Below are 71,931 nucleotides of genomic sequence, written 5' to 3'. Positions count from 1 at the left end.
TTATTGTCACATATATCAACATACGGTGAAAAGTATTGTTTTTTGCGTGCTATACAGACAAAGCATACTGTTCATAGAGAAGGAAAATGAGAGAGTGCAGAATGTAGTGTTACAATCATAGCTAGGGTGTAGAGAAAGATTAACAAGATTTGATTTGATTTATTATTTGGGGGTAGGCGATGGCCTCAGCTAATATTCTGAGGTTCTGGTTCGAATCCCATCACGACTGCCACTGGAATTTGAATTCAATAAAAATAATCTGGAACTAATACATAGGGGTTGTTGTTCCCAGCAGGGAGCCTGCTAAATGGTCTCTACTGATGTCTTCCGGTGCTTGAGCAGCGCAGAGGGCTTGGAGAATTATCCCCCATGGAATTTTGAATCTACTGATGACCTTAAAATCGTTGTCAATTGTCAGAAAAACCCACCTGTTCACTAGAAACCTGGTTCACTAATATCTTTTAGGGAAGGAAATAGAATCACAGAAACCCTACAGTACAGGAAGAGGCCATTCGGCCCATCAAGTCTGCACCGACCACAATCCTACCCCCGTATCCCTACATATTTACCCAGTAATCTACACATCTCAGGACACTCAGGGCAATTTTTAGCATGGCCAATCGCCCTAACCCGCACATCTTTGGACTGTGGGAGGAAACCAGAGCACCGAGAGGAAACCCACACAGACATGAGGAGAATGTGCAAACTCCACACAGACAGTGACCCAAGCCGGGAATCGAGCCCAGGTCCCTGGAGCTGTGAAACAGCAGTGCTAACCACTGCACTTCCATGCTGCTCAATGCCATCCTCAGCTCGTTTGGCCTGCATATGATTCCAGAGCCGCAGCAATGTGGTTGGCTCTTAACTGCCCTTCAAGGGCAACTGGGGATGGGCAATAAACGCTGGCCAGTCAGCAATGCCCATGCCTCACGAATGAATTAAAAAAAATTATTGCCAAATGTATTGGGATACAGTGAAAAGTATTGTTTCTTGCGAGCTGTTACAGATAAAACATATGAAAACTAGAGTATATAGGGGAGAAGGGGAAGGAGAGGGTGAACAATATAGTATTACAGTCATAGCTAGGGTATAGGGAAAGATCAACTTAATATATGATAGGTCCATGCAAAAGACTGGTGGGAGCAGGTAAGAAGCTGCTCTGGAGTTGGATGGTGGGTGGTCTCAGATCTTTGCATCTTTTTCCCAATGGAAGAAGGTGGAAGAGAGAATGTCTGGGGTGTGTGGATTCCTTGACTCCATAGGCAGCGGGAAGTGTCAATGGATGGGAGGCTGGTTTGCATTGGGCCACGTTCTTTGTAATTTCTTGCTGTCTTGGTCAGAGCAGGAGCTATACCAAGCTTGGTACATTTGGAAAGGATGCATTCCATCTGTAGAAATTGGTGAGTGTCATAGCAGGCACGCTGCACTTCCTTAGCTTTCTGAGAGGGTAGATTAAATAGGCTGAAGTGAAAACACCAGAAGAATACTTTTAACACAAAAGTGTTCCAAATCTTTACAAAAATAAGCAGTGTTTCAGTGGAGCTGTTAAATTTACTTATATAGAATTAACTGATCTAACCCTCAAAACACGCTCATGATTTCAATATGTGTATTTAGTTCTGCCAGCATCAACTTCCCTGTTGGCCTGTTTGTTTATGAAAATGTAGTATTATTTGTCTTGGTGTGGCATAATAGATACATTGGCCATTGACATAGAGGTCAGAGATAAAATCTGACTGAACATAAATCTACAGCACTGGATACAGATAACATTCCCCCACCTCCAGCTGTAACGTTAAACCTCCAGTTTTACAATATAAAACCTGATACCCATAAAGATAGATATGAAATAGTGCTGAAACCAAGTGATACTGCAGGTACATTGAACTCTACTTGTCTGAGTTTCAGAATATCGAGGGTTGGTAGATAGACTGTCGGCTTCTGTGTTGTGGTCAAAGTTAACAAAAGAACCAACCCTTTAGTCTGTTGTTTCTTTTATCTGCCTGTTCCAACTCAGCAAGTTAAAACAAGCTACTTAAAACCCCTTTTAGAAAATACCCAATGGCATCCTTTAGTTTATTCCTGCGCCTTTTTTGTGTATATGCTAGTTGATATCTCAATCAGTAGAAATCCAGTTGGAGAATATACCCAACCAATTATTGGGAGAGGGTTAAATATGAGTTTAACAATTTATTTGGAAGTGTTGTAAACCAAAATTCATTGAAATTTGATCCAGGGGTCCCCTCAGGTCTCCTGCAATTGTTGCTCCACCACTGCCCCCCAGTCCCCCACCAGTGCCTAGGCCTTCAGAGGTGCATGGATCTCCTGAGAAGCAGTTCCCCCTTCACAGGGGTGGCCTTGTAGCTGTGGCTCCCATTTATCTTAAACAATTCCAAACTGCTTCAGAGAGTGACTGGGGGCAGATCTGCCAGAAGAAGCCTCCTTATTGGCTACTTCTTGGAAGATCTCCCAGGCATGCACCCTGACAGTCAGACCTGGGTCAGGAGGTAGAAGCGGCCTTGACTCATGTCACGAGCAGTGGATTCTACCGTCAGTGAGCAGATGCATGGTGTTGCATCTTGCCAACCTGGGGCCAAGAAGATTCAAACCATTGACCGTGATGAGCTAAGACTTGGGGCAATAAAGAAAGCTTACAAAATTTTTCAGACCCGCTCTATTTCTGATTGCTGTTAATGAACACATGCAGATATGTCATGCAGATACCAAAAGCTTGGTTATTTGTGGCTTTAATTCAATTAACATGCTAAAACTTATTCAGCTTGACCTATTTATCCAGCTCTCTTGAGTAAGGTAAAAAAGTTAGGGTGAGGGTTAGAGTTAGGTTTTGGGGTTGGACAAGTAGAGGAAATGTCCCCTTTTCTTCGTGCTCTGCCACTTTTCTCTTGGCTCACATCCAACCCTTGTTGCCCCAGGGTCAGAGTTAGGTTTTTGAGGTCGGATAGAGAGCAGAACCCTTGCTTTGCCACTTTGTGTTCGGCTCACGTCCAACCCTTGTTTCCACTTGTGATGCCTTGCCCCTTCTATTGTGTCTGGTTGTCTCCTGGAGCTTTTTTATTTTTATTCATGGAGTTAGGGTTGTGCTTAGAATTGCTCTTAGGATTGGAGTTAGGGTTGGAGTTGTGGTTGGGGTTGGGGTTGTGGTTGGGGTTGGGGTTGTGGTTGGGGTTGTGGTTGGGGTTGGGGTTGTGGTTGGGGTTGGGGTTGGGGTTGTGGTTGGGGTTGTGGTTGGGGTTGGGGTTGGGGTTGGGGTTGGGGTTGTGGTTGGGGTTGGAGTTGGAGTTGGAGTTAGGGTTGCGGTTAGGGTTAAGGTTGCGGTTGGGGTGAAGGTTGGGGTTAAGTTTGGGGTTGGGGGTTAAGATTGGGGTTGGGGTAGGAGTTAGGGTTGGAGTTAAGGTTAAAGCTTGGGTTAGGTTTAGGTTTGGAGTTAGGTTTGCAGTTCAGGTTAAAGTTGGGGTTAGCTTTAGGGTTAGGTTTGCTTTTGGGATTAAGGTTGGGGTTAGGTTTAGAGTTGGAGTTTGGGTTAGGGTTAAGGTTGAGATTAGGTTTAGGGTTGGAGTTAGGATGCCCATCACTCTATGCTCGTATCCTTTGGAGAGGGACAGGGAGCAATCTGGATAGGAATAAACTTAAGTGAATAGAAGCTCAAAACTATTGAGCTAACTTGTCTGGGACAGTGCAGTGAGTTAGAAATAAGAATAAGAAGTGCCGGAAATACTCGGCAGTGAGGCTACATCTGTGGAGAGAAGACACTTTGCAAAATAAGAATTAAAAAGGAATATAGAAGTATTTTGATGGGGTGAAGAATCAAAAAAAATCATCTTGTAAACTACAAATGCTTCAAAAGAGCCTCCATGTGACCCGTTGATCTTTGTCCTCCTCTGGTGCTTGTTGGAAGTTGAATGTTGTAACTGTTTGCAAGCTGAGAACTTTGAACTTTGATTCCGATACTTCCACATAATTAAAACTTACCAAGCACAGTTTATAGTTCTCTTCCTTATCAGATGTGATAGCAGCTGGGTGATAAATACAAGGCCTCATGTGGGGACAAGCAGCAGAAGAAGTGAAGACGGATGAGAAACTATCTCAAAGGTGAGAGGTGAGTGATGCTCCACTGATTTTACTAATATTACAGCAATAAGGTGTAAGTGAGATGCATGAGGGTAATATTTGCATTGCAGCATTGTGTTCCAGGGTCAAATATTTGGTGAAAATGATAGGTATGTGTGGTAGGGTAATCCAATTTGAAAAAAAAATCACTCAATTAAATTCCAGCACAAATATTCGTTTGAGGATTTGTTACCATGAATTGTAAACACTTTCTTCTTAAAACCAGTTTTTGACTTGTTATAGTGAAATTAACTGCTTTGGAGGGCATCCATTGATGTTATTTTTTTCTGATAGGGAATTTACAGATAACACATCCTCAGTTACACATAGCACCACTATTCACATTTTACTGGGCTAAGTTGCTGATACGTCCAGAAGTTAAGCTTGCAATCAAAGTTTGCATGGCAGTACAGTACTGAGGGAGTGCTGCTTTGTCTGCAGAGGTGTTTGTCTTCAATTGAACCATTCAACAAAGATCCCATGGCACCATCACAAACAGATCACCTGGACACTCATAGATCTGTTAATTTAGGGTCATCCCGACTTGAGAGTTTTCTCTTTCCACAGATACTGTCAGACCTGCTGAGATTCTCCAGCAGTTTCTTCTTTCTTAGTGGTTAATTTAGGGATTGTTTTGCCAAATTTTTCCAGGCAACAAGTTTCAAAGTAGATAGTTGTGCCTGGGGCACATAGTTTATTTATCAGTGTCACGAGTAGGTTTAGATTAACACTGCAATGAAGTTACTGTGAGAAGACGTTTCACAAAGATTGGGGATTGCTCTAAATCAGGAAGTCCATTTGACTTTCTGAGATGATGTTTCATGTTTGTTCTTGGTGGGGAGAGAGGGAGGCGGCATGGGGTAGGGAGCGAGGGAGGCGGCATGGGGTAGGGAGCGAGGGAGGCGGTGTGGGGTAGGGAGCGAGGGAGGTGGGGTGGGGCAGGGAGCGAGGGAGGTGGGGTGGGGCGGGGAGCGAGGGAGGTGGGGTGGGGCGGGGAGCGAGGGAGGTGGTGTGGGGCAGGGAGCGAGGGAGGTGGCGATGGGGTAGGGAGCGAGGGAGGTGGCGATGGGGCAGGGACCGAGGGAGGTGGCGATGGGGCAGGGAGCGAGGGAGGCGGTGTGGGGTAGGGAGCGAGGGAGGTGGTGATGGGGTAGGGAGCGAGGGAGGCGGTGTGGGGTAGGGAGCGAGGGAGGCGGGGTGGGGCAGGGAGCGAGGGAGGCGGGGTGGGGCAGGGAGCGAGGGAGGTGGTGTGGGGCAGGGAGCGAGGGAGGTGGTGTGGGGCAGGGAGCGAGGGAGGTGGCGATGGGGTAGGGAGCGAGGGAGGCGGTGTGGGGTAGGGAGCGAGGGAGGCGGCAATGGGGTAGGGAGCGAGGGAGGCGGCGATGGGGCAGGGAGCGAGGGAGGCGGTGTGGGGTAGGGAGCGAGGGAGGTGGCGATGGGGTAGGGAGCGAGGGAGGTGGCGATGGGGCAGGGAGCGAGGGAGGCGGGGTGGGGCAGGGAGCGAGGGAGGTGGCGATGGGGTAGGGAGCGAGGGAGGTGGCGATGGGGCAGGGAGCGAGGGAGGTGGTGTGGGGTAGGGAGCGAGGGAGGTGGCGATGGGGTAGGGAGCGAGGGAGGTGGCGATGGGGCAGGGAGCGAGGGAGGCGGGGTGGGGCAGGGAGCGAGGGAGGTGGCGATGGGGTAGGGAGCGAGGGAGGTGGCGATGGGGTAGGGAGCGAGGGAGGCGGTGTGGGGTAGGGAGCGAGGGAGGCGGCAATGGGGTAGGGAGCGAGGGAGGCGGCGATGGGGCAGGGAGCGAGGGAGGCGGTGTGGGGTAGGGAGCGAGGGAGGTGGCGATGGGGTAGGGAGCGAGGGAGGTGGCGATGGGGCAGGGAGCGAGGGAGGCGGGGTGGGGCAGGGAGCGAGGGAGGTGGCGATGGGGTAGGGAGCGAGGGAGGTGGCGATGGGGCAGGGAGCGAGGGAGGTGGCGATGGGGCAGGGAGCGAGGGAGGCGGCGATGGGGCAGGGAGCGAGGGAGGTGGCGATGGGGCAGGGAGCGAGGGAGGCGGGGTGGGGCAGGGAGCGAGGGAGGCGGGGTGGGGCAGGGAGCGAGGGAGGTGGGGGGGTGGGGAGTGAGGGAGGTGGGGTGGGGCGGGGAGCGAGGGAGGTGGGGGGGTGGGGAGTGAGGGAGGTGGGGTGGGGTGGGGCGGGGAGTGAGGGCGGTGGGGGGGTGGGGAGTGAGGGAGGTGGGGTGGGGTGGGGAGTGAGGGAGGTGGGGTGGGGTGGGGAGTGAGGGAGGTGGGGTGGGGTGGGGAGTGAGGGAGGTGGGGTGGGGTGGGGAGCGAGGGAGTTGGAGCAGCAGGGGGGGGTGGCAGGAAATTGTGATGCTCAGGTTCTGGCTCAGATGAACCTGGTCTGTAGCGAGACAGTTCCGGCATTAATCAACTGAGCCTTTGGAAAGTTAAAGATCTTTAGATCTATTTTGTTGCCATTAATAATCCCGAAAGACTGAATGTATAAATTAAACTAATGCATTCAATTAAGAAGTTCTGACAGAGGTTATTTTATTCACAGTGTCGATTCGCACAGCTGCCATGAAGACTATTGTTTTAACTTTGGCTTTCTTCCTGATCACAGGTATGTGCATACAATCCTTCACTTCCCTGAATAAGAAATAACACACCAGCTGTGTATGAATAATGGTTTTGATATGAGGGGAAGCCTTTGATATCACCAAATTTAATGGCTTTATTATTTTCTTCATTTTGTTCAACTCATAAATAATCAGTTACTTATACAGACAACCTGTTAAGCATTATAAATAATAATGGGAACTCCCTAGGACTCCAAAAATACGTTGCCATGTTCAGTCCGGTGCTCTGTGCTGATGAGGAACTCCGTCACAAAGTACAAAATTAAAACTGACCAAAGAATTGTGCATACATCAGAACTCATTAAACATTTTCAGAGAATGCCTCCAGTGCAGAAGAGGCCAATTGGCCCATCAAATCCGCACCAACTCCCTTGATAGAGCATCATTCCCAGGCTCAGCATTCCCTCTACCCCCCTGCTGTATCGCCATGACCTCATCTATTTATTCCATTAATCCCCCTAACCTACACATCCTTGGACACTAAGGGGCAATTTTAGCATGGCCAATCTATCCAACTCACACATCTTTGGACTGCGGGAGGAAACCGGAGCAGCCAGAGGAAACTCATCAGATGAGTAATGCTGAGATGTTTCATTCAATTAGTGCAGGAACGAACCAATTGGTGCATTAGTATTACACAATAAGGCGACAGAGCTAATTCTCCCTGAGCTTCCACAATTTTAAAAACTATAACAAATCCAGCAACAGTTACCACACCAGGCAGTTACATCTCTTTGCAGTTACTTTTCATATAGAATGAAACAACTTATTTTTCAAGGGAGGCTTTCTTTACAGACATGATTTGCTAGGAGTTAAAACAACTGTTCCTCTTGTTGGCTGAGTTCTCAAACACTTATTATTGCATCGATTGAAATGCTTCTGATGCACAGTTTACCCTATTTGATCTTCCCTTATCTCAGCTAATCTCTTCAGAAGTCATACTTAATTACCTTTGTTTATGAGTCTACCTTTTCAAATGAAAATGCAAAGTTCACATCTTATCCCTTCTTTTGAACCTCTTGCATCTCATTCAAACCTTTATATTCTATTCCCCATTGTGACCATAGAATCCTACAGTGCAGATGGAGGCCATTTGGCCCATTGAGCCTGCCTTGACATCAATCCCACCCAGGCCCTATCGCTGTAACCCCAATTACTCACCCCTCTAATCCACTAATCTACACATCTCGGGATACTAAGGAGGAATTGAGCATTGCCATTGCACCTAACCTGCATATCCTTGGAGCGTGGGAGGAAACCAGGCTCAAACATGATACATCTTTGTTACAACTTCGACAACATCTGATGGAAATTGTTGTATGGTCTACGTTTGTATAATTTCCATTACATTCTCAAACTTTCAGATGATCTTCAGAACAGGGATTACTTATTACACGGTAATCTCAGAGATTGTACACAGATCAGCACCAGTGAAACTGTGTATTTTCTAAAATCCTAAGGGAGTTTCACAGTAACTTCATTGTGATGTCAATGTAAGCCTACTTGTGACATTAATAAATAAACAAAATTGAAAACTAAGCTAAATAAGACAGATACATCGGTCTTTGGCTATTTTTGTAAGTACGATAAAGCTTGAATGATATAGATTAAACTGTGACTTAAGCCTGTTTTAACAATTGTTACGATGGAGATCTTTCTTCTTCAAGGAGCTCGAGGTGCAGCCCTGTGGCAGGATGAGACCCAAACTCGTCTGAATGAGCTGAGAAGTACTCTTCAGAGCTACTTCAACCAAGTGAGTGACGCAGCTCGAGACACTGTTAAACAGATCGATAACTCGGAGATTGGCATGCAGCTCAAGTAAGTATTTAAATGGTCGTGCACGTATTTGACTATTTATACAGCAGAATAACAATGTGTTGGAAAATCTCAAATAAAAACAGAAAATACTGGAAACTCTCAGCAGGTGGCACGGTGGTTAGCACTGCTGCCTCATAGTGCCAGGGATCTGGGTTCAATTCTGGACTCGGGTTACTGTCTGTGTGGAGTTTGAACATAAGAACATAAGAAATAAGAGCAGGAGTAGGCCATCTAGCCCCTCGAGCCTGCCCCGCCATTCAATAAGGTCATGGCTGATCTGATAGTGGTTCAGTTCCACTTTCCCGCCCTCTCCCCATTCTCCCCGTGTCTGTATGGGTTTCACCCGGGTGCTCCAGTCTTCTCCCACAGTCCAAAGATGTGCAGGTTAGGTTGATTGACCATGTTAAATCGAGCCTAGTGTCAGGGGGACTAACAGGATGAATAATAAGTGGGGTTATGGGAATAGAGCCTGGCTGGGATTGTAGTTGGTGCTGACCAGATGGGCTGAATGGCCTCCTCCTGCACAGTAGGAAGTCTGGCAGCATCTGTGGCGAGAGAAGCAGAGCCGATGGTTGGAATTTTACTGTCCTGCCCACCACGGGAGAGGGGGCGGACAATGGAAAGGTCCATTGACCTTGGGTGGGATTTTATGGGTTTCGGGATGAGTGAGGCCATAAGATAAGAACATAAGAAATAGGAGCAGGAGCAGGCCATCTAGCCCTTCGAGCCTGCCCCGCCATTCAATAAGATCATGGCTGATCTGTCGTGGCTCAGTTCCACCTTCCCGCCCTCTCCCCATAACCCTTAATCCCCTCTCTTATCAAAAACCCATCAACCCGTGTCTTAAAAATATTTAGCGAGGCAGCCTCCACCACTTCAACGGGCAGAGAATTCCAGAGATTCACCACCCTTTGAGTGAAGAAGTTCCTCCTCAACTCCGTTCTAAACCGCCCCCCTTTATCTTGAGGCTGTGCCCCCTAGTCCTACTGTCCTTTCTGAGCGGGAAGAGTCTCTCCACCTCTATCCTATCCATCCCATTCATCATCTTATAAGTCTCAATGAGATCTCCCCTCATTCTTCTAAACTCTAACGAGTACAAGCCTAGTTTATTCAGCCTCTCCTCATAGCTCAACCCCCTCAACTCCGGTATCAGCCTAGTAAACCTCCTCTGCACTCCCTCCAAGGCCAAAATATCCTTGTGTAAGTGCAGCGCCCAAAACTGCACACAGTACTCCAGCTGCAGCCTCACCAATGCCCTATACAGCTGCAGCAAGACCTCCCTACTTTTATATTCAATCCCTCTCGCGATGAAGGCCAGCATCCCATTCGCCTTCCTGACCACCTGCTGCACCTGCAAGCTGGGTTTTTGCAACTCATGCACAAGGACCCCGAGGTCCCTCTGCACCGTCGCCTGCTGCAGTTTTTCGCCACGTGAGTAATAATCCTTCCTACCATTCTTCCTACCAAAGTGGACCACCTCGCACTTGCCAACATTAAATTCCATTTGCCAGTTCCTGGCCCATTCGCCCAGCCTATCTAGATCCTTCTGCAGACTCTCCACACCCTCTGCGCAATTTGCCGTTCCAGCAATCTTGGTGTCATCAGCAAATTTTGACACCATACACTCGGTTCCCTCCTCCAGATCGTCTATATAAATGGTAAATAGCTGAGGCCCCAGCACCGACCCCTGGGGCACCCCACTAGTCACCAACCGCCAATCCGAATAGCACCCATTAACCCCCACTCTCTGCCTCCTATTTGACAGCCAATCCTCTATCCACGCTAACACCCTACCCCCAACTCCATGTCCCCTGACCTTCTGCAATAACCTCTTGTGAGGTACCTTGTCAAACGCCTTCTGAAAATCCAGAAAGACCACATCCACCGGCTCTCCTCTATCCACCGTCCCACCCATTTCTTGGACTCCTGTCCGAAGAAGAGTCACACGGATTCGAAACGTATTTGTCTCCCCACAGATACTGCCAGACCTGCTGAGTTTCTCCGGCATTTTCTGTTTTTAGAACAATAAGGTTTTGATAGTCAGAATTTAAAAATGATCACGGAGATTAATTGTTTTTGACTAACTTACATTTGAATGTTTTCACTGGGCTGAACTTTAACCCAGGAAATAGTTTCTCTCAGGTGAGGGGAGTGAAAGTCTGTGAGACCTGCTCCCACTTCCAACCCACTCACCTCTGGCTTTAACTGAAGCTGGAAGTTGTGCGAGTGACTAACTCAATCGAAGAAGTCAGGCTGAAACTGATAACCAAGTTTCATTGTCATGTTTCCTTTGATGTGGAGATGGCAGCGTTGGATTGGGGGTGGCCACAGTTCGAAGTCTCACAACACCAAGTGAAAGTCCAACAGGTTTATTTGGCATCAAGAGCTTTTGGAGTGCTGCTCGCTCACCTAATGAAGGGGCAGTGCTCCAAAAGCTCATGATTCCGAATAAACCTGTTGGGCTTTAGCCTGGTGTTGTGAGACTCCTTAATGTTTCTGTTGAAGTTTAACTCCTATTGTCTAAGTTTCCCTGGGAAAGCCAGCAGCCTCCCCAAGGTGCGAACTCAATGGATTGAGGAGGCAATCCTTTATGCCCAACCCTTGCATCCTGGTCATTCCCTCCCCCCCACTCCACCACTCCCACTGCTTTCTCCAGGGCTTTGATTCAGCGCTGGCCTGCTGTATCTCCAGCATGAGGCCTACAAGGTCAGCCCCCTGTCCTCCTCCCACCTTGGGACCAGCAGTCACCTGATCAACTCCATCCCCTCCTCTCTCAAATGATCCCCACACTGTCGTCCCTCTTCCCCATCCATGCCACAGGCTAACTCACTCTGACATACCACACACTGTCTGACACATGGAGGGTCAGGGCTGGACCCACAGCCGGATGGCTGATTACTGACTTCACCGACACACTGCGGAGTACGTGCATTTATTAGGTTGGCTGTATTGGTTAGGGTGCATTGAGCCGAACAGGCGCTGGAAGATTGGAGACTCAAGGAATTTCACAGTAACTTCATTGCTGTGTTAATGTAAGCCTTACTTGTGACTGATAAATAAACTTTTGTAGCAAGTGGGGGGAGTTCCAAATTGCTGGACCTTCAGAGCAAACCACTCCTCGCAGCTCAGACGAGCAAATATTCCCCACAGAGTCTTGTATAGAACTGTAAGCTCTGTTTAGATGATTCATGGTGTCCATGTGTTGTCTAAGAGCAATGGCCTAGTGGTATTATCGCTAGACTATTAATTCAGAAACTCAGCAAATGTTCTGGGGACCCAGGTTTGAATCTCGCCATGGCAGCTGGTGGAATTTAATTTAAAAAATCTGGGATTTTTTAAATTAGTTTGTGAGACATGGGCATCACTGGCTGGGTCAGCATTTATTGCCCATCCCTAGTTGCCCGAGGGCAGTTGAGAGTCAACCACATTGGCTGTGGCTCTGGAGTCACATGTAGGCCAGACCAGGTAAGGACCTGCATCTTACCTGCATCTTAGCTGTTTCCAATTGTGATATTTTACCTTTCTGCCAACACTACTCGAATAGCTTAAATTTCAGAATGTATTGAGGTGGGAGATGCAAACTAGCTCAGTTATTTTTAACAGTACTGCTTAATGTAGGGGACAAAGGTGGAAGCCTCCCTGTAACCTCCGGTTTTCTTTGCAGCCTAAGAATCTCCGAGAGCTTGGAGAAACTCAACAATTATGTCACAGAGCTGCAAAAGATGGTATCCCCGCTGTCAGATGAGATTCAGCAGAGATTACAGATAGACGGGCTGAAGCTTGAGGAGAAGATTCAGAAGGACCTGGAAGAGCTCAAAGTCAAAATCCTTTCCTACACGGACGACTTCCGCAACAAGGTCAACCAGAGTGTTGAGGGCTACCAGGTTATGCTGGCACCCGTTGCCCGCAACCTGAAGAAACGGATTATTCAGAATGCTGAAGGTCTCCAGCCTTTGGCTCGGAAGGTCCAGAAGTCAATCGAGACCAACTTCCAGGACTTTCAAGTAAAGATGGCCCCATTTACTCAAAACGCCTCCGGGATTATCAACCGTCACCTAGATGAATTCCATCAGAATACTTCCCCTTTTACCAGGAAGATGAGTGAAAACTTCTACCAAAACGTGGCGGTGGTGAGACAGACATTAACTCCCCTGACCCGGAACATCCAGGAGCATGTCGTTCCGTATGCAAAAGACCTTAAAAGCAAGTTGAACTCGCTGTGGGAAACGTTACAGCAAAAGTTGGATGGGGAACAATAGGACAACTGAAATTATACGTTGGATGTAACAACTATAGCCTGCCTCTTTTTTTTTGTCATGTTAGCACATCAGTGTTCCAAAGTTTACTTGAGTACACACAAGTTTTATTTATTTACTGGCCAGGATACCAAAATCCTGCATTACCAAATATGTATTGCTCTCTCGACAGGTAGATCATTACGCAGGTTGTTCCCACTTTTGGGAAAACTGCTATCTCAAGCTAGCTTATTAACTCCTACCTGGTGTTGGGTAAACATTGGCTGGGATTTTCTGGCCCCCCCCCCTGCTGTGGTGTGTTCCCCATCCATTGTTGGGCTGTCAAAATCCTTGTTGACTTTGGCGGGACTGGAAAATCCTGCCAGTGGGAAGGGCTGGAAAATCCCACCCAATGCCTTGACGGAGATGGAGAAATTAAGCGTGCGTTGTCGATTCCCCCTAGTTCGCTATTGGCGAGCGTTGCAAAATGCTCTCCTGATACAGTAATCTGATTTACCACAGGAAATAACGTAAGCAGATATTTTGACAGTGACTTTGAAAAGTGTATCTTCTTGATTTTGCGATGTTCTTGGATGAAATGCTTGGTAATAAAATCATTGTTAAATGTAAATATTTTCTCCATGACTGTGTTTGTTGCCAACATGTGCCGCACATGCCCAGTTGCACACTTTACTCTGTAACGGAATAGGCCAGACCACAAATAAAAGAAAATAAACTGAAATCACATCTTTGGCAAGAACTCTAGGAATCAACTTCCAGGTCTGGACCAGGTTCAGTGCTCTGGCCTGATGACCCGAGCTTCTCTGCAAATGCTGCAGGACTTGCTCATTCAGTTCACTGTTTATAGATTATTCTTTCTGTGTAATTATTCTTTCTTTCTTTCCCTTTTTCCATTTATTTTCTGCATGTGTATCGGACGGGTGTCAGTAACCATCTCGTTCCAACAGGAGCCACAGGACAGAGTTTTCCCCTTCCGTCTGCCACGGGATTTGTAGGCATTACTATTGTCAAATGCTACACCACTAACATCCCGGGGGTCCTGACCGCCCACAAGTGCAACTGGATCAGCCACACACACAGATTTTTGTTAGAAGAGCATGGAACCATTAGAATCCCTGCAGTGCAGAAGGAGGCCATTCGGCCCATTGAGTCCGCACTGACTCTCTAATACAGTATCTTACCCAGGCTTCTTCCCCCACCCTATCCCTGTTATACCGTGCATTTGCCATGGCCACTCGCCCTAACGTACACACCTTTGGACACCAAGGCCCTATTTTACCATTTTCATTCCAAGTGCTGGGCGGACTTGAAACTGGGAGCGTTTCAGATCTGGCTTTTAGACCCATTTGCAGGCATCCATATGCACTCTGCCTGCAAAAATATCAGTGAGCCCGAATGGCACTGCGCAAGCCTGCGGGCAGGGCTTAACATGCCCGAAATCCTGCAGCTCTGATAGGCGTGACCAACTGCGCACGCGCAGATAAATGTGATAGAATGCGGTTCCCCTGCCACACCCCTCCCAGGCCAGATAATACCGCCCCCCCTCCCCCATAGACATCCTCAGTGTTCCTTTCTGATCTTCTTAAGTGTGTGTGATTCATAGCAGGGTCCTGGTTAGAAGGGAACACTGATTCTCCAAATAGGGATCAAGTTCGGTGGCATGGTGGCACAGTGGTTAGCACTGCTGCCTCACAGCGCCAGGGACCCAGGTTCAATTCCAGCCTCAGGTGATTCTCTGTGTGGAGTCTCCCTATCTGTGTGGGCTTCCTTCGGGTACTCTGGTTTCCTCCCACAGTCCAAAGATATGCAGGTTAAATGCCTTGACCTCGTTAAATTGTCCCTTAGCATCCCAAGCTATGTAGTTTAGATGGATTAGCCATGGTAAATGTGTGGGGTGGTGGGGAAAAGGGCCTGGTTAAGATAATTTATCAGAGAGCTGGCGCAGACTTGATGGGCTGAATGGCCTCTTTCTGCAGTGTAGGGATTCTATGATTAATGAAACAAAACATTTCTCTAACCACGGAAGAGATGACTGTTGTTCAGTCTTTACCTTTCTGCTTCAAAGATGCTTAACGCCAAACTTAATTTAGTTTTAAAAGCCGTCTTTTCTTGCAGCTGATCATATTACAGAATTAGTACCTGCAGAAGATCCTTCTCAATGTAGAGGATTTAACTCCTCGGGGTAGCAATAATCCAATCATTTTACAATTAAACTGTTAGTCCTAAACGCCAGCCTTGTCATCCCGTAAACTTAACCCTTCGCTCAGTGGTGAGGGAGTGCTGCACTGACAGACTTTCCGATGGGATATTCAACCAGGGGCTCCCCAGAAGATCACATGGTATTATTCAAAGACGAGTAGGGGCGTTCTTCCCGGTATTGGAACTAATATTTATAACCAATACTTATAACCAATATTTATAACTAATATATATAACCAACGTCACACATATCTGGTCAAAAAAGACAGTAGGACTAGGGGGCACAGCCTTAAGATAAAGGGGAGGCGGTTTAGAATGGAGTTGAGGAGGAACTTCTTCACTCAAAGGGTGGTGAATCTCTGGAATTCTCTGCCCGTTGAAGTGGTGGAGGCTGCCTCGCTAAATATTTTTAAGAAGCGGGTTGATGGGTTCTTGATAAGAGAGGGGATTAAGGGTTATGGGGAGAGGGCGGGAAAGTGGAACTGAGCTACAACAGATCAGCCATGATCTTATTGAATGGCGGGGCAGGCTCGAAGGGCTAGATGGCCTACTCCTGCTCCTATTTCTTATGTTCTTATGTTCTTATGTTCTTATCACACTGCTGTTTTTGGCAGTTTACTGTGTGCAAATTGCGTGTTGTTTCTCCGACATTACCACAGTGACTACACTTTGAAAATACTTTGTCAACTCTAGCACGTTTTTGGGAATGTCCCCTGGTTTTGAAAGCTGCTCCATAAATTCAAGTCAAGCTTCGGATCATTCTGACATTCATCAGATTGACTCCCCTAACTCACCACTTTCCCAGGATGACAAAGAAAGAACAAAGAAAAGTACAGCACGGAAAGAGGCCCTTCGGCCCTCCAAGCCTGTGCTGATCATGATACCTGCCTAACCTAAAACCGTTCGCACTTACAGAGTCCGTATCATTCCATTCCCATCCTATTCATATATTCATCTAGCTGCCTCTTAAATGCTGCTTTCATACCTGCTCTAACCACCTCCCCCGCGCAGCGCGTTCCAATTATTCACCACCCTCTGTGTAAAAAAAAACTTGCCTCGCATATCTCTAACCTTGTCCCCACACACCATAAACCTAGGTCCCTGAGTACTTGACTTTTCTACCCTAGGAAAGAGCATCTAACTATCCACTCTGTCCATGCCACTCACAATCTTGTAAACCTCTATCAGGTCACCCCTCAGCCTCCGTCATTCCAGTGAGAACAAACCAAGTTTATCCAATCTCTCCTTGTAGCTAATTCCCTCCAGACCAGGCAACATCCTGGTAAATCTCTTCTGTACCCTCTCCAAAACCTCCACGTGTGAAACCATCCTGTCTCCCTCACTCCCTCCCACCTTGGGTAGGATTTTCCTGTCCCTCCTACCAAGGGAATTTTACTAGGTTGGACATGGACAACACAAAGGTCCGTTGACCTCGGACGGGATTTTCCAGCCTTGGGGTGAGTGCGGCCACCCCCGGTCACATCTCACCATTTCCCGTCATTCACAATTCGGATCCGTCCCTCCCTCACCAAATTTCCCAGCAATAAATTGAAACTGAGAATTCATGTAACATTCACAAAGTCCTCAAGGTTTGCGCGTAAAGTCACCTGAATGCATCGATTGTAACTTTATTTGTGTAAGCTAATGACATCCTAACTAACAGCTCAGATAGCAAGAATTAGGTAAATTATTCACAGAGTTTATTCAGCACCCTGTCTTTACATTTATTAATTAACCTGATTAACAAATGCTGCCAGGAAAATGTTTTTCACTGCAGAGTCCTCTGTAAATCCTTGTATCACTGAAAGGGAGAGCTCGATATGTGTTTTAACATGACCAACATTTCTTTCGTACACATTGCAAGTATTTGGAGTGGGAATATTGGGTGGAATTTTCCAGTGCTCGGGCAGGTGGGATCAATGGTGGGTTGGAAAATGCGGGAGGGTGTTGGGGGAGGGGAACGAGGCAGAGGGGGATGGGGGGATTACTCTGGTGTGAAATTACAGCGGGATTTTCCGATATTGCTGCCGGTGGGATCAGTGGTGGGTTGGATTGGTGTTGGGGTTATGGGGGATGATGAGCAGTGGTGGGGGGAGTGGGGGTGAATGGAGGATGGCGGGGGGGGCGGGGGGAGGGGGTCAGGCTGGTGTGAAATTACAGTGGGATTTTCCAATGCTGCCCAACATGTTGGATCTAGAGTCCAGGTGGAAGCCAGCATGAGGCTGACTGCATCACGCTAATGGGATACAAATGATAGCCCAACTGGGGTCTCCCTCCTCACACCTGATCCTGTGGCAGGACAATAGGCCAGTCCAGAACATGTCCAGACCAATGAACTGCAGTAAGGTGGAACTTAACTGAAGGTTCCCTCGGGCTGGTTTCACTGTTCGGGATGAAGGCTGCTGGATCCTGGAACGCCATGGCAGTGGATGCGATGGCATCGTTCAAGTGAATCTTCCAGCTCCAGCCTTTTCGGGAAGCTTCATCTTCCAGTCTCTGTGTGTTCCTGGATCCATCGCCTTCAATGGTGGGTCAGTGATGTTGGGCTCCTTTTAAATATCGCACCTGGATTTGATGATGGGACACGCACCATCAGACACTCTCATTGAAGAGGACATGGAGCCCCCAGATGTATAATTAATTATGCTGGACGATATGGCGGAGTTTCCTGACAGTCTTAGCATAGTGTCATTTTCTAGTTAGCAGGATGTGAAGAGTGGTGTGCTACGGGGATCAGGGCTGGGGCCTCAACTTCTTACAATTTATATAAACAACTTGGATGAAGGGACTGAAGGCATGGTTGCTACGTTTGCTGAGGACACAAAGATAAGTAGGAAAGCAGATAGTGAAGATGGCATAAGGAGGCTACAAAGGGACATCGATATGTTGAGTGAGTGGGCAGAACTCTGGTAAATGGAGTATAATGTGGGAAAAATGTGAGATTGTCCATTTTGGCAGAAAGAATAAAACATGTGCTTATTATCTAAATGGTGAGAGATTGGAGAGCTCTGAAGTGCAGAGGGATCTGGGTGTCCTGGTGCATGAATCACTAAAAGGCTGGTACAATGATACAACAAGTAATCAGGAAAGCTACTAAAATGTTTCAATTTCTCATGAGGAGAATTGATGACAAAACTGAGGTTATGCTTCAGTTTTATAGGTGAGACTACACCTGGAGTATTGTGTACGGCAGCGCCTTCTTTATTTAAGGAAAGATGTAAATGCATTAGTTGCATTTCAGAGAAGGTATATAGCAGGAATGGATGGGTTGTTTCATGAGAAAGGTTTAGAGAAGTTACATTTGAATCCCCAAAGTTTAGAAGAGTAAGATGTGGCTTGATTGAAACTTTAAGACCCCAAAAGTTTCGTTGGAGGACCTAAAAATAGGGCTCACTAATTTAAGACAGAGTTGAGGAGAAAGGTTTTCTCTCAGTGGGTTGAGAGTCTCTGGAACTCTCTTCTTCAAAAGGCAATAGAGCAACGAATTTCAATATTTTTAAGGCAGAGCTAGATAGAATTTTGATTAACAAGGGGGTGAAAGGTTATCGGGGGATCGGCAGGAATGTGGGGCTGAGGTTACAATCAGATCAGCCATTACTGCATTGAATGGCGGAGCAGGCTCGAGGGGCCAAATGGCCTACTCCTCCTCCTAATTTGTGTATTTGAATTAATTTACCACCTTTCATGACCTTATGACATCTCAAACAGCTTTAAAGACAAGGGGCTACTTCAGTGTAGTCATTGTTGTAACTCATGGAAACTTTTGGGCAACACAGTGGCACAATGGTTAGCACCGCTGCCTCACAGTGCCAGGGATCCGGGTTCGATTCCAGCCTCAGGTGGGTGTGTGGAGTTTGCATCTTCTCCATTGGGTACTCCGGTTTCCTCCCACATAACAAAGATTAAGTTGATTGGCCGTGCTAAATTGATCCTCAGTGTCAGGGGATATCAGGTAAATAGGTGGGGTTATGGGGGCAAGGCCTGGGTGGGATTGTTGTTGGTACAGGCTCGATGGGTGATCTGATTTGGGGGTGGCACAGTGGTTAGCACTGCTGCCTCAGAGTGCCGGGGACCCGAATTCAATTCCGGCCTTGGGTCACTGTCCGTGCAGTCTTTCTACCCGTGCCAGTGTGGGTTTCCCCCGGGTGCTCCGGTTTCCTCCCACTGTGCAAAGATGTGCAGGTTAGGTTGATTGGCTGTGCTAAATTATCCCTTGGTGTCAGTGGGATTAGCAGGGTAAATATGTGAGGTTGTGGGGATAGGGCCTGGATGGGATTGGGGTCAGTGTAGACTCGATGGACCGAATGGCCTCCCTCTGTATTGTAGGGATTTGATGATTTGTGAACAGTAACTTCCACGAGTGGCAATTAAATAAATGTCCAGCTTGTTTATTTTGACGATGTTGTGCTGCCAATCACCAGGGTTAAAGCTTTTCCCTGACCACTCTCTGCAGAGCCAGAATCGCCTCCTCACTCCCACGTTTGGAGGTGACCTTTTTCATACCCTTTGCAATCAGGGACAGGATACAAGAAAAATGTTGCTAGCTGACAGACAATCCTTGGTTCTTACATCCAACTAAATTATCACAATTTTTCTTATCTAATTTATCGATGGCAAGTCTTCTTGCTAAACATCGGATATGTTAAACAGGTAATCTTTATCACTGTTCAATTAAAATCTTCAATCACCACTATGTTCTTCCGATTGGAACGTTTGGATCCACCTCATCTTCTCCTGTGGTTGGCAGACTTACAAAAATTAAGTTTAACACAACTCTGTCACCTCTGTGTCCATGGTGTTGTACCTCCTGCTTTTCAACATTGTTGGCTTTCTGAATGATGAGGCACAGCACAATGGGGTGACACAGCGGTTAGCGCTGATACCTCACAGCGCCAGGGAGCCGGGTTCAATTCCAGGCTTGGGTCACTGACTGTGCAAAGTCTGCATGTTCTCCCCATGTCTGTGTGGGTTTCACCCGGGTGCTCCAGTTTCTTCTCACAGTCCGAAAGACGTGCTGGTTAAGTGCATTGACTAAGCTAAATTCTCCCTCAGTGTAACCAAACAGGCACTGGAGTGTGGCGACTAGGGGATTTTCACAGTAACTTCATTGCAGTGTTAATGTAAGCCTATTTGTGACACTAATAAAAAATATATAGTTTTCCTGACAGGATACTCCTTCAGGAAATTGTTTTTACAGGTACAAGTCAGAGATGTGTTTATTGTCCTTTATATCTGTATTGGAGAAACATCTACTTTTGCACCAATTTGAATTTTTCCACATTTCATTCGATAACATCCTCGTATGAAGCTGCTCTGCCAACATTCCTGTTGGATCTCTTGGACTGCCGAGGTCAAGAAGCACATCAGGAGAGGAGGAGTGTCTCCCTCTCGGGATGTCCATGTAATCTCCCATCCCATCTCAGTCCTGCAAAACATTGATGACACAACTGGAGGGTGGGGAATTACTGATTTTTAAAAATTTGATTTGATTCATTATTGTAACATGTATTGGTATGCAGTGAAAAATATTGTTTCTTGTGCGCTATACAAAGCATACCATTCATAGCATACGCTGAGAGAAGGAAAGGAGAGGGTGCAGAATGTAGTATTACAGTCATACTTGGGTGTAGAGAAAGACCAACTTAATATAGGATAGGTCCATTCAAAAGTCTGATGGCAGGAGGGAAGAAGCTGTCCTTGAGTCGGCTGGTACGTGACCTCAGATTTTTGTATCATTTTCCCAAGGGAAGAAGGTGGAAGCGAGAATGTCTGCGGTGCATGGGGTACTTGGTTACTCTGGCTACTTTTCTGAGGCAGCGGTAAGTATCGGCAATAATGGGAGGCTGGTTTGCATGATGGACTGGGCTTCATTCACGCCCCTTTGTAGTTTCTTGTGGTGTTGCGCAGAGCAGGAGCCGTACCAAGCTGTGATACAACCAGAAAGAGCACTTTCTATGGTGCACCTGGAAAAGTTGGTGAGAGTCACAGCGGACATGCCAAATTTCCTATCTGTTTTCTTAATGGTGTGTGGGATCCTTGGTTATGCTGGCTGCTTTTCTGAGGCAGCGGGAAGTGTAGCCAGAGTCAATAATAACTATGACGTTGTCAGATGTGACTGTAAGCGTCCAGTAAAATTGACCCTCTCACTCAAAGGTCATGTAAACACGGTCAAAATCCAGCATTCATTGAATCCTTTCCTACCGAGTGTTTCATTAGAATTAATATGTGGAATCCTGACAGGTATGTTGGCCGATTGATTGCTGGGGGACATAGGTTTAAGGTAAAAGGGGGAAAGTTTAAAGGAAAGGTGAGAGACAAGTTTTTTTACACAGAGGGTGGTAAGAACCTGGAATGCACTGTCAGAGGAGGCGGTAGAAGCAGATACAATAGTAACATTTAAGAGGCTTCTTAACAGATAAATGATTAGGTAGAGAATAGAGGGATAGGGACTGCGTAGGGACAAAAAGTCTTTAGTTTAGGAAGGTGTCATGTGTTGGCACAGGCTTGATGAGCTAAAGGGTCTACTCCTGTTGATGTGCTGTTTTTTGTTCTTTGATATCTGCCTTAACCTTTAGAGGACTGGCAACTAAGAGTTGCATGTCTTGGTCAGTTGCTGCTTTCTTACCAGATGGAAAGTGATAAAGGTACAAACTCCTTGCTTTGTGATTTGTAGGTGGCTTATTTAACTGCCATTTAACTGGCTCTTTGGTTTGTACAGAAGGGCTGCATTGCGTTGAGGTTTAAGGCCATTGAGATCTTGACCTTTATGCAAAGAATGATCTTAGCTCTTGAAATTACCTGCAGGTTAACACACAGCAAGTGAGATTACTTGGTCCCTACCCCTTTAATGAAGGAGAGGTGACAACTCTTAATTTCTCCACAGGTTGTTGGTGTCACTGGTGAAGGTGGTGGCAGTCACCTTCAGAGATATAAAGCTGGATTCTCCAACCTCACCCGCAGTTGGGATATTCCCCTCCTGCTGCAGTGAACGGGGGAATTAACTGGGCGCAAAATTCTCCATTCTGGCTGGAGGCAGGGCACGAACGGCCGGAGAATTCTGGTCATCATTCTGAATCAGGATGGTGAGTGATTTGAAGGAGAATGTAGAGGTGGCGATTTTCCCATGATTCTGCTGCCCTTGACCTTCTAGGTGGTGGAGGTCATGAGTTTGAAAGGTGCTGTTGAAAAAGTACTGGTGAATTGCTGAACTGAATCTTGAAGAGATACAAACAGCTGTCACTGCGCACTGGCAGCAGAGGGAGTGAATGGTTAAGGTGGTAAATCAGTGCCAAACAAATGGGCTGCTTTGTCCTGGATGGTGTTGATCTTCTTGAGTGTTGTTGGAATGGCACTCATCCAGGCAAGTGGGGAATATTCCATCACATCTCGACTTGTGCCTTATAGATAGTGGATGAGCTTTGGGAATCAGGAAGTGAGTTACTCATCTCAGAATCCCAAGTTTCTGACCTGCTGATAGATAAATAGAACAGTACATCACAGTACAGGCCCTTCGGCCCTCGATGTTGTGCTGAACTTTGTCCAAAACCAAGATCAAGCTATTCTACTCCTTCTCATTCTGGTGTGCTCCATGTGCCTATCCAATAACTGCTTGAAAGTTGTCCGAATCCACTATCACAGCAGGCAGTGCATTCCACACCCCAACTACTTCCTGAGTAAAGAACCTATCTCAGACATCCCTCCTATATCTCCCACCATGAACCTTATAGTTATGCCCCCAGTAACAGCTACAACCACCTGAGGAAGTAGTCTGAAAAAACCTGCTATTGTAGCCACAGTATTTATATGGCTCGCCCAGTTCAATTCCTAGTTAATGGTAACCATCAGAGTGTTGATAGTGGAGAATTCGGTGATGGTAATGCTTTTGAATGTCAATATTAGAATTTATTTTATTGGAGATGGTCATTGCCTGGCCCATGTGCGATGTAAATGTTACCTACCAGCTTGAGAGTGGATGCTCTCCAGATCTTTGTGCTTGTGGACATTGACTGTTTTAGAGTCAGAGGAATTGTGAATAGTGCTGAACATTGTGCAATCATTGATGAATATCCTCACTTTTGAGTTTAGGATGGAAGGAAGGTCATTGATGAAGCAGGTGAAGATGGTTGGGACCTAGGACACTACCAGCCCCGCAGTGATGTTCTGGAGCTGATTGATCTCCAAGAATCACGACCATTTTCCTTTGTGCCAGGGATGACTCCAACCAGCAGAGAGTTGTCCAAAAAATGTTTCCTCTGAGGTATGTGATGAAGTCTGTCAATGCACGTTCTTGGGTATTGGGCCTGAAGTGCTGTTAAATTTGAACTCTCTTGTAAAATTGCCAAAGTTATCACATTGATACAGCCCGATGGTGAGAGTAATACTGGTCCCCATCCTCTGAAGTTTTACTTCCAAGTGTAATGCAGTGCAATTGTCAAGATTACATGAAATTCACACTTAGTAAATTAAAGACTGGGGTAAAAGCCAAAACCACACGGAAAAAATATTATACTAGAAGTTTGGTGCCACAAGTTATAGGTGAATGCTCATGGCCAAGACAAACATTCACTAACTCAAACTGCAAGCTCGCATTATAGATTGGCCAGGGGCGGGTGAGGCCATTGGACTGTCATGGGCTCACGTACCTTGTCTATCTGCGTGGCCCAGTGCTCATAAAGTCCATTGTTAATTTCATGTTTTGATCCCTGGAAATTGCAGAATTCCACGTGCTACGAATTTAGTACGAGGTTGTCACCGTGGGGGAACCTGGCACTGTTAGTGTTAGACTTGTGTGCTGTGGGTTGAATCTAAAGTGTGACCGTTCCTTTTTATTTTTACCATTTGGAGTTGATGACAGGTCTATTATTATATCATATGAGGGGAGACTCAGTTGGTTAGGATTATATTCACTGGAGTTTAGAAGAGCGAGAGGGGACCTCATAGAAACTTATAAAATTCTAACTGGACTAGACCGAAAAGGAAAAATGTGTCTTGTGATGTAAAAAAATTACAATTCTTTTAACGAACCCTCACCTGAATTGCTGTTTAATGGCTCGTGACAATCAGTGCTGGCTTGGTAAGATTCTACTTGACAGACTCTGAAAACGATAACAATTACACAATTGTACATTTTGTTCCCTGCAGTTATCCCTGAGTATAGGTCAGAGGCACCGGAACAATTGGGACATGCTCGTTAGCTAATAGCAGGAATGGGAATTAAAGATCTGTACACTGTCCACACCAGTGGAGGGTAACCCAGAGCTTGGAGGTCACATGCGGTCCAAGTGGGTTCTGAGTGAGACCCCATGAGACATTTTGTTGACTGTTGCCCACGTACAGTGTTTGCCACATTCTACTGATTTCCATCCGTGTAGTTTTTTTGCTACCGGTGTGGCTGAAATGATTCACACATAAAGCGAGGGCAAGCCAAATGAGATGCATGCTGATTGCTCACAACATTGACTGCGAGAGCCGTGCACTCCCTCTGCCCAAAGTGTCAATATCTCTTTTATTTTTATCTTTCGAAGTTGATGAGAAGTCTATTAATGTGTCATAAGAGGAGAGACGAAGTTGATTAGGATTGCATTAATTGGAGCTTAAAAGAATGAGAGGGGACCTCACTGAAACTTGCAAAATTCTAACAGGGTTAGACAGGGTACATAAGAACATAAGAACATAAGAAATAGGAGCAGGAGTAGGCCATCTGGCCCTTCGAGCCTGCCCCGCCATTCAATAAGATCATGGCTGATCTGTCGTGGCTCAGTTCCACCTTCCCGCCCTCTCCCCATAACCCTTAATCCCCTCTCTTATCAAAAACCCATCAACCCGCGTCTTAAAAATATTTAGCGAGGTAGCCTCCACCACTTCAACGGGCAGAGAATTCCAGAGATTCACCACCCTTTGAGTGAAGAAGTTCCTCCTCAACTCCGTTCTAAACCGCCCCCCTTTATCTTGAGGCTGTGCCCCCTGGTCCTACTGTCTTTTTTGAGCGGGAAGAGTCTCTCCACCTCTATCCTATCCATCCCATTCATCATCTTATACGTCTCAATGAGATCTCCCCTCATTCTTCTAAACTCTAACGAGTACAAGCCTAGTTTATTCAGCCTCTCCTCATAGCTCAACCCCCTCAACTCCGGTATCAGCCTAGTAAACCTCCTCTGCACTCCCTCCAAGGCCAAAATATCTTTGCGCAGGTGCGGCGTCCAAAACTGCACACAGTACTCCAGCTGTGGCCTCACCAATGCCCTATACAGCCGCAGCAAGACCTCCCTACTTTTATATTCAATCCCCCTCGCTATGAAGGCCAGCATCCCATTTGCCTTCCTGACCACCTGCTGCACCTGCAAGCTGGGTTTTTGCGACTTATGCACAAGGACCCCGAGGTCCCTCTGCACCGTCGCCTGCTGCAGTTTTTCGCCACGTAAGGAATAGTCCTTCCTACCATTCTTCCTACCAAAGTGGACCACCTCACACTTGCCAACATTAAATTCCATTTGCCATTTCCTGGCCCATTCGCCCAGCCTATCTAGATCCTTCTGCAGACTCTCCACACCCTCCGCACAATTTGCCGTTCCCCCAATCTTGGTGTCATCAGCAAATTTCGACACCCTGCACTCGGTTCCCTCCTCCAGATCATCTATATAAATGGTAAATAGCTGAGGCCCCAGCACCGACCCCTGGGGCACCCCACTAGTCACCATCCGCCAATCCGAATAGCACCCATTAACCCCCACTCTCTGCCTCCTATTTGACAACCAATCCTCTATCCACGCTAACACCCTACCCCCAACTCCATGTCCCTCGACCTTCTGCAATAACCTCTTGTGAGGTACCTTGTCAAACGCCTTCTGAAAATCCAGAAAGACCACATCCACCGGCTCTCCTCTATCCACCGCCCTAGACACATCCTCATAGAACTCCAGTAAATTTGTCAGATGTTCCCGATGGTGGGGGGAGTCCAGAACAAGGGGTCATAGTTTCAGGAAAAAGGGTAAACGTTTCAGGACTGAGCCGAGGAGAAATTTCTCCACCCGGAGAGTGGATTCACTACCACAGAAAGTAGCTGAGGCAAAATGCCTGATTTCAAGAAAAAAATTAGATATAGGTCTTGGGGTTAAAGGTGTCAAGAAATATGGAAGTAGAGGGGGATGAGGGAGATACGGTTAAGGATATTGAATCTGATGATCAGCCATGATCATAATGAATGGCAGAGAAAGCTCGAAGGGCCAAATGGCCTACTGCTGCTTCTATCCGCTATGTATGTTTCTATATATATTAATGATTAAACATTAACTGTAACTTGTTATGAATTGAGGGGAGGCAATGACATGGAACTATCTCTAGCCTATTGATCCAGAAACTCAACTAATGTTCTGGGTTCGAATCCCAGCCGGGGCAGGTGGTGAAATTTGAATTCAGTGAAAAATATCTGGGGCGATTCTCCTAAAACAGTTTTAAGTGCTGGAGTAAACTGGAGTAAAACTGAATTTCAGATACTCTGTGCACTGCAGAGTGCCCTAGCGGGATTCTATATGATAATCAGTGAGTGGGGGCCTATTCCCACTGGATAGTCTGGCAGCATAGCGCTGAGTGGGCCACTACACATGCACCCATCTGTCAGCACCGAGATTGGCGCATGCGCAGTAGTCCCGCGTTGCTGGCCTCCTGATTGCTGGCCAGCCCAGCGACACCCCCCTTTCCTCCCTACCCCTCAATTCCTGGCCTCACAGACCTCCCTGGGCAAACCCCAATATCCCGTCCCCCTACCCCGGGCCAGCCCTGATCTCCCTGAACCCCAACTTTCACCCCCCGCAGTCAGGGGGCACCTTCTTCTTACCCGGGATTTTGTCTGTATGCAGGAGAGAAGGGAAAGTAGCAGAGTGAGCTGGAAAAATTACATCGATGTCCTACTTCCATTTTTGAAAATAGTTTTCAGGAACATTCACTCAAACTATGGGCGTACCGCATGTGCAAGGCTGTATGTAGCAACTTTACAATCAGATACAGCTACAACTGACCACAGAGGTAATTAGTTTACTGTTCAGTGAGATTAGACAGGCATTATTAACCAGTAACTTTGTTCTGTGAATGTTTGCTGGACAAACACTGAGTGGCCAAAATTTGTGATCCTTGACCCTAGATTTCCACATGAAAGAAATATGTAACCCCAGTTAGTTAACTGCTCCTTCCCTTATCGGATATACAAGATAACATCAAGTTAATAAATCTGAGAAATCTGAGGATTCGGAAGCAGACACACAGAGATAGGAGGACTAATTTGGAGCAGGTAAGAGATGCCTCTCATGTGTTCCTGAGGTTTACAATGCAATGCGGAAAGACTAGCAAAATTGTAAGAAGAAGTTGTTGCTTGTGTTGTTTCAGTGAAAAGCCCTTCTTAATGTCCAGTTTTGTTCAGGTCCCAAAATTGTTCTTTGGCCCAATTCCCACTATGGCTATAAGCCATCTAGACTGGGAAACTCCCTGGTCTTGTAACTGGCATGGGTGGAGTTAGTTATTCCAAGCCCGTGGCAATACGATTGTCGCACATCTTCCAGAGCAGGGAGAAAGCATCCTGACTCCCTATTCCTGTGTCGACTCCCCTAAAAACCTTCTTATGGTTCTGCAGTTAATCGTACAGACAGGGCAGCGCGGTAGCACGGGGGTTAACACTGCTGCTTCACAGCTCCAGGGTCCTGCGTTCGATTCCCGGCTTGGGTCACTGCCTGTGTGGAGTTTGCACATTCTCCTCGTGTCTGTGTGGGTTTCCTCCGGGTACTCCGATTTCCTCCCACAGTCCAAAGATGTGCAGGTTAGGTTGATTGGCTATGCTAAGATATTGCCCCTTAGTGTCCAGAGATGTGTAGGTTAGAGGGATTAGTGGGTATAATATGGGGGTAGGGCCTGGGTGGGATTGTGTTTGTTGCAGACTCGATGGGCCGAAGGGCCTCTTTCTGCACTGTAAGATTCTATGATTAATCGAGGGGATTCTCTGAGTTCAGAGAGAAAACAACAGCTCGTTGTACAATTAGATAAAATGACAAAGAAATTAACCTTCGTGCCGCAATGTAATGTCTAAATTGTATTCCGTATGATTACAGATTTCTAGATAGACAAAATCAACTGTTTAAAGGGCATGCATTGAGAAAAGTAGCAATTATTTTTATTCAGTTGATTCCGCTTAGGATTAATTTGTGAGGACAGTGTGCTGAGTGAGTCCAACACAAATTTCACCAACAAGATATTAGTTACTTCAAATTCCTGCATTTCAAATAATGCAAACAAACTAGTTTCATATGAAAGGTGTGTGAGATAAAGGGTCTAGCCATAAGACAATCCATAGAATCCCTACAGTGCAGATGGAGGCTGTTCAGCCCATCGAGTTTTCACTGACCACAATCCCACTCAGGCTCCATCCCCACAATCCTATCCGTTTAACTCACTAACCCCCTGATACTAAAGGTCAATTTGTCATGGCAAATCAACCTAACTTGTGTATCGTTGGGCTGTGTGAGGAAACTGGAGCATACGGAGGAAACCCATGCAGACACGGGGAGAATGTGCAAACTCCATTCAGACAATGAACCCAAGCTGGGAAGCGAACCCGCATCTCTGGTGCTATGAGGCAGCAGTGCTAACCACTATCCGATGTTACTGCAAAGCAACTGCTGCTTCACAGCAAAGCAGGTGTTACAATATCTAGTCTGATTCTACAGCAGGGTGGTATGAGGGTCTCTCGAGAAAGCATTCTCAATTTCCAGGGGGCTTTGAGACCTCTGTGCTGCCCTGTAATGGTGTCAAAGTCAATACCAACTCCTGGGGGACCTCGGAACTTTTGACTACTTGATTTGACACATTGCCAATTGAATATCTAGAGATTGCAGTTAAACTGTGAGTAACTCCTAACAACTGGGAGTTCTGCACCCTCCTCTAAACAAGCACTGACCTCTCTATCTGGTCAAGATTGGCAGTCAGAGCCAGGTACTCCAAGCTGCTTAGCTACTGGTCGCAGAATGGTACCAACATTACAAATCAAGCTTTGGATCAAGCCCAAGGTGGGGGTGTGACGCCTTATCTTGTCAGCTTGGATCATGTTTATCCCCCTTGTGGGGACCAGGAATTGGGTTTAATTTGAATTTGGTTTTTGGAACAAACAACAAATGGATTTGGGTTTGGCCAGTCCATTCTGACTTTGTAACTTTAAGGTTGGAGTAAAAATTTAAATGCACTTTAATGCTTGCAACTGTTATGATTTGCCCAATTTTACTAACAATGTAAGGAACTGAGGTCATGCTTTGCCTGAAAGGCATTTATCTTTGAAATGTGAAGCTACCTATGCTCAAGGTTCACGGTTCGTTATCAAACTCAGGAGAACAGCCCAGTCCCTAATTCATTGATAATATTTCTGAACCTGTCACTAATAATGTTTGGTGTCCCACCTGATTCTTCTTTGGAACTTGGGATCTCCTGAGGAAGAGTCACACGGACTCACAAGGAATTTTCCAGCCCCCCCTCCCCTCTGGAGGTGAATTCCCCCTGCGACGGGGCTGGCGAGCCATTGAAACCACAGTCTGCATTGGCGGGCCTGGAAAATTCCGATCGTTAACTTTGTTTCTCTCTCCACAGATGCTGCCAGACTGGCAAAAATTTTCCAGAACTCTCTGTTTTCACTGCAGCATGTTCAGCATTTTGCTATTATTGTAGGAAGAACTGAATTTTTAGGGAAAAGAGAAGTTTGACGTGCCGAGAAAGAAATGTCTGAAAAATTAAAAGGATGGGCAGAAAATGAAACTGTAAAGGTTGATTATTCAAAAGAAATGGTAGGAAAATGACAGAAGGATGTGTTCCAAAGCTTGGGAACTTATTTATCTTCTATCAGCTTCCAGTGAGCTATGCCAGTAAGTTTTTTTCTAAATTAGTGTCACAACTAGGCTTACATTAACATTGCAATGAAGTTTCTGTTGCCACACTAGTAGCCACATTCCGGCACCTGTTCAGGTACACTGAGGGAGAAGTTTACATGGCCAATGCATCTATCCAGCACATCTTTTGGACAGTGGGAGGAAACCAGAGCCCCTAGAGGAAACCCACGCAGACACGGGGAGAATGTGCAAACTCCGCATAAACAGTGACTCAAGCCGGGAATTGAACCCAGGTCCCCGGCATTATGAGGCAGCAGTGCTAACCCCTGTGCCACCATGCACAATAAATTTCATGAATAATTTAGTTCTATGATTTCTTTGGTTAGGTTGTCAATGAATTATATTGTTGATAATGAACTCTCTATTCTGTAAATCATTCTGAATCTAATGATTAAAGCCATTCAATTCGCCAACTGTTTACACAGGTTTGAAGGCTTGACACCATCATGAAGGCACTTGCAGTTACCTTGATGTTCCTTGTGGTCACAGGTAAAAGAAAACTTATTAAACCAGCACAAAACACAACTAAAACAAAAACATGGGATGTGGAAAAGTGAATATCACAGCAACATATTGCATCGGCAGATTGCCAGGGTGTTAATGGCATTAGAAATAGGAACAGAATACATAACAATATCTGTGCTCTACACCAATGTGCAACAGAACTCGGTCTCAATTCTCCCATACTTGAGGGATGTTAGTTCAGGAATCGATCATTTCTCCACGTTTTGCACTATCTGTGAGCATTCAGCTAGCTCTGCATAGAATGGTCCAGGTGCAAAGTAAAGTTCCCTCCTATATACATTACCATGCTGAAGAGCAGAAAGGAGCCCTTTTCCTTTCAGTTATCCATTGAGGTTATGACTGCAGTTACATTGTTAAATGTGCCGGGTCTAGTGGGAGTGTCTCTCTGTCGGAGAAACAGAAGTTGATCAAAGCCTCCTCCTCAGGCACCTCTTGTGTGGCCAGTTTAAAATAGTCTTGGTATGATCATTTTTAAAATATTCGTTCATGGGACATGGGCATCGCTGGCTGGGCCAGTATTTATTGCCCATCCCTAATTGCCCCTGAACTGAATGGTTTGCTAGGCCGTTTTAGAGGGCACTTAAGACATAATCACATTGCTGTGGCTCTGGAGTCACATGTAAGCCAAACCCAGTAAGGACAGCAGAATTCCTTCCCTAAAGGGCATAAGTGAACCAGCTGGTTTTACGACAATTGACAATGATTTCATGATCATCAGTTCTTAATTCCAGATTTTATATTGAATTCAAATTTCATCATCTTCCGCAGTGGGATTCGAACCTGAGCGTTGGGTCTCTGGATTACTAATCCAGTGATGACACCACCACGATCTCCTCAGGTCACCTAACATGTGACAGAGTTAGGCTGGAGGTGATTGGCCGGTTGATTCGTTGCCATTCTAGTGATCCTCAGCTAGATGGAGCAAGGGTTTTGTGTTCCTCATTGCTACCCTGCACCCTCGGCTAGAGGGTATGTCCATGGACATCAGGTGAAAAAGAAAAGACAAAAGACTCTATTTAAGTAGCACATTTCATGTTGACCAGGTATCCCAAAATGAAACATGTGTTTAGATGTATAGTCACTGCAACCAATTTACACTCAGCAAACTCCAACAGTCATGTAATAATGACCATGTGATCTGATTTGGTGGTTGATTAAGGGTAGATATTGGCCAGACTGCTAGTGAGAACTCCCCTTTACTGCTCTTCAAAATGGTGCCCTGAGATCTTCTACAGTGTAAGAAGTCTCACAACACCAGGTTAAAGGCCAACAGGTTTATTTGGTAGCACAAGCCACTAGCTTTCAGAGTGCTGCTCCTTTGTCAATAAGTGGGAGTTCTGTTCACAAACAGGGCATATAAAGACACACAATTTACAAAATAATGGTTGGAATGCGAATCTTTACAGGTAATCAAGTCTCAAAGGTATAGACAATGTGAATGGAGAGAAACACTCTCTACTCATTATTTTGTAAATTGAGTTTGTGTCTTTATATGCCCTGTTTGTGAACAGAGCTCCCACTTACTACAAAGAAGCAGCACTCTAAAAGCTAGTGGCTTGTGCTACCAAATAAACCTGTTGGACTTTAACTTGGTGTTGTGAGACCTCTTACTGTGTTTACCCCAGTCCAACGCCGGCATCTCCACATCTTCTACAACCACACGGAAGGATGACCACCCTCACACCACCCCAGCCTCTGCCCTGACACTCCAACCTCCCCACTGACCACCCCCCCCCCCCCCCCCCCCCCCCCCACCGAGGCTTCATGCCCTGAGGTCTCCAAAACTCGCTCTTCCTGGAATTCCGGGCTCACTCCCATTCCTGTCCACTGTAGCCCCTCTGCTGCAAGGACTAAGGATCCTCCTGCCGGTCAGATTGTCCGGAATCTCTCCAAGGTGGGATCACCTCCTGAGTAATGGGGGTGGGGTGGGGGAAAGATCTGCCAGCAGCCCATGGGATGGACAGTTTTGGACGGACAGGGCCTTTGGATGGTGGAATGGGAAACCCCTCTATCCTCAAAATCCCTGCCCAGGTCTTCGGACGAGGAGAAAATGGGGGGGGTGGGTGGGGGCTGGGAAGACAGGTTTTAGTAATGGGGTGGTAACGATTGGCATGGTCTACACAGTAATCATAAAAAACACCGCTAAACAGCCTGCTTCCTCCGCCTCTTTTCTTGCACAGGTACCTGGGGCGCTGCCATCCCCCCGGGTGAATCTAAACCCAACACATCTGTACACTTGCGACAGGTCTACTGGGACCTATCGAATATAGGCAATGATGTGGCCTCCATTGGTGTTGGAGCTTTGGTCCAGACTGAGATTGGAAAAACAATAATGTAAGTAGTTGGCTACCAGTTATTAAAATCATCAAAGGAAACATCTTCAGGTTGTGGTTCTAACTCTCCGGGATATGGATTTTCCGGCTGCGCTCACCCCAAGACAACCCAAAGTCAACAGACCTTTGTGTGACCCCTCCCCCATCCGCTACAATTCCCGTGGCAACCGGAACCAGAGAATTCCATTCCCTCTCGCTCTCTCTCTCTCCACTTTAAGACATTCCTTTAAACTTGTTTTTTTGACCAAACCTTTGGTTGTAAGTCCTGATATCTCCGTCCACGGCTTGCTATCAAGTTCTGTTTGATTCTGTTCGTGAAGCAGCTTGATGGGCTGAAGGGCCTCCTTGTAGGGATTCTATGAAGTCATCACCTTTATCCCCATACTCCTGTATGACTTCACCCTGTGGTACATGAGCTATTTACTAATTTAAAGCTGGTATATTGATACAAGTTGCTCTTTTTGCTGTCAGAGTAATATAGGTTAGTTGGGTCTACGTGGGAGGGCAGATTACCTCGTCAACGGGTGCGTTAGGCAGGAGATCACCCATGGAGGGCAAATCATAGAATCCCATAGAACCCTAACAGTGCAGCAGGAGGCCATTCAGCCCATCGAGCCTGCACCGACCACAATCCCACCCAGCCCCTATTCCCGTAACCCCACATATTTACCCTGCTAATTTCCTGACACTAGAGGCATGGCCAATCAACCTAACCTGCACATCTTTGGACTGTGGGAGGAAACCAGAGCACCCGGAGGAAACCCACGCGAGAGAATATGCAAACACTGCACAGACAGTGATTGAATTAAGACCCGGAATTGAACCCGGGTCTCTGGTGCTATGAGGCAGCAGTGCTAACCACTATGCCAGCCTACTGCCCCAATGGCTTCCATCATAAGGGGATTTGAGTTCAGGAATAAATAAAGATGTCTTCAATTTTACAGAGCTTTGGTAAGACCACAGCCAGAGCTTTGTGTACAGTTTTGGTTTCCTTATCCAAGGAAGGAAATACTTGTCTTGGAGGGAGTGCAGTGAGTGGTTACTGATTATCCCAGGGCAGGGATTATATTATAAGGAGAGATTGATGTTAAATTCTGAACAGTAAGAAGTGATCTCCTTGAAAGTTGCAAAATTCTTAAAGGTGGTGACAGGGTGGATGTAGATGACATGTTTCCCCTGGCTGATGAATCTAGACTGTAAGAAGTCTCACAACATCAGGTTAAAGTCCAACAGATTTATTCAGTAGCAAAAGCCACTTTTGCTACCAAATAAACCTGTTGGACTTTAACCTGGTGTTCTGAGACTTCTTACTGTGTTTACCCCAGTCCAACGCTGGCAACTCCACATGGTGAGTCTAGAACCAGGGGGCACAGTCTCAGAATACGGTACGGGCGTACGTACAGGGCACCATGGTAGCACAGTGGTTGGCACTGCTGCTTCACAGCTCCAGGGTCCTGGGTTCAATTCCCGGCTCGGGTCACTGTCTGTGTGGAGTTTGCACATTCTCCTCGTGCCTGCGTGGGTTTCCTCCGGGTACTCTGGTTTCCTCCCACAGTCCAAAGATGTGCAGGTTAGATTGATTGGCCATGCTAAGAAATTACCCCTTAGTGTCCAGGGATGTATGGGTTAGTGGGTATAATATGGGGGTAGGGCTTGGGTGGGATTATGTTTAGTACAGACTTGATGGGCTGAAGGGCCTCTTTCTGCACTGTAGGGTTCTATGATTCTATGAATAGGAGGTATGTCATTTAGGAATTTCTTCATTCAGAGGGTTATAAATCTTTGGAATTCTTTACCCCAGAGAAAGCTCAGTCATTGAGCATGTTAAAGATAGAATTCAATTAGATTTCTGGATACTAATGACATCAAGGGATATGGAGACCGTCTAGGAAAGTGATTGGCCATGGTCTAATTGAATAGTAGAGCAGGCTCAATGGGCCGAATGGCCTATTCCTACCTCCTACGTTCTTTTCAATCCATGTGGCTGCTCTGTTTCTGGACTAAAATTCCAGCAATCTTGAGGAAACCCAAACAAATGCCAGTCCAAAGATATGCGGGTTAGGTGGATTGGCTGTGCTAAATTGCCCCCTAGTACCAGGGGGACTAGTTAGGGTAAATGCATGGGGTTGCAGAGATGGGGCTGGGTGGGATTGTGGCCGGTGTAGATCTGATGGGCCAAATGGCCTCCTTCTGCACTGTAAGATGTAAAAACGACCCCGAAAGCTGGATCACCGACATGCCCTATCTCACTATTACTGTTAAAGTATTTAGCAACATTAACACCACCATATCTTTCCATTCCTGATCATATTTTATCTCCCAACTTCTCTCTTTCAATACTTTTTTGTAAAAGAATCATTGATGGGCACCACTGGCTTGGAGAACATTTATTACTATTAACGCAATCACTTTCTAATGAGAATGTTTCACCTGAGTTCACTCTTATTTCTAGTTTTGACATTGTGTCCCTTAGTGTTTGACTCTTTCACCATAATGAACAAATTTGTCCAGTACAAATTTTGCCAATTCCCGTCCGAATCATGTAAACTTTAGAGCGGTTATCTTATGTTACGTTTTAAGTTTATTTATTAGTGTCACAAGTAAGCTTACGTTAACACTGCAATGAAGCTACTGTGAAAATCCCCTAGTCGCTGCACTCTGTTCGGGTACGCTGAGGGAGAATTTAGCGTGACCAATGCACTTAACCAGCCCGTCATTTGAACTGGGGGAGGAAACCAGAGCGGGCAGAGGAAACCCACGCAGACACAGGGAGAACGTGCAGACTGCAGACAGTGACCCAAGCCGGGAATCGAACCAGGGTCCCTGGCGCTGTGAGGCAGCAGTGCTAACCACTGTGCCACCCTGCAGCCCCTGACGGTTTGACATTGTATCCCTTAGCGTTTGACTCTTTCACCATAATGAATATATTTGTCTGCTACAAAGTTTTGCCAACTCCTATCCTAAACATGTAATTGTAAATCACATTTAATGTGGTTACCTTAAAATCAAGGATAGGAACTGTGCTCACTGCAACTCCCTAACAATCAGAATTCAGTTTGTTGCTCACTTCACTGTCCTTTCAAGAACACTACAGTCTCTCTCAAACATAGGGGCAGGGATTTTCCAGCTGTTCATGCCCCGCTGTTGCTGCAAGCGAGGACGGAGAATTCGGCGCCCAACCAAATCTCCATTCACGGCAGCGAGATCAGAAAATCCTGTTGGTGTGAACCGCCAGAAAATTCCAGCCAGGTTATTAATTGGTTATTATTTCTGCATTCTCTGTTATTTTGCTGGTTGCAGCCCATGGTTCTGTGTCACTAGGACTTTTCCACCTGTTTGGACTGTGAGGTCAGTCAGCTGTTCTTGCTAAATCGACCCGTGAATTCCAAACTTGCAGTGCACATGTTCCGGCAAAATGCATTCCCTACTCACTTGCCAAAGAGCACACTCACCGAAGAACATGCATTCAGTAGCTGGGGTGGCACCATGGCACAGTGGTTAGCACTGCGGCCTTACAGCGCCAGGGACCCACGTTCGATTCCCGGCTTGAATTACTGTCCATGTGGAGTCTGCACATTCTCCCCATGTCTGCGTGGGTTTCGCCTGGGTGCTCCGGTTTCCTCCCACAATCCGAAAGATGTGCCGGTTAGGTGCATTGGCCATGCTAAATTCTCCCTCAGTGTACCCGAACAGGCGCCAAAGTGTGGCGACGAGGGGATTTTCACAGTAACTTCATTGCAGCGTTAATGTAAGCCTACTTGTGACACTAATAAATAAACTTTAAAACTACAAGAGGAAGCCCCACCAGTAGCATTAGTCAAAGGGACAATCACCCAATTTGCCAGCAAGCTGAATTTTGATCACATTGAGCGATTACAATAGTTGTGGAAATTCTGTGGTTTTTTTTAGGGGGTTGGGGCAGAGCAGGGCAGGGGAAGGTTGTGGTAAGTTTCAGGGTGTGGCAGGGAAGGTTCCTGAATCTTCACAGGTATTGGGTGAGCTGGCCACACAAAGACTCTGAAAGGTAGGGGGAACAGCAATGGTATTCCTCTTGCAAACAAAGGTGCGTTGCAGGTCTGGAATCACTGCCGCACGACTCCATGTCCAAAAACAGGCACAAAACCATCCTTTGTCTACCTTCTAGTGTATGTGCATCAAGTAAGCTAAAGAAACAAAGCAACGTCTGAAAAATAGATTGAGTAAACTAAGGAAAGGTTTGTTTCACGTTTGAAGAGGAATGGAACGGAGGGATATGGGGGCAGGGTAGGACAAGTCTGGTTTGGAGTATAAACATAAATGTGTCATAGAATCCCATGGTGCAGAAGGAGGCCATTTGGCCCGTCGAGTCTGCACTGACCACAATCCCACCCAGGCTCTACCCCAGTAACCCCAATTATCAACCCTACAAATCTCCCGGACACTCAGGGGTCCATTTACCATGGCCAATCAACCTAACCTGCACATCTTTGGAGTGTGGGAGGAAACCGGAGCATCCGGAGAAAACACACGCAGACACAATGAGAATGTGCAAACTCTATACAGACAGTGGCCCAAGGCTGGGATTGAACCCGGGTCCCTGGCACTGTGAGGCAGCATGGTAACCTCTGCACTGCCCATGTTGGTCTTATTGACCTATTTCTGTGTTGTAGCTTTTATGTTTGTCAATGTAAAACGTGGCTCTGGCATTTTGTTTCCTAACAAGGGCAAACCTATCCATTATTGAAGAACTTTTCAGTGAATTGATTGAGAATTCAATAAAGCGAATGTACTCCTTATCTGAAGAATTCACATGGAAGGGGCAGTCCCTCACTCAGCATTTTATAAACAAGACCTCTTTGCTCCATGAAAAGTTGGTGGATGCTGGGGAACAGCTACAGGAGGCCATTGGTAATGATACGGTGGCTGCCATTCACCAGAAACTGAAGACAGTTCACAAAGAGCTCAAACGTCACAACCTGAACAAGACCCAGATCGCTCACCATCTGGACCAGATATACCACGATGCCACCCATCAATTGGAAAGCTATAACATTACCTCTCCTGCCAACTTAACTCAACGTATGCAAGATGTGAAGGACTATCTGACAAATGTGCTTCAGGCGATGAAGGATGGGTTGAAAATATTGGTGAACCTAAATGGAAAACCAACAGTTGTTTAAAAAAACATGCTCGCTGGGTTCTCACACCAATGAGGTTAATTAGGGACAGAGAATTTAAATCAGATTTCTAACCAATTACAAACCCACTCTACTTTGGTCTTAACAATTAATATAAATATTTGGCCTGAAACTAAACATTTTCTTTTATTTTCCAAACCATTTCTATGAATGAATGCTTCCCTTAAAAGTTCCGTTGGAAATCTGTAATGTTGGAAACCATTCACTCCGTCAAATGTGATGATTTTCTCCAATCAAATTAGGTCACAAAAAGTGTGAGCCTTGAACTCAGAAGTAGACAAGTTCTTAATACCTAATGTTTTCAAGCAGGTTTCTTTTTTGCCCCCTTCCTGGATTTGGACCACATTTGGGGAATCAGATTAACATCAGCCCAGGATTTTGAGCTCTGGTGTAATGTGGGTGGCACGGTAGCACAGTGGTTAGCACTGCTGCTTCACAGCTCCAGAGGCCTGGGTTCGATTCCTGGCTCGGGTCACTGTCTGTGTGGAGTTTGCGCATTCGCCCTGTGTCTGCGTGGGTTCCCTCCGGGTGCTCCGGCTTCCTCCCATAGTCCAAAGATGTGAGGGTTAGGTTGATTGGCCACACTAAGAAATTGCCCCTTAGAGTCCAGGGATGCATAAGTTAGAAGGATTAGTGGGTATAATATGTAGGGATATGGGGGTAGGGCCTGGTTGGGATTGTGTTCGGTGCAGACTCGATGGGCCGAAGGGCCCCTTCTGCACTGTAGGGTTCTATGATTCTACGTCACAATCTACAAATTAATTGACTTGAGTGAAGAGTCCCCAAAATGGTTTAAGAGGGAAATTAGGAGGTTTGGAATACGACACCCTACTTGGGATGTACTGGAGATGATTTGTTGTAGTCTGAAAATAATTGGCAATGTATCAAGCAGCAGACAACGTGGCTAGAGACGGGATGGGGGAAAATCATTGAATTTTTCCATATAGAGAATGGAAGATATGGAATGCTCCAGCGGCAAAGTCACTGAGGGAAATAAGTTGATATGTTGACGTCATTACTGCTTAATCTTCCAGAGAAGATGATCTGTAAAGACAGTCACTCAGGTAGGCAGCTTACAGGTGCATCCTCATAAGCCTGGATGACGAAGAGGAATGAGAAACATTTGTCCGACAGATCCCATCAGTTGAGAGAAACGCCAACTGGGAGAGATATTCCAGTTTTAATCCTCTCTGCCCAGGTCAGATGTGAAAGATACCTATCAAATTCCAGGGTCATGGTCACATCTAATTAACTCACTCATTTCTGATCGATGATACCTCTAAGCTAATTCTTTCTCTGATGTTTACACTTTGATAATTACATTGATAATGTTAACATTAATAAGAATGCTAAGTTGTTGTGGGAAGTCTACAAGTAGATTTTGAAAATACTCAACAGTTTATGCACTGTCTTTATTGTCTTGTGTAGAATAAAATAAAAGGAAAAAATGGATTTCCTTCGGCATTTTACAGCCAATGACGTTTCTTTTTTGTAATGTTGTAATGTAATTTGTACACAGCTAACTCCTACAGTCAGCAATGTCATAATGACCGGATAATCTTCTTTCTGATTTTATGATGCGGATTCAGGGATAAATATTGTCAACATATTTATTTTGGATATCATCGGCGCAACTTGTGGGCCGAAGGGCCTGCTTGTGCTGTAGTTTTTCTATGTTCTATGTTCTAAAATGCTGGGAATAGCTCTCCTACTCTTCATCAAAACATTGTCATGGGATCTTCTATGTCCCCCTGAGAGTGATGACAAGGCCGGGTTTAATTTCTAATCTGAAAGACAGTTCAGCATTCCCTCAGTTTTGTACTGGAGTCCCGCCTTGTTTGCAGGACCTGAACCTTCTAACTTGGAGGCTATCTTGTCATGGAGAGCATCAGGGATAAACACAAAACCGTTCTTGCTCCACACAACAGCTTTCAAAATTATTACTGAACAGGGTTTGACACCAATTTGCATAAGGAGATATGAGGACTACTGATCAAAATTTTTATAAAATAGAAACTCTACAGGGCAGAAAAAAGCCATTCAGCCCATCGAGTCTGCACCAACCACAATCCCACACAGGCCCTACTGCCGTATCCTTACATATTTTACCCACTAATCCCTCTAACCTACGCATCTCAAGATACTAAGGGGCAATTTTAACATGGCCAATCAACCTAATCTACACATCTTTGGACTGTGGGAGGAAACCAGAGCTCCCGGAGGTAACACATGCAGACACAAGAGGAATGTGCAAACTCTACACAGACGGTGACTGGAGGCAGGAATCGAACCCAGGTCCCTGGAGCTGTGAAGCAGCTGTGCTAACCACTGTGCTCCTGTGTCGTCCCAAACAATTGTATCACAGTCATTAGCAGATTCTTAATTCCAGAATATTTTTACTGAATTCCAAATTTCACCACCTGCCGCGATTCGAACCTGGGTCCCCAGAGGATTACCTTGGGTCTCTGGGTTACTCGTCCAGTAACAATATCACTACGCCACCATCTCCCCAAAAGCTTAATCAAAGAGGTTGGCTTTCAGGAGCGTCTTAAAGGATGAGAGAAAGGTTCAGAGATAAAAAGGTCTCGACATTGAATTCCAGAGCACAGAGCCTAGGCAGTTGAAAGCACATCCGCTAGTGCTGGAGTGATCAAAATCCAGGGAGCTCGAGAGGACTGAATGAGAGTCATGCAGAGATCTCAGAAGTTGTAAGACCGATAAAACTAAGAGGTTAGGAAGAGATGAGGCCATGGAGGGATGTGAAAACAAGGGTGATGGGCTGCATTTTCCAGCCTCCGCCAACCCAATCCGATCCCAGCATTCCACCTGTACAACACATTGGAATCAGGAGAATTCCTGCTATGGATTTCATTCATGTTCCTGAGGACAGAACTGTTCATAACATCTTAACAGGCAGACACTGGGGGTGTTGATGGTGTGGCGCTTTTGTCTCTGGACTAGTAACCCAATTGACCAGAAATGGAACTGGACTAGCCACATAAATACTGTGGCTACTGGACCAGGGAAGAGGCTAGGATTCTTCCTAGCCTCTTCCCTGGTCCAGTGACTCACTTCCTGACTCACCAAATTCTGTCTGCCATCTATAATAAGTGTGATGGAATAGAACAGTACAGCACAGTACAGGCCCTTCGGCCCTCAGTGTTGTGCCGAGCTTTGTCCGAAACCAAGATCAAGCTATCCCAGTCCCTATAATTCTGGAATGCTCCATGTGTCTATCCAATAGCCGCTTGAAAGTTCCTAAAGTGTCCGGCACCACTATCACAGCAGGCAGTCCAATTCACACCCCAACCACTCTCTGAGTAAAGAACCTATCTCAAATATCCCTCCTCTATCTCCCACCATGAACCTTATACTTATGCCCCCTAGTAACAGCTACATCAACCAGAGGAAATAGTCTCTGGATACTCTCCCCTTGCCTGGATAGGTGCAGCTCCAACATCACTCACATGACACCAGCCAGGATAAAGCAGCCCACTTGATTGGCACCCCATCTACAAACATTCACCCCCTCTACTACCACTGCTCAGTGGCAGCCGTGTGTAACATCTACAAAATGCACTGCAGGAACTCACCAAGGCTTCATAAACAGCATCTCCCAAGCCCATGAGCATTACCATATAGAAGGAGAAGGGCAGCAGGCTCATGGGAACACCATCACCTGACTGTTCCCCTCCAAGTCACAAACCATCCTGACCTAGAAATATATCATAGTTCCTTCACTGTCGCTGGCTCAAAATCTTGGAACTCCCTCCCTAACAGCATTGTGTGCATACTTACACCGGGCATCGGTTAGCTCAGTCGGCTGGACGGCTGGTTAGTAATACAAAGTGATGCCAACAGCGTGGGTTCAGTTCCTGTATCGGCTGACGTTATTCATGAAATCCCCGCCTTCTCAACCTTGCCCCTCGCCTGAGGTTTGGTGACCCTCAGATTAAATCAAGCGGAGAGCAGCCTGTGGTCATCTGGGATTATGGTGAGTTTCCCTACCCCACTGAGTCTACAGAGGTTCAAGTTGACACCCCTTCTCAAAGGCAGGTGGGGTTGGGTGATAAATGTTGGTTTATCCAGTCATGTCCACATCCCATGAATGGATAAAATGATACAATTAACTGCAGTGGTAATTGGTTCTTCTCATAAGGCACCCAGATCCACTGCTAACCATGATGCAAAATGGTTCTTGTCATTCGTGATGCTCACACAGAAGAGAAAAAGCATTGCTTCCAAGACTGACAATGAAAACAATTTGATTAACTGGAATTTTACAGATTAATTTTAGTTGCTCAGAACCATCAGACAACCATCAGCCGATAGCATTCTTTCAGTGTTCAGTGTTTGTTGCGCGTAAACAGGTCCGAAAGATCATAAGTCTTTATCCTTCATTCGGTGAAAATCAACAAAACCCCTCCCCTTACGGAGTTTACTGTTCTTTCCCTTATCTGATGAAGTCGATAAGAGCAGGTTAATAAATCTCAGATGTGACGTTGGGAAACCAATCATGTCAGAAAGCAACAGGATCCAACTCAGGGGAAGTAAGAAATGTTTCAGGATTAATCAGCAGTGAAAGAACTATAAAATAGAGCTATAGAATCCTCACAGTGCAGAAGGAGGCCATCCAGCCCATCAAGTTTGCACTGTCTCTCCAAAAGGGCATCTTAACCAGGCCCACCCTCTCCAGCCTATTTACCCTCTTCTGTGCATTTACCATGACAAGTCCACCTATTCTACATATCTTTGGACACTAAGGGAAAATTTGCCATTATCAATCCATCCAACCTGCATATCTTTGGATGGGGAAGGAAACTGGAACACTCGGAGGAAGCCTACGCAGACTCGGAGAGAACGTGCAGACTGCACACAGACAGTGACCAGAGGCCGGAATTGAACCGGGGTCCCTGGTGCTCTGTGACAGCAGTGCTAACTACTGTGATACTTGTGCCATTAGGAAAGTAATTGAAGTGCAGCACAGTTTTTTTTGGCGTAGCTAACTCACCCTCTACAATCATACAAAATTTAACACTTGGCCTTCAAAATTGCTTTCTAAGCTCCCAGTCTTTACCCCTTGTGTTGTTGAGTGTCTGGAACAAGCTGCCAAAGACATAAGTAGAGGCATGTACAATTTTGTCTTTTAAAAAGCATACAGACAGTTACATGGGTAAGATGGGTATGGAGGGATCTGGGCCAAACGCGAGCAATTGGGAATAGCTTAGAGGTAAAAACTGGGCGACATGGACAAGTTGGGCTGCAGGGACTGTTTCCAAGCTGCAAACCTCTGTGACTCTATGACCTGGACAATCAAAGGCTACATGTGCATGGGAACATTACCACTTCGATTTCCCCCCCAAGCCACATTTCATCCTGTCTTGGAACTATGTCACCACACCAAGGATCAAATTCCCAGAATTCTCTCCATAATAGCAATATCGGTGCACCTATGCCAAAAGGAGTATCATGGTTCAAGGCAGTGGCTTAACACTGCTTTCTCAATGGCAATTATGAATGGGCAATAAATACTGGACTGCTCAGAAAAGCTAACGTTCCAAAAAAGAATTGGAAACAAGTCCAGTCACTGTCGTTCATTACGTCTATCACCCATTTTGCAAAATGTGGTTCTTCTGAACTTCTAGACTTCTGACAGTATCCTCCTTTGAAGAATGTTTTTAACAAGATGCAAATCAGAGATGTGTTTATTGTCCTTTATATCTGTATTGGCGAAACATCCATTTTGCACTAATTTGAATTCTTCCACATCTCACTCAGGACATCCTGATGTGAAGCAGCTCTGCCAACATCCCCGTTAGAATTCTCGGACTGCTGAGCTCAAGAAGCATGTCAGGAGAGGAGGGAGATGCACTGTCTTCCTTTTAGGGATGTTCATCTAATCTCCAACTCCATCTCAGACCCATTGGTGACGTGAATGGAGGATGGGGAATTAACAATTTGCAACCTTCACTTTCATGAAAAGAACCAAGTCAGGCCGTAGGTTAACACACAACAAGTGACGTCACTCAGTCCCTGCTCTTCCACGAAATGGAGATGATAACGGCTTCCCAGGAAGGCGCAATGTGGCCAGGCTGCAGATCCTGGGGTGGTATTGATAGGAGCTCATTTCCTGCTTGCCGTGTCACTGAATTTAAATAGCCTTATGAAATTGGCGAACATACAAGATTAATCCAGGCCAATGGGAAAATAGCTGGGATATTAACTTGTAAAGCAGAGTAATTGCCGAATTGGCATAAACTGTAGTGACCGACCTTATCCAATAAACTGAAAACCTACCAAAAGCTGGAAATACGCAGGAAAGTGAATCACGCAAGATGTTTAGTGCAATCGGCAAACATGTGAATGTTCCGTGCCACAATAAATACAGTTTGCTAACTCAGACAACAACAACCTTGCTTTATAGATTGGGCAAAAAGCAAAAATTCCGGTGGACTATAATGTGTTTAATACAGAATCACAGAATTGTTACTGTGCTGAATGAGGCCATTCAGCCCACCCTATATGCACCAGCTCTCTGAATGAGCAGTTAAGCTAGTGCCACTCTGCCGGCCTTCTCCCCGTAACCCTGTACATTCAACTCTTTCAGATAATTGTTTAATTCCCCCTTCAATGCCTTGACTGAACCTGCCTCTTTGACTCTGATCCCAGACTCTCCCTCAGGTAGAAACAGCCTCTCACTAACTGCCCTGTCAAGCTTCCTAAGTATGTCTCAATAAGGTCACCTCTCAATCTTCTTAACTCCAATGAGTTCAGGCCCAGCCTCGTGAATCTTCTCTGGACTGCCTCCAATGCCAATGTATCTTCCCTTAGACAAGGGGATCAAAGCTGTTCAGACTTTAAAAATCATCAAATCCATAGAATCATAGAATTCCTACAGTGCAGAAGGAGGCCATTTAGTCTATCGCGTCTGCACCGACTATAATCTCACCCAGGTCCTATTCCTGTAACCCATGTCTGCTTGGGTTTCCTCCGCATGCTCCGATTTCCCCCAACAGTTTAAAGATGTGTGGGTTAGGTGGACTGGCTATGCTAAATCACCCCTTAGTGTCCCAAAATGTGTAGATTAGATAGAATTAGCCATGGTAAATATGTGGGGTTATGGGGATAGGGTGGGGGAAAGAAGATATTCTTTTGGAAAGTCAGTGCAGGCTCGATGGGCCAAATGGCCTCTTCTGCACTGTAAGATTCTATGATTCTATGAACTTGTGCCTAATATGGCCCAGTTGATCTAATGACGGATGGCTAAACCAGTGTCATAGATTCATAGAGGTTAACAGCATTGAAACAGGATATTCAGCCCAACTTGAACTGGATACACTCAACCCTGACAGCTGAGACTCACGGATGTGAAGGTGGGGCCATTGTAAGGGAACATGCGACCTGGGCGAGACTGAAGATTTTATTCAGGAACAAAGCTGAAGTGATGAAATGTAGAATTCCACACAGACCAGGGATAGTACTGTCTTAAACAAGGGGTGCATTCTAAAATGTGTTCCACAATGTCAGAAATAATTTCATTTTATTTGTGTCTGGCTGGGATTCTCCGATCTCCTTTGCCCCACCACTGCCGCCAGTGAGAATGGAAAATTTGGTGCCCAGCAAAACTCTATTCACTGCAGCGGGACTGGAGAATGCCAGCCATGGTTGAGTTTGGACAATTCCAGCCTCTGTTTTAGACATTAATAGCACAAGTTTATTATTACTACTGAATGAGACAACCATGGTCGAGGTGTAAGTTGAGATTTACCGCACTTTTCAGCCATTAATCATTTAGCCAGAATTGTAAATCATATCAACATTGTCTTAAATCTGCCTGGTGATGCTGTTTTAGGTTGTACTCTGCATGTACTCTTGAGTAGCTTGATTGCACTTTGAGGTAATTTTAAACTAAACCTTCACAGGTAATTGCTTTCTAATGCCGCTTTTAAAATCATCCCATTTCCCTCTCCACAAAAGCCAGGGAAAAGTAAAACTGGATGTGGAATAGCACTGGGAACCAGCTCAAAACAGGTTCCTGCCAGATGGGATAAGTTAAAATGGCCCATAACACTCATGATGAGTGGGATATTATGGCCTTGCTCGTTCTGAAATCTTAAAACCCGCCTGAGGTAAACAGAGTCTGTCCCTCACCCACTCTGCATCCCCCCCGCAGGCGGGCCGGTAAAATTCTGGTCTACATCTGTTCCAAAGATATAGAATATTTGAAGGAGGCAGAATGGATATGGGGAAAGAACAAGGGATGGAGACCAACAGCACTACTCTTCAAAAGAGAATGGTACAGGGTCAATGGGCTGAATGTTCTCTCAATGATTTCTTTAAAGTTAATTCATTAGTTAGGAAGGGAGTTAAGGGTTATGGGGAGCAGGTGGGTAAGTGGAACTGATCCACTTCAGATCAGCCATAATCTTATTGAATGGCGGGGCAGGCTCGAAGGGCTAGATGGCCTACTCCTGCTCCTATTTCTTACGTTCTTATTAGTGTCACAAGTGGACTTACATTTACACCAGTTTCTGTGAAAATCCCCAAGTTGCCACACTCTGGTGCCTATTTGGGTACACTGAGGGAGAACTTAGCACAGCCAATGCACCTAATCCAGCAGGTCTTTCGAACTGTGGGAGAAACTGGAGCACCCGGAGGAAACCCACGCAGACACGGGGAGGATATGCCGACTATACACAGACAGTCACCCAAGCTGGAAAGCGAACCTGGGTCCCTGGTGCTGTGAGGCAGCAGTGCTAATCATTGTGCCACCATGCAGGTACTATACATTCTATGTTTTGATGATGAGTCCAGTGGTGATATAACATTATTTCAAACTATTCCACTGTTTACAGGCATCACTGTTTTACCTTGACTATCGAGAACAGGAGTTTTCAGCAATAGAATTCTCTCCAGTTATGGACTTAATTTTCTCCCTGTCTCAAGAACTGGGATATTTGTAGCAACTTAGCAGCCAGCAACAGATAGAACTGAACAAGATGTAACTAGTTTGCTGTTTAATTAGATTAGAAAGACATCAACTGGTTACCATTCTGTTAATGTTTTCTAGATGCAAACACAGGGAGGTCAGAAATCTTGCTCCTTGATTCAATGGTTTCACCAAGTTAATAAACCATAACGTGAGGATTAGAAAGCAGGTACGCAGCGAGCAGGGAGACAAATTTGAACCAGGTATGAGATGCTCCTCATGTTTTACTAAGCGTTTAAACGACCGTGCATGAAAACTAGTAAAATTAATAAAAAACATGTTCTTTACAGATGATTCAATGAAAATCTCTTTTTTTTGACTCATGTCTACATGGGTTTCCTCCGGGTGCTCCGATTTCCTCCCACAGTCCAAAAGACATGCTGGTTAGATGCAGTGGCCATGCTAAATTCCCCCTCAATGTACCCAAGCAGGGATTGGAGTATGGCGACTAGGGGATTTTCACAGTAACTTCATTGCAGTGTTAATGAAGCCTTACTTGTGACAATAATAAATAAACTTTAAACTTATCTTTTGATCCCCACTTGTGCTCAGGTTCCCAGATAACTCTGTGGCTAAAGTTTCAACATATTAGTGAGTCACATGGACTGGAAAATTCCCTGGTCCAATTCCTGGACTGTGTTGGGTTGAATTTAAGCTCAAATGTAGAAGGTCTAATACGCTAAATCACACAGACCTAACGCAGAATGTTTTATCGATCGAGTACTGGAGTAACATTTTAAATCTGCTTGCATATGTTTTTGTTAGAGGGTACTGCGGCCAAGTAGAAGTATCATAGAATCCCTACAGTGCAGAAGGAGGCCATTCAGCCCTGCACCCAGACCCTATCCCCCTATGAATTTATCCTGCAAATCTCCCTGACACTAAGGGGCAACTTAGCATGGCCAATCCACCTAACCCATACATCTTTGGAGTGTGGGAAGAAATTGGAGCACCCTGAGGAAACCCATGCAGACACAGGGAGAACGTGTAAACTCCACACGGACAATGACCCGAGGGCAGAATTGAACTGGGGTCCCTGGGGCTGTGAGGCAGCAGTGTTAACCACTGTGCCACCGTTCCACCCATTGTAAATGTAAATCCACCGGAATTAGTCTTGAAAGAAAGCAATCTTTAAATATCAATTATATTCCTCTGTATTTGGCAGTAGTAATTAATGGAGAAACACAAAATATTTGCAGTCAAATTACAATCTTTCTTGCAACAGTACTTCTTTAAATACAGGAATTCTAGCTATTTTTTTCACCAAAGGCTTCAAAAGTCACTGACTCTAGAAAAGGCTATCTGAAATTGCCCCTGTTTAAAGATAGGCCTGGAAATAAAAATATATTTTTCCCAGGACTCTGGCCTTTACAGTTATAGAAGATGAAATTACAATTGTGAACTGGTTTCTCCTGAGCTGAAAAGTAGGTTTGTATCTTCTGGACTGGTATTCTTTCAGGAAGAAGTACTCTGGGCAGATTTTTTGTAAAAGAATGAGAAAACCGCTGTGATTCATATGGAAATGTCCAGCGTGAATCTGACTGTGATCTTCCTGCACGCTGTCAGTTTTTGGGAAGGGGTGAGTTTTACACCAGCTCAGAGGCACGGGGTGTAATCTCACTGACCAATCTGGCTTCACAGCAATTGGACCTCGTCTCTCCCCACAGATATCTGGAACCTAGCCCCCTCTCGTTGATGGCACGCGATTCTCCCCCCTGCCTCGAGCATGACTGCTAGCATTGGGGCATCAAAGCCCCCCTAATGGGTCCCCTTCCATGCCTGCCCCTTCCTGCCTTACCCCCTTGGCACTGCCCATGTGTCTGCTCCAGGTGGTGAAAGTGTTCTGCAACAGGCCCATGTGATTTAGTGAGTTAACTCTGTGTCCTTCTACATGGCAATGCCCAACCATGGCCCTGTCTTCAATGGCCTCCAAGCCCCCCCCAGCATGGCCATCACGACTAGTTTCCGTGTTTGGAAACCAGTAGTAATTCTCTCCGACTTCCTGCTGCGCCTGAGATTTGGAGAATCCTTGGAACAGAGAGAAACTGGCTTGACTCTGGCTTGGAACGCTTAAATATACTAAGGGCATTAGCCAGATTATGTCCAAGTTGGTGGTGATGGTAGGTGGGTGGGAGGGGTGCCTAGGAAAATTTCAAAGGACACTCGTCTCTCCCACTTGATTCCTGATCCCGCTCAGTCCCAGAGCATTTCGTGCATGGGGCCAGTAAATTGCCCCCTTTATTTCTTTGAAATCTGTCTGTTAGAATTTCAGGGTGTGTCATCGAAGAAGCAGCTTCCTAATTTCCAATCTTATTCCATGACAAAGTTCTTGTTTAGGATGTTGTTTTGAGGCAACATGATAACCGGCCCTTCCTCGAGTCTAAGTTTGTATGGTGGATGGCCCAAAGGGGTTAGACTGTAAAAACTCAAGAGCAAATAGGCTGTTGTCATCTTCCAAATAAACATTGTCATGAACTGGAGAAGATGCAGAGGAGATTTACGGGAATGTTGCCAAGAGGGAAAATTGCAGTTATGAGGAAAGATTGGAGTTGTTTTCCTTATTTGTGGGATATGGGCACCGTTGGCTGGCCAGCATTTATTGCCCATCCCTAGTTGCCCTTGGAGGGCAGTTGAGAGTCAACCACATTGCTGTGGCTCTGGAGTCACATGTAGGCCAGACTAGTAAGGATGACAGATTTCCTTCCCTAAAGGGCATTCGTGAACCAGATGGGTTTTTCCAACAATTGACAAAGGTTTCTTGGTCATCAATAGAATTCTTAATTCCAAATTTTTTAAATTGAATTCAAATTCCACCATTTGCCATGGCAGGATTCGAACCCAGGTCGCCAGAACATTAGCTGAGTTTCTGGATTAATAGTCTAGTTGTAATACCATTAGGCCATCGTCCCCTGGGAAGGGAAGGGGCTCAGGGAAGATTTGATTGAGATGTACAAAATTGTGGGAGGCCTGGATACAGTGCTTGGGCTATGGACCAAATGCTGGGAAGTGTGATTGGGCTGGGTGGCTTGTTTATATGTCAGCACAGACATGGTGGGCCAAATGGCCTCTTTCTGTGCAGTAAACATTGTATGATTCTATATTCTTCAGCAGCAACTCACCTCACGAGGCGATGATGGGTATCTCTAGTGAATGAATACTTTTTCCAAAGTTTTTCTTGACAAGTGTCAGTCGTAAGCATCCAGCTCAGATCAGGACAGCCAAGTGCAGACAACAACCCTTTTCTCTTGCCCAGTAATATGCTTTCAGTTCAAAAACACTCTCTGCTACATCAGTGTGAATATTTCCATTCCTCACACCAGCGATCCGCCATGAGAGAATCTGAAGAAGGTTGCTAAGTTTTCTTTTATCTTGTTCCCCTGCCAAACTCCAGGCAAGGGGAGAATTATCCCCTGTGCCACCGGATTATCCAAGTGGTTTACATTCATTAATCCGTTGTCAAATAGTAAATGTCAATATCCTAGAGGTTACCACTGACCAGAAATTGGATTGGAGCAGGTCAGAGGCTGGGAATGATGATGTGAGTAACTCACTTTCTGACTCCCCAAAGCCTGTCCACCATCTACAAAGCACAGATCAGGAATGTGATGGAAAACGCTCCACTTGCCTGGATGGGTGCAGCTCCAATAACACTCAAAAAGATCGAGACCATCCAGGACAAAGGAGCCCGCTTGATTGGCACAAATATTCACTCCCTCCACCATCGATGCACTGTGTGTACCATTTACATAAAGATGCACTGCAGCAACTCATCAAAGCTGTTTCGACAACACCTTCCAAATCCATGTCCACAACCATCTAAAAGGACAAGGGCAGCAGATGCATGGAAACACCACCATCTGGAAGTTCTCCTCCAAGCCACACACCATCCTGACTTGGAAATGCATCGCCGTTCCTTCACTGTCAAAGGGTCAAAACCCTGGAACTCCCTTCCTAACAGCACCATGGGTGTACCTACACCTCAGGGACAGTTCAAGAAGACAGCTCACCGTCTTCTGAAGGGCAATAAATACTGGCCTAGCCAGCGATCCTGTGAATGGGCAAATGAAAACAAATAGATTGAAAATTTATTCCCAACTAGACCAGGTGAACAGTTTGGTTAATGGACTAAACAAAGGATGGGACTAAAGATAATTAAAAATTGTGATTATAAAGAAAAGTGAATCAGATTTTTCTCATCCAGGGCTGGAAAACCGCAGGCAGGGGCTGTGCCAACAGCACCAGAGAATCCCACTGACGTGAATGGCTGGAGAATCAGTTCCCTTATCTCTTATCAGCCTCCAGTGAGATACTATAATCACTTAACTAGGCAGTATGGTGGCACAGTGATTAGCATGACTGCCTCGCAGTGCCAGGTTCAATTCCGGCATCAGGTGACTGTCTACATGGAGGTTGCACATTCTCCCTGTGTCTGCGTGGGTTTCCTCCGGATGCCCCAATTTCCTCCCACAATCCAAATGTGTGCAGGTTAGGTTGATTGGCCATGCTAGTTTTCGCCTTAGTATCGGGGAGATTAGTAGGGTAACAGAGCAGACAATAGGGTTTATTAGTAATTTAATTCAGTGTTTGCTTCGTAAGGTTAGTGATGAATTGTATCGTTGGCCATACCCACTCCACTCAACAAATTATATTCATTTTGAGCACTCTATCAGAGTTTCGAGGGCTGGATGCCATCATGATGATATTTGCAGTATTGCTTTATTGCTCAATGTGGTCAAAGGTATTTCATATAAATTCTTCAAACTAACTCAAATCACAACTAGCAGTGAGAATACAAGAATAATATAGTAAAGTGAATATCACAGCAATAAGCTGACTTCCAGTTTGCCCAATCCATTGTCAGCAAAGCGAGGGAGTTTATGGCACCATAGATAAGGATGTCTAGAATGGAGCATCAAATAAACGCTCTGCGCCAATGAGTGGCAGAATCCAAGCTCAATCCTTCCATACATATAATCATAGAATTCCTACAGTGCAGAAAGAGGCCATTTGGCCCATTAAGCCTGCACCAACAACAATCCCATTCAAGCCCTGTCCCAGTAAGCCAATCTATTTACCCTTCTAGCCCCTGACGCTAAGGGGCAATTCTGCATGGCCAATCCACCCAACCCACATGAAGTGGAGTAGAAATGGTTGAGAGCTTCAAGTTTTTAGGTGTCCAGATCACCAACAACCTATCCTGGTCCGTCCTTGCCGACGCTATAGTTAAGATAGCCCATCAACACCTCTACTTTCTCAGGAGAAAAAATAATCATAGATAAGGGTCATGGGTGGAGGGAGGACTGGTAATGTTAAAATGGCGGCGCGGGCTCGTTGGGCCGAAGGGCCTGTTTCCCGGGCTGTTCTTGTTCTTTTGTTCTTTTGAGATGAAGGAAATTTGGCATTTCTGCTACAACTCTCACAAACCTCTAAAGACGCACCAAAGAAAGCATCCTTTCTGCTGTATTGCAGCTTGGTATGGCTCCCATTCTGTCCTATACCACAAGATACAACAAAGGATTGTGAATGAAGCCCATCACTCAAACCAGCCTCTCGTACACTTCCCGCTGCCTGGGAAAAGCAGCCAGCTCTCTTCCACCTTCTTCTGTTGGGAAAAAGATACAAAAGTCTGAGGACACATACCAACCAACTCAAAAACAGCTTCTTCCCTGCTGCCATCAGACTTTTGATGGACCTACCTCGCATTAAGTTGATCTTTCTCTACACCCTAGCTATGCCTGTAACAGTACATTCTGCACTCTCTCATTTCCTTCATTATGTACAGTATGCTTTGTATAGAATGCAAGAAACAATACTTTTCACAATATACTAATACATGTGACAATAATAAATTAAATCAAATCATTTTTGGAAACTCAAGTGCCTGGAGGAAACCCATGCAGACACGGGGAGAATGTGCAAACTCCACACAGACAGCTACCTGAGGCTGGAATTGAACCTGGGTCCCTGCCGCTGTGAGGCAGCAGCACTAACCACTGTGCCACTGTGCCAACCGAAAAAGGGAAACGCTATTGTGAGAATCAAACGTTTCCCCACATTTTTTCACTGTGTGTCAGAGTTCAGCAAACCTAGCTCAGCATGGGATGAAAAGACTCAGATGCAACATAAAGCTCCATGCACCATCTACCTGAATGTATGTTTTTTCAATTCAATTGTGGGACATGGGTTTCACTGGCTGGGCCAACATTTGTTGCCCATCTCTAGTTGCCCTTGTACTGAATGGCTTGGTCAACCATTTCAGAGGGCAGTTGAGAGTCAACCACATTGCTGTGGGTCTGGAGTTACATGTAGGCCAGACCAGGTAAGGACGGCAGATTTCCTTCCCTAAAGGACAGTAGTGAACCAGATGTGTTTTTCCACCAATCAACAATGGTTTCATGGTAATCAGTAGATTTTTAATTCCAGATATTTTTTATTGAGATCAAATTCCATCACCTGCCAAAGCAGGATTCGAACCCGTGTCCCCAGAATATTAGCTGAGTTTCTGGATTAATAGTCTAGCCATGCCTCTAGCTATCGCCTCCCCTCCATTCTCTAACACTGATGTCCTTAACTCTGGTGAAGAACGTTAGTATTAGCGAATGGAACACATTTCCTTTAAGTTTGAGTTGATGATTTCAGTTGCATTGTTGAATGGGATGAGGTAAATGGAAGCTTCTTTCTGCAGAAGGAACAGAAGTTGAACAAAGGCTCCTCCTCAGGAAGCACTGGTAAAGCCTGCTCAAAATAACCTTGGTAAGATCATGGGAACTAGGGGCAGCTAACATGTAACCCAGTTAGACTGGAGGCGACTAGCCAGTTGATCTATTGCCAGAATACATACCATGGACCAAGCTAATGCAGTGATACTTGATTAACATCTCTAAATATAAACAAACATAATAACGTGGACATTGGGATGGATTTCTTTTAGCAAATTCATGTTTCCTTTTGTCCAGAATTAAAACAAATCTCTTTAATGTGGGTCTGAAGTTCTCCTTTATATAAGGTTATTGTTAAAATAAATTGCCAAGAGATTCATTCTGACATGGCTGTGACGGAAGGAATGCTACCTTGTGCTTTGGCTGAGACTTGAAGCTCACAACTTGGCTCTTCTGCAAGATTCCCAGGGCACTTGCCAAAGAACACTGCAAATTTTCCCAGAGCCTTGGCCAACATTCCTCCCTCAACTATGACCATCTGAAACAGAGCGGCTGGTATTTTCTGGTCGTTCATGACCTGCTGCTGCTCCAAGTGAAGATGGAGAATTTGGTGCTTAGCCAAATCTCCGTTCACTGCAGCGGGACCAGAGAATCCCGCCAGCATGAATGGCCAGAAAATTCCACCCAGTGACTGCGGACATGTTTCTCAGTTTCTGGGATCTTTGCTGTGCGCAGGATGGGACCAGGAACCCTGCAGCTGTCAATGGAACCTCCCATTGATATCAGCCCCACAACACGGGAACGCGGACGGTACACTGACGACGGGACTGGAGAATCCCACTGGCATGAATAGTTGGAGAATTCTGGCCATAATTTGGTACAAAGGCTCGACCTGATTCAGAGATTATAAAGTTGTTGTGCGCAGGAGAATTGGTGTGTTAAAACGGAGGCAGCACAATACACTTATAAAATAAATATTGACACATGTTCATAAGTAATAAAAGTCAAAAGAACTACATAGCTAGAACATAAGAACATAAGAAATAGGAGCAGGAGTAGGCCATCTAGTCCCTCAAGCCTGCTCTGCCATTCAATAAGATCACGGCTGATCTGATAGTGGATTCAGTTCCACTTACCTGCCCACTCCCCATAACCCTTAATTCCCTTATTGGTTAAAAATCTATCTGTGACTTAAACACATTTAATGGGGTAGCCTCTACTGCTTCATTGGGCAGAGAACGCCAAAGATTCACTACCCCCCCGGAGAAGAAGTTCTTCCTCTGTTCTAAATTGACTCCCTAGTATTTTGAGGCTTTGCCCCCTAGTTCTTGTTTCCATTGTAAGTGGAAATAACCTCACTGCTCCTACCCTGTCTAGCCCCTTCATTATCTTATATGTCTCTATAAGATCGCCCCCCAACCTTCTAAACTCCAATGAGTACAGGCCCATAAGCTAACCTCATAAGCTAACCTCCTCCCCATCTCCGGAATCAACCTGGTGAACCTTCTCTGTACCCCCTCCAAAGCTAATATATCCTTTCTTAAATAAGGGGACCAAAACTGTACTCTGTACTCTAGGTGCAGCCTCACCAGTACCTTGTACAATTGCAGCACGACATCTCTGCTTTTATACTCTATCCCTCTCGCTGTAAAGGTCAATGTTCCACTTGCTTTCTTGATTACCTGCTGCACCAGCAAACTGAGTTCTTGTGATTCATGCACAAGGACCCCCAGGTCCCTCTGCGCAGTAACATGTTGTAGACAATAAAATGTGAGCAGAATTCAGCTCTTAAGCTTATAGAACACAAGGGTACATAGATTTGTTCAACATCTTGAAGAAGAGTATCTGCTTCTCTTAAAGCATTGCTCATTAAAACAAAAGTATAACTTGGTACCAATCCGGGTTGTGCAGTGTGTTAGGTGGGGTGATGGCCAAGTGATATTATTACTAGACTATTCATGCAGAAACTCAACTAATGTTCTGGGGACACAAGTTTGCATCCCACCATGACAAATGGTGGAATTTGAATTCAATAAAAAAGTGTCTGGAATTAAGAATCTACTGATGACCATGGAATCATTGTTGATTGTTGGAAAAACCCATCTAATCTGACCCAGGCCCCATCCCCGGAATCCCATGTATCTACCCTGCTAATCTCCCTGACACCAATTGTTAATTCAGCAATCCAGTTTATCTGCACATCTTTGGATTGTAGGAGGAAACTGGAGCACCCGGAGGAAACCCACGCAGACAGTGACCTGAGGTTGGAATTGAACCCGGGTTCCTGGTGCCGTGAGGAAGCAGTGGTAACCACCGTCCTGCCGCCCTATAATCTGGCTGCTAAACTCTAGGAATTGACCTCTGTGGCCACATGCACCCATATCCTAGAATCTTCAAGGTACAGAAGGAGGCCATTCAGCCCAACAAGTCTGTACCGACCACAATCCCTATTCTCGTAACCCTCATTTACCCTGCTAATCCCCCTGACACTATGGTCAATTTATCATGGTTAATCCACCTAACCTGCACACCTTTGGACTGTGGGAGGAAACCGGAGCACCCGGAGGAAACCCACACAGACATAGGGGGAAAGTGCAAACTCCACACAGACAGTGACTGGAATCAAACTCGGGTCCCTGGCACTGTGAGGCAGCAGTGCTAACTACAGTGCCATCGTGCCGCCCAGTTGTATCTATTTCTAATTTTTAAAACCAACAGTGCAATTCCCATTGAACCTAAGGTGTGTATGTCTTATGTACTGAGTTATCTTTATAGCGTAGCTGAGGCAGACTGGATTGGAGAGATACAGGGGACAGGCTGGGAGGTATCTCGTGTAGAATTACTGGAGGTGTTTTAATACCATCATGCAGCGAGCATCCATCCAACCAATCTGATGAGGGTGGATTATTTCCCTCAATCGAATTAAGTCACTGAAAATGTTAATCTGGAACCAAGGACATGTTCATCAAACCCTTCTACACAAAGTTTGGAAAATAAGAGCCAGAGTTTTACAGCACGTCCACGGCCAAGGATGAGAATGTAAAATCAAAAGTCACAAGTCAGCTTACATTGACACTGCAATGAAGTTACAATGAAAATTCCTGAATCACTACATTCCAGTGCCTGTTTAGGTACACTGAGAGAGAATTTAACATGACCAAAGCACCTAACCAGCACATCTTTCGGACTGTGGGAGGAAACCCACGCAGACACAGGAAGAATGTGTAAATGTCACACAGACAGTGACCCAAGCTGGGAATCAAACCTGGGTTCCTGGCGCTGTGAGGCAGCAGTACTAACCACTGTGCTACTGTGCTGCCCACATATTGTCCATTGGCCTCAGCATCCTTGGGCTGCGTTGGTGAAAATCAGCCAGAGGTTTGGCTACTGGTCACTTTCCATGATGCTTGCTCCAGAACAGCAAGCGTGCCTCTCCTTACCTCCATAGCACTCCATTTACTGACCTACATTGGCTCCCAGTCAAGGAACGTCCCAATTTGTTTTTCCATTCTCACCCTTGGCCAACTATTTTCCTACGTGGCTCAATGTCCACTTGTGTCTGGCATTCCTGAGAGGTGCCTGGTGATGGTTTCACTGTTATATAAAAGCAAATTGTTATTGTTTGGATGTTGAATGGGAATGGCATTGTGTGTATGTCTGTGATGGTCTCCCTGACCAGTTGGTCCACCTTAGAGCAAAGTTCATTTGGGTGATATGGGGAACGCTTGTTCATACCGGTGACCTTAACCATATCCCACCAGAGCTCCTCTCACGCAGAACATTGGGATCAGGACAGTTCATAGAAACCCTACAATGCAGAAGGAGGCCATTCGGCCCGTTGAGTATGTACCAACAACAATCCCACCCAGGCCCTATCCCCGTAACATTCCCCCCCACACTTACCCTGCTAATCCGTCTAACTACGCATCCCAGGACACTAAGGGGCATTTGAGCATGGCCTATCAACATAACCTGCACATCTTTTTTGACTGTGGGAGGAGACCGGAGCACCCAGAGGAAACCCACGCAGACACAGGGAGAATGTGCAAACTCAGCACAGCCACCCAAGCCGGGAAGTGAACCCGGGTTCCAGGAGTTGTGAGGCAGCAGTGCTAACCACTGTGCCACCGTGCTGCCTGATAGCTCCTCAGTCAGATCTGTTTATAACAACTTTACGGTCAGGCAAATACAGTTAATGACAGTGGTAACTGGCTTTTCCATTTAATTAGATTGCATTTAGTGTGCACCATCAGGACACCGTCACCTGACAAATGTTGGGACATTTGCACACAAACAGGTCCAAAAGGTCAAAAATCTTTACCCTTTGGTTAAAAACAAGTAAAAAAAAAGACCCCACATTGGTAGTTTGCTGTTCTTTTCCTTATCTGATGGAATAGATAAGAGCAAGTTAATAAATCTCAGAGAAGTGAAGTTGAGAAACCAGTCACATCAGAAAACAACAGGATCCAACTCAGGGGAGGTAAGAAGTGTTTCAGGATTAATCAGCAGTGTAAGGAAAAGAGTTAAAGTTTCCTCTCATGGTAACCAGATGAACAGCCTTGTTCGTGGGAAATTTTGCTTTTGATGGTTCAATAACTCAGTAACTAAAGATCTTTGTATTTAACTGTAACACAGTGGACAGGAAGCTTCAATAAGGCTGCAATGATATTTGGGATCATTTACAATTGCCCTTGATGTCCCCGCTCTATCAAGGGGTGGGGGCGGGAGTTTAGGGTGATAATTCAACCCCCCCCCCGAGTTTCTCTTCATTATCTTCCAATGATCTGGAGGAGCAGCGGTGCATGCATGTGTGTGTTATGCTGAGGATGGGGTGGGACCTGTCACTGATGCTTCTTCTGGTGAATGTTTCACTGATGTTCACTGTCCGTCTGAAGTGTAGTCACTGGAGCGAAATAGCCAGTCCCTGAGAGAATTGTCGCAGTCTCCACAACCTCAGAGTAACAGGGGCAGACTCGGGAATAGGGGTAACAAAAGATATCAGAAATCTTTGTGGAAGTTAATACGGGAGTGGTCTGTGACTTTATTTGAGAGCATAAACAAAGTGTTGTCTTAAACAAAGGTAGGAGTGAATATTAGACTTTTATCTGTAACAAAAATGCAGTGAACCAAGTGCAATAAATAATGGTTTGAAGACTTATATTGGACTGGGAACATTAACTCCATTTCTCTCTCTGCAGATGGTGCCAGACCGGTTGAGTATTTCCAGCATTCTCTGTCTTTAGTTAAAATGAAATGATTATTGAATTTACTTTATTAAACATTAAATAGATTGTCAAGGGTTTAAGGAGTCAGGTACCTATATACCTGCGCAAATCTTAATGATAAGTGAGAAGACTTAAAAGACTACTGATTTTTGATCTGATTTGATTTGATCTGATTTATTGTTGTCACATGTATTAGCATACTGTGAAAAGTATTGCTTATTTTGCGCCATACTGTTCACAGAGAGTGCAGAGTGTAGTGTTACAGTCATAGCTAGGGTGTAGAGAAAGATCAACTTAATGCAATGTACATCTGTTCAAAATTCTGATGGCAGTAGGGAAGAAGCTGTTCTTGAGTCGGGGGGTTGGCACTTTTGCATCTTTGGAAGAGAGTGTGTCCGGGTTGAGTGGGGTCCTTGATTATGCTGGGTGCTTTTCTGAGGCAGAGGGAAGTATAGTTAGAGTCAATGGATGGGAGGCTGGTTTGTGTGATGGACTGGGCTTCATTCACGGCTCTTTGTACTTTCTTGCAATCTTGAACAGAACAGGACCCATGCCAAGTTGTGATATAATCAGAAAGAATGTTTCTTTATGGTGAATCTGTAGAAGTTGGTGAGAGGTGTAGCAGACTTGCAAATTTCCTTTGTCTCCTGAGAAAGTTGGTGGGCTTTCTGAACAAGAGTGTTGGCATGAAGGGATCAGGACAAGTTGTTGGTGATCTGGACACCTAAAAACTTGAAGCTCTCAACCATTTCTACTTGGTCCCCGTTGATGGTGGGGTTGGGTGGCTGGCTTGCCTGTGAGCCAATTAAAGCCTTAAAACTGCTGCTGGAAGTGATATTGATGGCGGTGCAAGTGGTCTTGATCAATTCACTTGCTTTGCCTCGGATGGTGAGGAGCTTCTTGAGAATTGGTGAAGCTACGTTCATCCAGGCAGATGGAGGGTATCCCATCACATTCCTCACTTGTGAGTACCAGTCTTTGGCGATTGCGGAGATGAGTTACTCAGTGCAGAATTCCCAGTTGCTCTCGTAGCCACAGTATTGGAATGGTTGGTCAAGTTGAGCCTCTAACTTTGTATGTTTTAGCAAAAAGAATTTGGAGTTCAGTTTGGTATCATATGGAATATTTGGCCTTTTTCTGAATTGCGTGCGAGTGTGTTTATATCCAACTCAAGATGATTCTACCTTCCACCAGTAAACTGGTGCTAATTTTCTGTTACAGGGATCTATCACCCATTAGGAACCACATTGGATTTGCATCAGCTGGTGTAACAGCCTTTCAACAACCACTGTCCATAATTCTGACCAAATTGAAGCTCAAGTTCCAGAGTTCAAAGGGTAAGGAGCTATCCCATTACGCCATACAACCTTGAAATGTTATTGGATTTCCAACACTGAGTCACCATGTAATTCCAATCAGGGAATGTATTTCAACAGCAGAATGCAACAAGATTCTTATCTAAGGTCATAGTGACCAGAAACCTGAATGGTGGACAATACCTTACCAAAAATTGGCAGAGTGCCAGTTCCGGTGAGAAAACCCACGTGTTTCTCTCCAGATTCGGCCGCACTTTGACAAAAAGTACCAAGGGAGCGTGAAACACGGCATCATAAAGCTGGGTGTGGCTTAAACATGTCAGGACGCCATCTTTAAAGTACACCCTGATCATAACTCCAATACACCTCCCTCCACCACACCACTGAGATCTCAGGGACTCCTCACCCACCTCCCCCCTACCCCACCACCCCCAATTGCAGCCAGCATTCATTCTGACCAACCACCCCACAATCGTGATCATCAGCTCCTTCACTCCTTCACTCCCCACCCCCCCCCAAGGATCTTTGGCACCTACTCTCTCTGCCCCCCTCCCGTGATCATCAGCCCCTTCACTCTCCAACACCCCCCAAGACCCTGCCCTGTCACAATCATCAGACCCTTCTCTCTCCCCCCTCGTAATCATTAGCCCCTTCTCTCGTTTCCCCCCTCTCGCAATTATCGGCCTCTTCTCTCCTTCCCTCTCATGATCATTGGCCCCTTCATCCTCACAGTCAATGCAGGCACCCACCCTGCCGCACCCCCGCATCCCTCCCCACTTCCCCCCATAACGGCCATCACTGGCATCTGACATCCATTTGTCATTGGACTGCACCAAGCCCACAATCACAGCAGGCTCTCGCTGGGCACTGCTCTTTGGCACAGGTTGGCATGGTGCCCACCTGGCAGTGTCAATCTGTGGCAAGGGACTGTACCAAAGGGCACTGCCTGGCCATGTCCCTTAGTCCCGGGTAGACCCCCGTGACAGGTTCACATCAGTGTAAGCCTGCTGTGGACTGTGCCAATGTGACATCGCGCTAGTGTAGAGTCAATACCTGGCAGGCATTCCAGGTATATGAGCGGGGGCGGGGGGTGGGTTAATAGTACTGAAATATGCTAACGCATGCAAAGCTGGCTCCCGCCCACTATGGGCATGAACCTGATGGCAAGGGGCATGGAAGATCCCAGATCGTGATCTCATCAGCGAGAATTGCGACTTGTGGATCTGGAGCCCTGTCTGCATTCGCATGATGGAGCATGCGGGTTCAAGATTTCGCCGTCTGTCTCTCTCTCCCTACATATACTGCCTGATCTGCTGAACATTTCCAGTACTGTTTGCTTTGATAATGAGTTTCAAGGTTCCGATTGATCAGAGAATTGTTACGGCGCAGGAGGAGGCCATTTGGCCCATCATATCTGCTCCAGCGCCAAAGGACAACACAAGAGAAATGCATTTTTACTTGTGATATTCTGAAGAAAAGTAATATTAGTAACTATTGTAAGTTACGGTTGGTATTTAATCCTTTTTATTGACCTGGTTACTTATTGCTCAAACGAATCTGATTAGGAATTTAAATCCTAACACATTCTGACAGCAATACTCATTAATTTGCCGACTGAAACTGGGTAAATCCAGAGGCAGCAAAGATGAGATAGGAGGAGGTTCACGTATAGTGTAAGGGTTGACCATGACCAGTTAGATGAAGTAGCAGATAGCATCGTTAGATGAAATGTGTTCTAAATACTATCTAACTCTACCTAGCAGCTCTGATCCAAATCTGGATAGTCAGGTCAGGAGCTTTTTCCCAGGGTGGAACAGTCAACTACTAGGGGGCATAAGTTTTAGGTGTGAGGGGCAAGGTTTAAAGCAAATGTACGAGGCAAGTTTTTTTACCCAGAGGGTGGTGGGCGCTGAAACTCGCTGCCAGGGCAGGTAGTGGAAGCGGATACGGTAGTGACTTTTAAAGGACGTCTTGACAAATACATGAATAGGATGGGAAGAGAGGGATATGGTCCCTGGAAGGGTAGGGGGTTTTAGTTCAGACGGACAGCATGAGCAGTACAGGCTCGGAGGGCTGAATGGCCTGCTCCTGTGCTATAATTTTATTTGCTCTTTGCTCTTTGAATCAAATGATGGAATCCTTAAATCCTTGCTGGTATATATTTTTGACATCAAGTACCACCACGTTTTACTGTTGTTGACTTACAAAAGTTAAGATTTAAATGCCAAACAAAGACACCTCCTACATTTATAGAATAGAACCCATAGATTCCCGACAGTGCAGAAGGAGGCCATTCAGCCCATTGTGCCTGCACCAACAAAATCCCACTCAGGCTCTATCCCCACGTATTTACCCTGCTAATCCCCCTGACACTCTTGGACAAATTAGCACAGCCAATCAGCCTAACCTGCCCATCTTTGGAGTGCAGGAGGAATGATGTGGGTATGCCGGCGTTGGACTGGCGTAAACACAGTAAAAAGTCTGACAACACCAGGTTTTAGTCCAACCTATTTATTTGATAATATACTCACTAGCTTTCGGGGTTACCCCCTTCGTCAGGTGAATGGAGAGTTCTGGCCTCAGACAGAGCATATAAAGCACAGACAGTTTAGAGATTACTGATTAAAATGCGAATCCTTACACCTAACCTGCTGTTCAAGACCTGAAGTGGCTGATAATGTGAGTGGAAGGAGCACTGATCACAGTTTAAAGAGATGTGTATTGTCTCCAGACAGTACAGTAAGTGAGGTTTTGCAAACCCAGGCAAGTCATGGGGGTTACAGATAGTGCGACATGAACCCAAGATCCCTGTTGAGACCGTCCTCATGTGTGCGGAACTTGGCTATCAGTCTCTGCTCAGCGACTCTGCGCTGTCGTGTGTCGTGAAGGCCGCCTTGGAGAATGCTTACCCGAAGGTCAGAGGCTGAATGCCCGTGACCACTGAAGTGTTCGCCAACAGGAAGGGAACAGTCTTGCCTGGTGACTGTCGAGCGATGTTCATTCATCCGTTGTCGTAGCGTCTGCATGGTCTCCCCAATGTACCATGCTTCGGGACATCCTTTCTTGCAACGTATCAGGTAGACAATGTTGGCCGAGTTGCAAGAGTATTTACCATGTACCTGGTGGATGGTATTCTCACGTGTGATGATGGTATCCATGTCGATGATCCGGCATGTCTTGCAGAGGTTGCTGTGACAGGGTTGTGTGGTATTGTGGTCACTGTTCTCCTGAAGGCTGGGTAGTTTGCTGCGAACAATGGTCTGTTTGAGGTTGTGTGGTTGTCTGAAAGCAAGAAGTGGGGGTGTGGGGATAGCCCTGGCGAGATGTTCGTCTTCATCAATGATATGTTGAAGACTCCGGAGAAGATGTCGTAGCTTCTCCGCTCCGGGGAAGTACTGGACGACGAAGGGTACTCTGTCCACTGTGTCCTGTGTTTGCCTTCTGAGGAGATCGGTGCGGTTTTTCGCTGTGGCGCATCGGAACTGCCGATCTATGAGTCGAGCACCATATCCTGTTCTTATGAGGGCATCTTTCAGGGTCTGGAGGTGTCTGTCACGATCCTCCTCATCTGAGCAAATCCTGTGTATATGGAGGGCTTGTCCATAGGGAATGGCTTCTTTAACATGTTTAGGGTGGAAACTGGAGAAGTGGAGCATTGTGAGATTGTCTGTGGGCTTGCGGTACAGTATTGGGATTGCCCACAGACAATCTCACAATGCTCCACTTCTCCAGTTTCCACCCTAAACATGTTAAAGAAGCCATTCCCTATGGACAAGCCCTCCGTATACACAGGATTTGCTCAGATGAGGAGGATCGTGACAGACACCTCCAGACCCTGAAAGATGCCCTCATAAGAACAGGATATGGTGCTCGACTCATAGATCGGCAGTTCCGATGCGCCACAGCGAAAAACCGCACCGATCTCCTCAGAAGGCAAACACAGGACACAGTGGACAGAGTACCCTTCGTCGTCCAGTACTTCCCCGGAGCGGAGAAGCTACGACATCTTCTCCGGAGTCTTCAACATATCATTGATGAAGACGAACATCTCGCCAGGGCTATCCCCACACCCCCACTTCTTGCTTTCAGACAACCACACAACCTCAAACAGACCATTGTTCGCAGCAAACTACCCAGTCTTCAGGAGAACAGTGACCACAATACCACACAACCCTGTCACAGCAACCTCTGCAAGACATGCCGGATCATCGACATGGATACCATCATCACACGTGAGAATACCATCCACCAGGTACATGGTAAATACTCTTGCAACTCGGCCAACATTGTCTACCTGATACGTTGCAAGAAAGGATGTCCCGAAGCATGGTACATTGGGGAGACCATGCAGACGCTACGACAACGGATGAATGAACATCGCTCGACAGTCACCAGGCAAGACTGTTCCCTTCCTGTTGGCGAACACTTCAGTGGTCACGGGCATTCAGCCTCTGACCTTCGGGTAAGCATTCTCCAAGGTGGCCTTCACGACACACGACAGCGCAGAGTCGCTGAGCAGAGACTGATAGCCAAGTTCCGCACACATGAGGACGGTCTCAACAGGGATCTTGGGTTCATGTCGCACTATCTGTAACCCCCATGACTTGCCTGGGTTTGCAAAACCTCACTTACTGTACTGTCTGGAGACAATACACATCTCTTTAAACTGTGATCAGTGCTCCTTCCACTCACATTATCAGCCACTTCAGGTCTTGAACAGCAGGTTAGGTGTAAGGATTCGCATTTTAATCAGTAATCTCTAAACTGTCTGTGCTTTATATGCTCTGTCTGAGGCCAGAACTCTCCATTCACCTGACGAAGGGGGTAACCCCGAAAGCTAGTGAGTATATTATCAAATAAATAGGTTGGACTAAAACCTGGTGTTGTCAGACTTTTTACTGTGTAGGAGGAAACCAGAGCACCCGGAGGAAACCGAGTGTGCAAGCTCCACACAAACAGTCACACAAGATTGGAATTGAACCCGGGACCCTGGCGCTGTGAGGCAGCAGTGCTAACACTGCGCCATCGAGCCATTCTTCAATGGCTGTAACAAGCTGCGAGATATTCTGAGGTCAGGAAAGGTATGTATCTTGGGGCTTTCCAAACTGTGAGTCGCGGGACCCCACTTTGGGGTCTGAGGCAGCAATGGCTACCATCGAACTTAGACTGAATGCTGATAACTGCAAACCCCTTTTAAATCCTTTTGTTTTTTTTCATGGTGGCTTGAATGACTTTTGATATTTGAGGCCTTCTTTCTTCTCCAAAAAGGCCGGTAAAAAGATAGGTGGTTATTTGAGGAGAAACTCTGCAAATTAAACATTTTACTCTCACACAATTCACTCTCCCCTTTGTCCTCGTAACACCACCAACCCTTGTTCTCCCTGCCTCTCCCTCCACCCCTCAATGCCCCCACACCTAGCCACTCCCGCCCTTACTGCCCCACAGGCACCCCATTCCTCTTCCACCTCTTACTCTGGGGCAATTTTCAAGGCTGACAATGGTGTTACATTGGGAAATGTTTGGGAATCGCTGTGTTATATACTTGTTGAATTCCCAACTTTGAGGCTGAGCTACCCAGCAAATTCAATTTTTATCTTGTAATCCTGGTATATGTGGAAGGATTTGAATTAGCAATTTGGTTTTATGTAACCCTGATGTCACCAGAGCTTTACAAAAATGCAAATCTTTTAAGGGGCGAAGCACTTTCCCCAACCCACGATTTTGTCACCCTGTGTTAGGTATTTGGGGATGGATAGAGAGGGTCATGTTTCCTTTTCCACTTGCTCTGCCACTTTTCTTTCAGCTCACCTCTAACCGTTTTTCACCCTTAACTTGCATAGAATCCCTACAGTACAGCAGGAGGCCATTTGGCCCATCGAGTCTGTACTGACCACAATCCCACCCAGGCCCCTATTCCCGTAACCCTTATTTACCCTGCTAAAACCCTTGACCTTAGGGTCAATTTAGCATGGCCAATCAACCTAATCTGCACATCTTTGGAGTGTGGGAGGAAACCGGAGCACCCGGAGGAAACCCACCTAGACACAGGGAGAATGTGCAAACTCCACACAGACAACCAAAGCCAGGTTTGCCCTTTGTATTGTGCCTTGCCTTTTATATCGTGTCTTGTTGTCTTCTTGTCTCCATGATTTTATCAGCCTGTGTTCAGATTAGAAAACATTCCAGGTTTCTATAGCTCAACAAACTGCAAAACTAAACTTCACTAACCCTGCAAAGTGGATCCCCTTCAGCACCACGCCAAAATACCATCTCACATCAACCTCTCTGAGTTAGATTGTCTTTTAAATCAATAAACACCAAATAGAACATAGAACATAGAACATAGAACACTACAGCACAAACAGGCCCTTCGGCCCACAAGTTGCGCCGATCACATCATCACCTACCAACCTACAGACCTATCTATAACCCTCAATCTCATTAAACCCCATATACTCATCCAGAAGTCTTTTAAAAGACCCCAGCGAGTTCGCCTCCACCACCACTGACGGCAGCCGATTCCATTCACTCACCACCCTCTGAGTGAAAAACTTACCCCTAACATCACTTCTGAACCTCCCTCCCCGCACCTTAAATCTGTGTCCTCTCGTAGCGACCATTTCAAACCGGGGAAATAGCCTCTGAGAGTCCACCCTATCTATTCCTCTCAACATTTTGTAAACTTCTATCAGGTCGCCTCTCAACCTTCGTCTCTCCAGGGAAAAGAGTCCCAGCTCCCTCAACCTAACTTCATAAGGCATGCCTCCCAGTCCAGGCAACATCCTTGTAAATCTCCTCTGCACCCTTTCAATAGCTTCTACATCCTTCCTATAGTGAGGCGACCAGAACTGCGCACAATACTCCAAATAGATGTATTTGTTGAACTCTGCTCTTAAGTTTTGCTTGTAGCTCACTGGGAAATTATGGGGAAGATAGGTGGGGGCAGGATTAGACAATTAAAATAGGGTCTTTGATCACTGCCAGGACTGGGTCTTCCTGTTGACCTAGCATTGCTTATGGAAGATGTTTCTCCAGGTTTGCCAGCACAGAGCTTCTGTAACATTTGGAATGGCTTCTCAAACTTATTCCTTGTGTTTATTCTATCATGGGATCTGGGCATTCCTCACAAAGCCAGCATTGTTACCCATCCCTAATTGCCCCGTGAACTGAACATTTCAGGGGGCAATTAAGAGTCAACCACATTGCTGTGGGCCTGGAGTCGCCTGTAGACCAGACTAAAACAGAAAATGCTGGAAAATCTCAGCAGGTCTGGCAGCATCTGTAAGGAGAGAAAAGAGCTGATGTTTCGAGTCCAAATGACCCTTTGACAAAGGGTCACCTGGATTTTGAAACGTCAGCTCTTTTCTCTCCTTACAGATGATGCCAGACCTGCTGAGATTTTCCAGCATTTTCTCTTTTGGCTTCAGATTCCAGCATCCACAGTGATTTGCTTTTATTTATGTAGGCCAGACCGGGTAAGGACGGCAGATTTCTTTCCCTACAGGGCGTTGTCTTTACAAGAATTAGTGATAGTCGTCATGGTCACCATTACTGAGACAAGCTTTATATTTTAGATTTATTAATTGAATTCAAATTCCACCAGCTGCTGCGGAGAGATTTGAACCCATGTCCCCAAAGCGATTACGAACCCACTGACATTACCTCCATTTACCTCATTTGACCCCATTTTAATGTCTCTGACCCATAGGGCTCAGGGTGTTCTAACCTTTGAGCAGGCTGGGGGAAGGGACATATTTAAGTTCCTGAGTTTGGTGGAGGAGGGGAAGAAGGACAAAAGATTCAGCGTGGTGGGAATCGTTTAAACCGCAGTGAACTTTTCGCAGGTTTTTCTTTGCAGCAACAATCTGACCTAAAGATTCAGCCATGATTACCAACTGAAAGGCACACAAGGATGTAAAGGGGGCTTTAGTTGTTAGCACTTAGTCCGAGCCCCACGGCAGCCATTGCTGTCTTGGAGGTCGCGACCCCAAAGTGTCAACCCCCGCCCCCCCACCCCCCGCCGGCTCCACTAGAGGTCCTTACCCACAGTTTGGAAAGCTCTGGATTAGACAATTAGGACCAAATTTTCCAGCCGTTCATGCCAACGGGATTCCCCTGTCCCGCTGCAGTCAACAGACATTTGGCTGAGCACCAAATTCTACGTCCTCGCTTGCAGTGGAATGGCTGGAAAAATGCTGGCCTGTGGTTTTATGTGTCCAACCAGAGTTCACATCTGTAAATCCATTCACGCCTCACATCTCAGGCGGAAGGGAGGACCACGTGATGTAAGCTGCTCGCAATCGCAGTCTGCTGCTCTCCAGGGTGTGCAGGGTTTTTTTTTTAAAACGTCTTCTGCTATTAATAAATTAACCCTCTGTCACCCAGCAGTTTCTGCTGCGTGTTTACTTTGGCATATGGCAGATACAAGGGCAGGATTTTATGGCCTTGTTCATCCTGAAGTCGTAAAATCCCATCCACAGTCAAAGGACCTTTCCATTGTCCGTCCTTTGCCCACTCGGATTCCTGCGGCGGGCAGGCTGGTAATATCCCAACCTGAGTGTCTTTACATAGATTTACAGTCCTGCCAACACAGGGAGAAATAATCCATTTAGAGAAACACCCATTTGGTGGTATTCTGGAACTCGCTGCCTGGAAGGGTGGTTGAGTTGAGTTGATTGAAATTATTATCGTCACATGTACTAGTATGCAGTGAAAAGTATCATTTCTTGCTCGCTCTACAGGCAAAGCATACCGTTCATTGAGTACTTAGGGGGGAAGGATAGGGTGCAGAATGTAGTGTTACAGTCACAGAGAGGGTAAAGAGAAAGATCAGTGTGGGACGACCATTCAAATGTCTGATGGCAGCAGGGAAGAAGCTGTTCTTGAGTCCTTCCAGATCGAGTCGAAAGATAGGGATTCCTCAACATTTAAGAAGCATTTAGATGAATATAGCCCATGGCTATGGACCAAGTGCTAGAAAAATGGGTTTAGAACAAAGAACAAAGAAAGTCACAGCACAGGAACAGGTTCTTCAGACCTCCAAACTTGCACTGACCATGAGCCCGACTGAACTAAAACCTCCAACCCTTCCGGGGACCGTATCCCATCCTGTTCATGTATTTGTCCAGATCCCCCTGAAAAGTTAGGATAGATTGGTGCTTGATGGCCGGTGCAAACATGATGGGCTTTTTATGTACATGATGTGGAGATGCCGGCGTTGGACTGGGGTAAACACAGTAAGAAGTCTCACAACACCAGGTTAAAGTCCAACAGGATTATTTGGAATCACAAGCTTTTGGAGCACTGCTTCAAGTGAGTGGCTGAGGAAGGAGCAGCACTCCAAAAGCTCGTGATATCAAATAAACCTGTTGGACTTTAACCTGGTGCTATGAGACTTCTTGCTTCTCATGTACAGTCGAACTTTATGACTTTAAAAGTTGCCATTCGTACGATGTTTAAGTCATTGAATTTTTAAGATTTCAAAGCTGACATTATCTTTTCAGAGGTTGAGAGACAATCATCATGAAGATATTTGTGGTAGCTTTGATGCTGTTCGTATTGAAAGGTAGGTCATCAAAACTCTTTAGATGCTAATATCACTTTCAGAAGGTTATCAGTTCAAGCCCCATTTTTTTTCCCCAATAATTGTTAAGATTGAATAGTGGAAACAGACATGAGAGAGACAACTGGAAGCTGTAATATGGGAATTCCATGGATCTGACCCAGAATAACTCCCAATATGCACACAAAGTAGAACAAGGAAAAACAGAAAATAATAAATCACTATAGTTAAAAGCTGTTGGGCTACATTAATCTGGCAGACTTCCAGTTTGTAAATTCCATCACATTAATATAAATGGGACAATTCTAGACAAGTTTAAAAAAGGATAATTAAACAAGAATCTTATGAGTGATCACGAAGACCAACATTATAACTGAGTCTTGCTCAACATATCTGCTATTCAAACTCTCACAAGTGTCTTCGTTCCTTCCAAACAACCCTCACGCTCTCCACACTGGTCTCTTACCCTCCTCTCTTTATAAACATCCAAGCTGTGATACAGGCATAGCGTTAATGGTAATCTAGGGGCACAGATTCATCCTCTGAGGAAATGGGTTCAAATCCCGCAGTGGCAGCTGGTGGAATTTAGATTCAATTAATGGAAGCTGGAATAGTTAGTCTCAATAATGGTCACCATGAAATTATTATCAATAAATGTAATCTGTTTCACTAATGTCCTTTGGGGAAGGAAATCTGCCATTCTCACTTGGTCAGACAGAAAACAATGTAGTTCACTCTTAATGGCTCACTTGAAATAGCTTAGCCAGCCACTTAGCTCGTAGAATCATAGATCATACAGTGCAGAAGAGGCCCTTCAGCCCATCAATTCTGCCCCAACACATTATTCACTGCTAACACGCACCTAATGCCATCCCCCAGAACTTGGCCCATAACCCTGAATGTTATGATGTGCCAAGTGCTCATCCAGGCACTTTTTAAAGTACATGAGTAACTTTCCTCCACCAACCTCCCAGGCAACACATTCCAGACTGTCACCACCCTCTGGGTAAAAAATCCCCTTAAACCTCTTACCCATCCTTTGAACCTATGTTCTTTGGGGAAGGAAATCTGCTGCTCTCACCTGGTGAAACATAAAATGGGTGGCACAGTAGCACAGTGGTTAGCACTGCTGCTTCACAGCTCCAGGGACCTGGGTTTGATTCCCGGCTTGGGTCATTGTCTGTGTGGAGTTTGCATATTCTCCTCGCGTCTGAGTGGGTTTCCTCCGGGTGCTCCAGTTTCCTCCCACCATCCAAAGATGTGCGGGTTAGGTTGATTGGCCATGGTAAAATTGCCCCTTAGTGTTCTGAGATGCGTAGGTTAGAGGGATTAATGGGTAAATATGTAGGGATATGGGGGTAGGGCCTGGATGGGATTGTGGTCAGTGCAGACTTGATGGGCTGAATGGCCTCTTTCTGCACTGTGGTGTTTCTATGATTTCTACGTTCCTCATGATTGACCCTCAATGAAGAGGAACAGCTTCTCCTTATCCACTCTGTCTATGTCCCTCGATCAGGTCACTCCTCAAACAACCCAATCCAAACAACCCAAGCCTATCCAACCTCTCTTCATAGCTTAAATGTCCCATCCCAGGCAGCATCCTGGTGAATCTCCTCTGCATCCCCTCCAGTGTAATCACATCCTTTCACAGGAAATGGGCCAACCTTGCCGGCGACACCCACATCCCATGAAAGAATAAATTAAAAATGAATCATGTCCAATATCCCAACTCGCATCAAGTCCCGTTGGCCCATCCCCTTGTACGCCTGACTTCTATTGGCTTTTGGTCCACCAGTGCCTCAATTTTACAATCTCTTAATGCCCCAGCCATCACACCACCCTCACTCATTGAGGCATCCCCTTGAGCTTTGTAACTTTCTCTCGCTCTACAACACTCTTGGATCTCTGTGTCTTATTAACTCTGGCCTATTGCATATCCATGATGTGGAGATGCCGGCGTTGGACTGGGGTAAACACAGTAAGAAGTCCCACAACACCAGGTTAAAGTCCAACCAGTTTATTTGATAGTAAACCCACAGGCTTTCGACCTTCAAACTCCGAAAGCTTGTGGGATTACTATCAAATAAACTGGTTGGACTTTAACCTGGTCTTGTGAGACTTCTTACTGTATTGCATAGCCTCCAATTCCTCTTCTGCCCGCATTGAGGTTTTTGGGCTAACTGGACCCTAAGTTCTG

General features: G+C 45.8%; 2 protein-coding genes and 1 long non-coding RNA gene across 4 annotated transcripts; all 3 read left to right on the top strand.

Annotated features, from left to right (window-relative positions):
- The first annotated feature begins 8,405 nt into the window (after nt 1-8,405).
- Nucleotides 8,406-12,896, top strand: LOC145359788 (uncharacterized). The gene is made up of 2 exons (XM_080214565.1): nt 8,406-8,578; nt 12,243-12,896. The coding sequence occupies exons 1-2, from the start codon at nt 8,406-8,408 to the stop codon at nt 12,835-12,837; spliced, it is 768 nt and encodes a 255-aa protein (XP_080070691.1). The 3' UTR covers nt 12,838-12,896.
- Nucleotides 12,897-27,217: 14,321 nt separating this feature from the next.
- Nucleotides 27,218-38,077, top strand: LOC145359904 (uncharacterized). Its single transcript, XM_080214747.1, has 4 exons — nt 27,218-27,316; nt 30,374-30,437; nt 32,654-32,807; nt 37,509-38,077. Exons 2-4 carry the CDS (start codon nt 30,395-30,397, stop codon nt 37,963-37,965), a joined length of 654 nt encoding a protein of 217 aa, XP_080070873.1. The 5' UTR covers nt 27,218-27,316; nt 30,374-30,394; the 3' UTR covers nt 37,966-38,077.
- Nucleotides 38,078-47,104: 9,027 nt separating this feature from the next.
- Nucleotides 47,105-69,909, top strand: LOC145359825 (uncharacterized). 2 transcript variants are annotated; one of them, XR_013889638.1, is made up of 3 exons: nt 47,105-47,175; nt 60,078-60,193; nt 69,676-69,909. It is a non-coding gene; the product is annotated as an uncharacterized LOC145359825 (long non-coding RNA). The 2 variants fall into 2 exon arrangements; XR_013889639.1 differs by lacking the exon at nt 47,105-47,175 and adding an exon at nt 58,042-58,111.
- The last annotated feature ends 2,022 nt before the right edge of the window (nt 69,910-71,931 follow it).

This window comes from Carcharhinus amblyrhynchos, chromosome 29 (assembly GCF_965287045.1).
Source record: "Carcharhinus amblyrhynchos chromosome 29, sCarAmb.v2.hapA, whole genome shotgun sequence".
NCBI classification, from domain to species: Eukaryota; Metazoa; Chordata; class Chondrichthyes; order Carcharhiniformes; family Carcharhinidae; genus Carcharhinus; species Carcharhinus amblyrhynchos.
This window is presented reverse-complemented; position numbering and strand designations above follow the sequence as displayed.

Excerpts from the sequence above, each read along its gene's own strand:
- LOC145359788 (XM_080214565.1), top strand. The coding sequence starts at position 8,406 with ATGGAGATCTTTCTTCTTCAAGGAGCTCGAGGTGCAGCCCTGTGGCAG. Across the intron at positions 8,579-12,242 it reads GAGATTGGCATGCAGCTCAA|CCTAAGAATCTCCGAGAGCT; the intron begins GTAAGTATTTAA and ends TTTTCTTTGCAG.
- LOC145359904 (XM_080214747.1), top strand. The coding sequence starts at position 30,395 with ATGAAGGCACTTGCAGTTACCTTGATGTTCCTTGTGGTCACAG. Across the intron at positions 30,438-32,653 it reads GATGTTCCTTGTGGTCACAG|GTACCTGGGGCGCTGCCATC; the intron begins GTAAAAGAAAAC and ends TTTCTTGCACAG. Across the intron at positions 32,808-37,508 it reads GAGATTGGAAAAACAATAAT|GGCAAACCTATCCATTATTG; the intron begins GTAAGTAGTTGG and ends TTTCCTAACAAG.